The sequence below is a fragment of the Arachis hypogaea genome, chromosome 4, assembly GCF_003086295.3.
Source record: "Arachis hypogaea cultivar Tifrunner chromosome 4, arahy.Tifrunner.gnm2.J5K5, whole genome shotgun sequence".
In the NCBI taxonomy this organism is placed as follows: domain Eukaryota; kingdom Viridiplantae; phylum Streptophyta; class Magnoliopsida; order Fabales; family Fabaceae; genus Arachis; species Arachis hypogaea.
The window spans coordinates 73,319,095-73,391,183 of record NC_092039.1 but is presented as its reverse complement, the minus strand read 5'-3'; the positions used below and the strand labels follow the sequence as shown (position 1 = coordinate 73,391,183).

Genomic DNA, 72,089 nt, shown 5'->3' with positions numbered 1-72,089 from the left:
ATTCTTTTCTTCCCAATGCACTAGTGATGCGGACGCGTCAGCGACGCTGCCGCGTCGCATGCGTGTTGTCCCCTTTTTTTTTATTGCAATATGCAGATGCAAATGCAGTGCTTAATGTGAATGCTATGCATGATTCTAGGTTCAATAAAATAAAATAAATCTCAAAAACAAACAAAACTAAATAAAATTAAAATTGCAAAATGAACGATCATACCATGGTGGGTTGTCTCCCACCTAGCACTTCTAGTTATAGTCCTTAAGTTGGACATTTGATGAGTTTCCTGCTAGGGTGGCTTGTGCTTGTATTGATCCAGGAATCCCCACCAATGTTTGTACTTCCAATAGCCTCCGGGATCCCAAACTAGGCGCAGAAAGCCTTCAAGCAAGTTAAAGCAAGTGACAAGGCCCCAAGAGTGGTGATTGGTAGAATGGATTCTGGGGTCCCAGACCTTGCCTTTGCACCCGTTTTTTGGTTGAGCAATATTGTTCCATCCGGGTGGCAAGCAGTTTGAATTCTCACGTAAGCGGCCAAACAACTTCCTAGACCCATTCAGTTGAGCTTTACACCAACCTTTGTGTTTAAACTTTGAGCTTCCAACCATGATGAACCTTGCAGGACAATTCTTACCACTGGCCATCTTCCTCTTACTCTTAATGTCACAAAGAGCTCTAAGTTGGCCATCCGTCTCAAGTAGCCCATATTCAAGTGGAATTAGAAAGCTAAGGGATATGAATTTTACCCACTTGAATGTTGTGAAGGATGATGGCAACTTAGGGAGAGGTATTTTTAATGAAATTGCCAGCTCCACTCCCTTGTGCTATTCTCTAATAACTACCACCTCCTTGCAAGCTTCTTGAATTTCAACCTCTTCCTCTTGGTAGCTTTCTTTCAATTCAATCTCCTCTTCATTGCTTACCAAGGGCATATGAGGGTGTGCTTCTTCTTCTTGAATCTCCATCTTTTGATCAACCTCTTCAAAGTCTTTAGCTATGATATGCCTTGGAGGTTGTACACCCTCCACAACATCAATTGCAACCGTCTCGGAAGGAGGCTCTATGTCTTGACTTTCCCATGGAGGTTTAGCATCTCCTAAGTCTTCAACCACTTCTTCCTCTGCAACTATTATGGCTTCCTCTACTTGTTCCAATACAAAGCCATGTTCTTCGTCGTCCACCGAAGTTTCTAGTGTCTCCTTCATGCTTTGCTCTTCTTTTGATTCTCCACATGTAGCCATGGGAGTTCTTTGAGTGCTCAGATATTGGGAAGCTATTATATTTACGAACTCGCCTAAGGCGGCCGCAAAATTTAGCACATTCTTATTCATACTTTCTTGCCTTTGAAGAATAACACGAAGTCTGTCATCCATTGGAGGTTAGGGTGGATAAGAGGATTCATTGGTTGGGAGAGAGGGTTCATAATAGGAATGTGGTTCATCTTGATAATGATATGGAGATAGTGAACATTGAGGTGGTGGTTCATGAGAGTAGTTGTGTTGGAAAGGTGGTGGTTCTGTGTATGGTTCATTTGGCTCATAAGGTGGTTGGTATGGTGGATACGGGTTAGGGTCATATGGTGGTGTTTGGTTGTAGTTGGCTTGTGACTGTGGTGGTCCAAAGTTGTGTTGAGGAGGAGGGGGTTCATAGGCATATGGTGGGTCTTGTTGGTAGTGCTCACCATAGCCATTGCCTTGATATGCATCACAGAATGGTTGTTGATAGTCCATTGGAGGTGGTTGTTGCCATGAGGGTTGATCATATCCTTGTGGCTCCTCCCATCTTTGATTGTTCCAACCATGGTGCATGTTGTCATTATAATCTCCTTTTCCTGCAACATAATTATAACCAGACTCATAGCCAAAGGGGTGAGAGTTCATAGTAGTGAGAGATAATAAAAACAAAAACTAATGAAAAAGGAAATTTTTTTTTGAAAAATATTTATAATAACCAATAATAAGGCACACATTTGCAATTCCCCAGCAACGACGCCATTTTGACGTTAGGATTTTTGCTAGTAAAGAATTTTATAAAAATAGTCGCGTTGTAGATATATATTCTAAACCAACAGAAATCCCTTCGTGCAAACGTTTTGGTTGTAACAAGTAACAAACCCCTTTGAAATTGATAACCGAGTATTCAAAACTCGGGTCGTCTTCTCAAGGAATTACAGGGAGGTATGTTCTTATTATTGGTTATGAAAAAGTGTGTTTTGGGGTTTTGGATTAAGGTAAAAGGTTAGTTGAATGACAAGTAAAATAAAATAATAATAACTGTAAAATAAACCTTTGGCAAGGTATAAGAACTGGAAGTCCTATCCTAGTTATCCTCATCAATTGTGATGAGAATTGGATTTTTCCCCCACTTTGTTAACCTCTAACTATGAAGGTAAGTTAAGTGGATGAATTAATTTTGATTCCTCAGGTCCTAGTCTTTCCTTGGGAAAAGTCAGAGTTATTGGAACTTGAATTAATGAAATGAAGAAATCCAATTTTCAATCAACAATGAGTTTGATAACTCTAGAGTCACCAATTAATCAACCAAAGCCAAAAGGGAAACTATCTAAATTAAATAAAAAGTATTCATAAATAAAACAATCATAAACTGAAATATCTCAAATAACATTAATTAAGAAAATCAATCTAAACATGGAACATTAAAAATAAATAAAAACAAAGAACATTTAACCTGGGATTGAGAGTCACTCCTAAAACTAAGAGAAGTCCTAAATCCTAATCCTAAGAGAGAGGAGAGAACCTTTCTCACTAAAAACTACATCTAAAACTAAAATTGTGAATTATGAGAGCATGATTAGTCTCTGCAAGTTCCCTGACTTTAATCTGTGTTTCTGGGCCGAAAACTGGGTTAAAATGCGGCCCAGAATTTCTGCCAGCAACTTTTGTAATTCTACAAATCGCGCACGCCACCCGTTTGCGTCATCCATGCGGACGCGTCATTCGCGTTTTTCCATGCCACGCGTTTGCGTCGTCCACGCTTCCGCGTCACTTGTGCTTTTCCAATCCGCGCGGTCGCATGAGCCATGCGGCTGCGTGACTGCGGATTTCTTTCTTCCGCGCGGTCGCATTGCTGACGCGTATGCGTCACTTCTCGTTGGTCATCTCCTCAACTTCTTGTGTTTCTTCCATTTTTGCAAGCTTCCTTCCCAATCTCTCACTCATTCATGCCCTACAAAGCCTGAAATACTTAACACACAGATCAAGGCATCGAATGGTAATAAGAGAGGATTAAGATTAGCTAAATTAAGACCAAAGAAGCATGTTTTCAATCATGTAATAATTTTAGGAAGGAAATATAAATGCATGCTAATTATATGAATAAGTGGGTAAAGACCATGATAAAACCACACAATTAAACACATTTTAAACCATAAAATAGTAGTTTATCAAGCATGAAATTAGTAATTGTACGCAGTAATGGAGAATGTGTTGGAGTTTTGGAGATGCTTTGTCTTCTGAATCTTTGCTTTCCTACTGTCATTTTCTTCACGCACGCAAGGTTCCTTCTATGGCAAGCTGTGTGTTGGTGGATCACCGTTGTCAATGGCTACCATCCATCCTCTCAGTAAAAATGGTCCAGGTGTGCTGTCACCGCACGGCTAATCATCTGTCGGTTCTAACTCATGCTGGAATAGGATCCATTGATCCTTTTGCGTCTGTTGCTACGCCCAACACTCGTGAGTTTGAAGCTCGTCACAGTCATCCAATTCATGAATCCTACTCGGAATACCACAGACAAGGTTTAGACTTTTCGAATTCTCAAGGATGCTGCCAATGGATTCTAGCTTATACCACGAAGACTCTGATTAAGGAATCCAAGAGATACTCATTCAATCTAATGTAGAACGGAGGTGGTTGTCAGGCACGCATTCATAGGTTGAGAATGGTGATGAGTGTCACGGATCATCACCTTCTTCATATTGAAGTGCAAATGAATATCTTAGATAGAAACAAGCGTGTTTGAATAGAAAACAGAAATAATTGCATTAATTCATCGAGACGCTGCAGAGCTCCTCACCCCTAATAATGGAGTTTAGAGACTCATGCCGCCAAAGAGTACAAAGTTTAGATCTAAGATGTCATGAGATATAAAATAAGTCTCTAAAAGTTGTTTAAATACTAAACTAGTAACCTAGGTTTACAGGAAATGAGTAAACTAAGATGGATAATGCAGAAATCAAATTTTGAGACTTGAGCTTCTCACGTGCCTGGGCTGTTTCTGGAGCTAAACGTCAGGTTGTAACTTGTTTCTCGCGTTTAACTCCAACTTGCAACATGTTTCTGGCGTTCAACGCCAGAATGCAACATATAACTGGCGTTAAATGCCAGTTTACGTCATTTATCTTCGCGCAAAGTATGGACTATTATATATTTCTAGAAAGCCCTAGATGTCTACTTTCCAACCCAATTAAGAGCGTGCCAATTGGACTTCTGTAGCTCCAAAAAATTCATTCCGAGTGCAGGGAGGTCAGAATCCAACAGCATCAGTAGTCCTTTTTCAGCCTGAATCAGATTTTTGCTCAGCTCCCTCAATTTCAGCAAAAAAATACCTGAAATCATAGAAAAATACACAAACTCATAGTAAAGTACAGAAATATGAATTTTGCCTAAAAACTAACTAAAACATACTAAAATCTACATGAAATTACCCCCAAAAAGCGTATAAAATATCCGCTCGTCACAACACCAAACTTAAACTGTTGCTTGTCCACAAGCAACTAGATAAATAAAATAGGATAAAAAGAAATCAAGAAGCAATAATATCTCAGAGTTTCAAGTGAAGCTCAGATTCTAATTAGATGAGCGGGGCTAGTAGCTTTTTGCTTCCGAACAGTTTTGGCATCTCACTTTATCCTTTGAAATTTAGAATGATTGGCATCCATAGGAACTCAGAATTTAGATAGTATTATTGATTCTCCTATTTTAGTATGTTGATTCATGAACACAGCTACTTTATGAGTCTTGGCCGTGGCCCTAAGCACTTTGTTTTTCAGTATTACCACCGGATACATAAATGCCACAGACACATAATTGGGTGAACCTTTTTAGATTGTGACTTAGCTTTGCTAAAGTCACTAATTAGAGGTGTCCAGAGTTCTTAAGTACACTCTTTTGCCTTGGATCATGACTTTAACCACTCAGTCTCAAGCTTTTCACTTGGACCTGCATGCCACAAGCACATGGTTAGGGACAGCTTGATTTAGCCGCTTAGGCCTGGATTTATTTCCTTGGGCCCTCCTATCCATTGATGCTCAAAGCCTTGGATCTTTTTTACCCTTGTCTTTTGGTTTAAAGGGCTATTGGCTTTTTCTACTGCTCCTTCTCTCTTTTTTTCACTGCTTTTTCTTGCTTCAAGAATCAATTTCATGATTTTTCAGATCATCAATAACATTTCTCTTGTTCATCATTCTTTCAAGAGCCAATAATTTTAACATTCATAAAATTCAATATAAAAAATATGCAATGTTCAGACATTCATTCGGAAGACAAAAAGTATTGTGACCACATATAAATAATTAGAATTTTCCTTATTAAAAACTCGAAAAAATATTGCCTCCTTATTCTAAAAATCTGCTATTTTTATTGATGTTTGATGATGATGAGAAAAATAAATTATAGCTTAATTGGAGACAAAATCAAAATAGATATACTAATTACTACTACTCATATATAACTTCTAAGATAAATTCCTAATAAAAATAACTATCAGAGAGTTAAGGCTAAGATTAGGACTCAACAACCTTTATTTTGGGAGGTGGATGCTCCTTTAATCTGTGGGGTGCTTGGCCCTTCAAGAGACAGCTTCTGACGCTTCAGTTGCTTCAGTTCACGCCCTTGCTCTTCTTGTTCCCTAAGCAATTTGCAAAGCATGCTGTTTTGATTTTTCTGTTCTTCCTTTAGTTGCTCCATAGCTTCTTGCAACTTGGTGATAGATGCTTCAAGACGCTCCCAGTATTCAATTTGAGGGATTTTCGGGAGGAACTCCTGTGCTTTCCTCTTGATAGGGTCGTCCTGCACTTGTTGTCCTTCCATTGACTTTTTGGTGTTGGTCGCTCAACTGAGATATACTCAGTTACTCCCATCTTCACCCCAACATCTTTACATAGCATAGAGATTAAGCTTGGATAAGCCAATTTGGCATCTTTGGAGTTCTTGTTTGCAATTGTGTAAAGTTCACAAGAGATCAGCTCATGAACTTCCACTTTTTCTCCCAACATAATGCAATGGATCATTACTGCTCTTTTGATGGTGACTTCAGAGTGGTTGCTCGTGGGCAGTATAGAACGCCCAATGAAGTCCAGCCAGCCTTTGGTGACTGGTTTGAGATCTTCTCTCTTGAGTTGATTTGGGACACCCTTTGTGCTGGTTGTCTACTTGGTTCCAGGGAGGCATATGTCCTCTAGAATTTTGTCCAAGCCCTTATTTGTTCTCATCATTCTCCTATTAAAGGAGTCTGGGTCATCTTTCAGCTGAGGTAGCTTAAAGATCTCCCTGATTTTGTCAGGGTGGAGGTGAACAATCTTCCCTCTGACCGAAGTCCGATAGTCCTAGAAGGCGGTTCCAGCTATTCTCTGCCTGTCTGTTTGCCACATATTAGAGTAAAATTCCTGAACCATGTTTCTTCCCACCTTTGTTTCAGGATTAGATAGGATTTCTCAGCTCCTGTTTTGAATTTGCTCTTGGATCTCCGGATATTCGTCTTCTTTCAGATCGAATTTAACTTCCGGGATAACTGACCTTAGACCCATTATTTTGTAGTAATGGTTTGAATATTCTTTGGTTAAGAACCTTCCTTGATTCCAAAGTGGTTTTGAAGTATTCTCTTTCTTGCCTTTTGGAGTGGTTTGTTTTCCCTTAGGAGACATTATCTTAGTGGGTATTAGTTTAGTGATCATGGATAAACACACCAAACTTAGAGGTTTGCTTGTCCTCAAGCAAAAGAAAGGAAAGGAGAGGGATATAAAGAGAGCCAATTTCGAATTGCGGAGGAGAGGAGGGAGGCCGAACGTGGATTTAAAGGGGAGGGGGATGGGTTTTCGAAAATTTTGAAAAAGATAAGATAGAAGATATGATTTGTAAAAGATAAGTATGATAGGAAAAAGATGTAATTTAAAATTGAAAATTTATGAAAGATATTTGAAAAAGATAAATCTGAATTTTGAAAAGCAGATATGATGAGTTTAAAAAAAGATTTGAGAATTTAAAAAGATTTGAAAGGAATTCAAAAAGATAATTGAGTTTTGAAAACGGTTTGAAAAGATTTTGAAGAAAAATTAAGAAACATGTTTAGGATTAAAAATTTTTGGAATTGAAGTTGAAAGATGAGAGTTTGTAACATGTTTATGCAAGAAATCATGAATTGAAACATTAAAAAGGGAAAAAATTTGAAGTGAAAAACAAATTTACCTCCTCCCCACAATCCTGGTGTTAAACGCCCAAACGCTGCATGTTTTGGGCGTTTAACGCCCATTTGTAGTTCTCGTGGGCATTTAACGCCTAGCTGTAGCATCTGGCTGGCATTAAAAGCCAGAAAATCCTTTATTACTGGGCATTTTTCTGAACGCCCAGGATACTGCAAATCTGGCGTTAAAACGCCCAGAAGTTGCTTCTTTCTGGCATTTAACGCCCAGATGGCTATCTCTACTGGCATTAAATGCCCAGTAGATGCTCCTTTTGGGTGTTTAACGCCCAAAACAGCTCTTACTGGCTTTTTGGCACCAGTGAGCTTCTTTTTGCTGTTGTATCCTCTGAATTCTTCTGTAACTCTATGAACTCATGCAATTGCTATTTTGCCTTGAAGATAATTAGTATGAACCTATAAAATTCAATTAATTAACAAAATGGCTGGGTTGCCTCCCAGCAACAGCTTCTTTATTGTCTTTAGCTGGACTATTACTGAGCTTTAATCAAGTCTCAGTTTTGAGCATTCTTGCTCAAAATTGCTTTCAAGATAATGTTTTACTCCCTGTCCATTAACAATGAATTTTTTGTTAGAATCATTATCCTGAAGCTCTACCTATCCATATGGTGACACACCTGTAATCATATATGGTCCTCTCCACCGGGATTTCAATTTCCCGGGGAATAATCTGAGCCTAAAATTAAACAGCAGAACTTTCTGCCCTGGCTCAAAGACTCTGGATGACAGCTTCTTATCATGCCATCTTTTTGCTTTTTCTTTGTAAATTTTTGCATTTTCGAAAGCATTGAGTCTGAATTCCTCTAGCTCATTTAACTGGAGCAATCATTTTTCTCCAGCTAACTTGGCATCAAAGTTTAGGAATCTGGTTGCCCAGTAGGCCTTATGTTCCAATTCCACTGGCAAGTGACAGGCTTTTCCATACACAAGCTGGTATGGAGAGGTCCCTATAGGAGTCTTGAATGCTGTTCTGTATGCCCACAAAGCGTCATCCAAGCTTCTTGCCAAATCCCTTCTACAGTTAATCACAGTCCGTTCCAGGATTCTTTTAAGTTCTCTATTAAAGTCTTTAGCTTGCCCATTTGTCTGTGGATGATATGGAGTGGCCACCCTGTGGCTGACTCCATATCGAACCATAGCAGAGTAAAGCTATTTATTGCAGAAATGAGAGCCCCCATCACTGATTAGTACTCTAGGGACACCAAATCTACTGAAGATATCTTTCTGGAGGAATTTTAGCACTGTCTTAGTATCATTAGTGGGTGTTGTAATAGCTTCCACCCATTTGGATACATAATCCACTGCCACCAGAATATAAGTGTTTGAGTATGATGGTGGGAAAGGCCCCATGAAGTCAATACCTCATACATCAAACAACTCAATCTCCAAGATCCCTTGTTGAGGCATGGCATAACTGTGAGGCAGATTGCCAGATCTTTGGCAACTGTCACAATTAAGTACAAACTCTCGGGAGTCTTTATGGAGAGTAGGCCAATAGAAGCCACATTGGAGAACTCTTGTGGCTGTTCGCTCACTTCCAAAATGTCCTCCATATTGTGATCCATGGCAGTGCCATAGAATCTTCTGTGCTTCTTCTTTAGGCACACATCTATGGATTACTCCGTCCGCACATCTCTTGAAGAGATATGGTTCATCCCAAAGATAGTACTTTGCATCTGTGATCAATTTCTTTGATTGCTGCCTACTATACTCTTTGGGTATGAATCTCACAGCCTTGTAGTTTGCAATATCTGTAAACTATGGTACTTTCTGGATGGCAAAGAGTTGCTCATCTAGAAAGTTTTCAGAGATTTCAGTAAGAGGGAGGGACGCCCCTTCTACTGGTTCTATTCGGGATAGGTGATCTGCTACTTGGTTCTCTGTCTCTTTTCTGTCTCTTATTTCTATATCAAACTCTTGCAAAATCAACACCCATCTTATGAGTCTGGGTTTTGAATCCTGCTTTGTGAGTAGATATTTAAGAGCAACATGGTCAGTGTACACAATCACTTTTTATCCTACTAAATAAGATCTGAACTTGTCAATGGCGTAAACCACTGCAAGTAACTCTTTTTCTGTGGTTGTGTAGTTTTTCTGTGTGTCATTTAAAACACGACTGGCATAATAAATGATGTGCAGAAGCTTGTCATGCCTTTGTCCCAAAACTGCATTAATGGCATGGTCAGTGGCATTACACATTAGTTCAAATGGTAATGTCCAGTCTGGTGCAGAGATGACTGGTGCTATGACCAGCTTAGCTTTCAGAGTCTCAAATGCCTGCAGACACTCCTTATCAAAAATAAATAGCCTGTCAGCAGCTAGCAGATTACTCAGAGGTTTGGCGATTTTTGAAAAATCTTTTATAAACCTCCTATAGAATCCTGCATGCCCCAGAAAGCTTCTGATTGCCTTAACATTGGTAGGTGGTGGTAATTTTTCAATTACCTCTACCTTAGCTTGATCCACCTCTATTCCCTTGTTCGAAATTTTGTGTCTAAGGAAAATTCCTTCAGTCCCCATAAAGTGACATTTCTCCCAGTTTAAAACCAGGTTAGTCTCTTGACACCTCTTTAGAACAAGTGCTAGATGGTCAAGACAGGAGCTGAATGAGTCTCCAAATACTGAAAAGCCATCCATGAAGACTTCTAGAAATTTTTCCACCATATCAGAGAAAATAGAGAGCATGCACCTTTGAAAGGTTGCAGGTGCATTGCATAGACCAAATGGCATCCTTCTATATGCAAATACTCCGGATGGGCATGTGAATGTTGTTTTCTCTTGGTCTTGGGGATCTACTGCAATTTGATTATAACCTGAATATCTATCCAGGAAGCAGAAGTATTCATGACCTGCTAGTCTTTCTAGCATCTGGTCTATGAATGGTAAAGGAAAATAATCATTTCTGGTAGCTATATTGAGCCTTCTGTAATCAATACACATACGCCACCCTCTAACTGTTCTTGTAGGAACCAGTTCATTTTTTTCATTATGAACCACTGTCATGCCACCCTTCTTAGGGATGACTTGGACAGGACTTACCCAGGGCCTATCAGAAATAGGATAAATAATCCCAGCCTCTAGTAATTTAGTGACTTCCTTCTACACCACCTCCTTCTGCACCACCTCTTTCATGGATGGATTCAACCGCCTCTGTGGTTGAACCACTGGCTTAGCGTCATCCTCCAATAGGATCTTGTGCATGCATCTGGCTGGGCTAATGCCCTTAAGATCACTGATGGACCACCCAAGAGCTGTCTTGTGTGTCCTTAGCACTTGAATTAGTGCTTCCTCTTCCTGTGGCTCTAAGGTAGAGCTTATGATTACAGGAAAGGTATCAGCTTCTCCCAGAAATGCATATTTCATGGATGGTGGTAATGGTGGTAATGGTGGCCCAACCTTGACAATCATGTCTTCAATCACGCCTGATGGGTATTTGATGTGTGAAAACTTGTCTCTCAACAAATTTCCCTTCGACAAGTATACCGAATTATCGTCAAGTAAAACTCACAATAGAGTGAGGTCAAATCTCACAAGGATTGATTGGTCAAGCAATTTTAGTTAGAAGAATATGCTAATTGAGCTAAACAGAATTTAGATTGAGATGCAGAAATTTAAATGGCTGGAAAGTAAATAACAGAAATTAAAGTGCAGAATCTTAAATGGGGATTTGGGGTAATGAGCATGAATTTAAATGGCAAAAAGTAAAGAGAGTGGGTAAGATCAGAAATGGGGAAATCATTGGGTTCAGGAGATGTTGCATTCTCCGGATTAAGTTCATTCTCATCTCTTCCTCAATAAATGCATTCATTGATCTCCTTGGCAATCTTAAGTGATTGAATCCCAATTCCTTGGCAATCCAATCTCTCTAATCTTGAACAATTGCCCAATTCCGTGATTTAATTGCTCATGGGAAGAGATGAAGTATGGTCACTGATTATACCATATGTATTTCCAAATCAAAGTGTTGGGAGGATTACATGTCACTATATCCGCCCAAACCCTAATTTAGTCCAACATGAGAAAGCATTTCTAGCATGATCTCCTCATCCCTTTTCCAAGGCTTAAAGGAGATCCAATTATGGAGAGTTTCTTTTCCAATACAACTAACCAATTGAATTAAGATCGAAAGCTTTCTAGTAAGATCATGAGAAAAGAAAGAAGAAGAAGAATGACAACTATAATTGATCCATCAAATTACAACAGAGCTCCCTAACCCAATGAAAGGGGTTTAGTTGTTCATCGCTCTAGAAATGAAAAATGGCCGAAAAGAAGAATCCATGCTAAAAGTGCAGAAAAGTAAATAAATAGAGAGTAGTTCCCAAAAGTGCCAAGCTTCTCTATAGTTCAAAACTACTCCTATATATACTACTCCTCTTGATCTTCTAGTGAGTTCTTTAAGTCTTGGATGTGGGCTTTGGATCTTGAGTTGAAGCAGTTCTCATCTTTAGTGGGCCCAACTTACAGAGAAATATGAATTAGGCTTTGGGTATTTAGTAAGATTTAACGTTGATTGCCATTATGGGTTCGAGAACGTTAGTGGCATTCACTTTTTCCACTAACGTTCCAACCTTATATGCCCACGTTAAATCTAACGTTATTGGTCTTAATGTGACCACTAACGTTGCCTTTTCAATGTTTGGCCAACGTTATTGGGACTCACTTTTCCCAATAACGTTGGCTTATACCCATTCGCGAACGTTAATGGGAATCACTTTTCCCATTAACGTTGCTTAGTGCCCCTTTGTTCCTACGTTAGAGTCCACGTTAGTATAGCTAACGTGACTCTTAACGTAGGTGTGATCCACCTTCGAGAGCGTTAGTGACACTCACCTTTGTCACTTACGCTCCAAATGCCACATTCTCTACGTTGGAACTCACGTTAACTAAGTCAACGTAGCTCTTAACGTAGTAGTGATGCCATCTTCCAACGTTAGTGACAAAAGTGAGTGTCACTAACATTGGCTCTTTGATTTCAACTCCACGTTAACTTTCACGTTAATAGTCTTAACGTGAAAGTTAACGTAAGCAATGCTAGTTGGTCCAATGTTAGTGACAAAAGTGAGTGTCACTAACGTTGGCTTTTGTTTTCCTCTTCCACGTTAGAGTTTACGTTAACTAAGTTAACATGACTCTTAACGTGGATCATTGCCAAGTTCTCCAACGTTAGTGGTGTTCACATTTTCTCTTAACGTTGGAGTTTCTTTTTCTTCTACGTTAACTACCACGTTAACTTAGTTAACGTGGAAAGTAACATGAGATTTGGATGGCTTCGCAGGCGTTATTGGTGATCACTTTTCTCATTAACGTTGCAAGCTTTACCATTCCACTTTAGTGTTCATGTTATCTAGGTTAACGTGAATACTAACGTGGTTCTTCCTTGCTTCCTTTGCTCTAAAAACAAGCAATTAAAGTGCATCAATGTTCTAGCCAAAGTCATGAGATTATGCATCATCAATTTATCATGCAATTCTAGCAAAATACTCATGAAATTATGCAAATTTCACAAAAGTTGCTTGAATCAAGGTGTAAGTGTAATTTCATCCAAAACTTGCCTTATTCACTAAGAAAATGCATGAAACTACCCTAAAACAGTAAAGAAAAGGTCAGTGAAACTGGCCTAGATGCCCTGGCATCACAACACCAAACTTAAAGCTTGCTTGTCCCTAAGCAAGTACTGAAGCATAAGAAGAATGCAATGAAATAACAAGAAGATAAAATAGAAGTAGCATTCCTGGTTTATGGGGGTTTCATGCATAGCAACTTAGGTTCTTTCCCTTTAGGTTTCAAGCCTTTATCAAATCCTTAGTCACTTTCTTGATTGCACTCTTTGAGACTTCTTTCTTATTGATCCTTCCTTCTTTTTCAAAGTTTATTTTTCTTTTTGCTAAGTGCTTTGTAAGAGGGCGACTCTTTATGATAAGCTTCCAGCCAGCACTCCCAAACCAGTTGGTTTTAAGGTGCTAGGTGTTAAGACACCCCTAAGGACTTACTCCCTCAAGTCTCTTTCCCTCATACATACACACCACAGGCATATGGTTTGTTATTTTTCCTTTCTTGAGACCTTGGTGTCCAGTACCTCTTTGGGTTACTAAGTGTTTTGTAGCAAAGGTTACTCTTGATAGTGGACTTTCAGCTGATAATCCCAGATTAGTTAATCCAAGTTACCAAGTGGTAATGCACCCCTAAGAGCCCATTCATCCAAGTATATCCTTTGAACATAGACACCACAGACACATGCCTCAATTTTGAAACCCTTGATGCCTAGCATTGTTTCTTATTATGTCTCTTTCTTTTTCACTTTTATTGCTCTTCCTCTTTTCTTATTGGGATCTTATTGTTTAGCTAGTCTCAAAGGGTGTGTCTCAAACAAAGGACTTAGGATAGATAGTTGCTTTCTTTCCTTCTTTGGTGAACCAACTTAGCTTACTAATCAACCTAACACAAACATTCGGAATATACTTCACAAAATACTCCACTCTTGTTCTTTTCATAACATTTTATTTTTGATCACTTAAAGAGACAAGCATACAAGTAAGAAAGGTGAAAGTGATCACTCAAGACATTAAGCTAGCACAATAAAATTTTAAATAAAGGGGAACAAGTAAAAGATGCAGGTTCTATTCAATCATTTTTCACTTAGAGTTTTGCAGTTCGAGATGGGTTGAAACAACCTCATGATATCTTCCTTGGTATTCTCGTCCTAATAATTGCATCCCTGTCTGTTTCCTTGGATGATGGGGTATGCTCATTCCCTGAGATTGATTGAATTCCTGCAACACTATTGAAAGTTGCTTGTTCTCCAAGCACTTGGAAGAGGGTTAGCATGCATATATGTTTGTGAGCTTCAGAACTTAACTTGGTGTGTGAACACCAAACTACTTACTTGACAAATTGGATGCATGTAAGAACCTTGTGTGCTTTTTATTAAGAAACAACTATGAGCTAAAAAAAAATCTAAATCTTAGAGGCTAAGACTCTGTCAAGTAGGTTCTCTAATTGCTAGAGGGATGCTTCATCACTAAGGGTTGCAATACACTCTTCAGCTGGAGTTTTGGTGGCAACAAACTTAGACCCTATATTCACCCTTGAATTATTTTTGGTGTGTAACACCAAACTTAGTTCCTCACACTATAGAGAATCCAACTTGAAATTTTTATTGAAAGACTTATGAAAAGAGAATTACCTCAGGTTGGGTTGCCTCCCAACAAAGCACTTTTTTAGCGTCGCTAGCTCGACGATTCTTTCCTTAGTTGAGGTTGTACTTCTGTTTGGGGTTCTCCCCCATGCTGCCCAAGTAGTGTTTGAGTCTTTGTCCATTCACAGTGAATCTTCTCTTTGAGCCTTCTTCCATTATTTCTATGTGTCCATAAAGTGAGACTTTTGTGACTAGGAAGGGTCCCGACCATCTTGATTTGAGTTTCCCAAGAAAGAGTTTCAGTCTAGAGTTGTAGAGAAGCACATGTTGCCCTTCTTCGAAACTTCTGGGTACCAAATTGAGATCATGTCTCCTTTTTGCTTTTTTCTTATAGATTTTGGTATTTTCATAGGCTTGAGATCTAAATTCTTCCAATTCTTGAAGCTGTAGAACCCTTTTTTCACCAGCAGCAGTGCTATCTAGGTTCAGTGTTTTAAGGGCCCAGGAGGCCTTGTGCTCCAGCTCTAACGGCAAGTGACAAGCCTTACCATACACCAGTTGATATGGGGACATCCCAATTGGTTTTTTGAAGGCTATCCTATATGCCCAAAGAGCATCATCTAGCTTCTTCGCCCAGTCCTTTCTTGATATCCCCACAGTCTTTTCCAAAATCCTTTTCAACTCTCGGTTAGATATATCTGTTTGTCCACTTGTTTGGGGCTGATAAGGTGTGGCAACCTTATGCTTCACCCCATATCGCAGGAGTAGGGCTTCCAATGGTCTATTGCAGAAATGGCTCCCTCTATCACTAATGAGGGCTCGTGGGACTCCAAACCTGGTGAAGATATTCCTTCGAAGAAAGTTTATGACTACCTTGTTGTCATTAGTTAGGGTCGCCACTGCCTCCACCCACTTAGATACATAGTCTACTGCCACCAAGATAAACCTGTTTGAATATGAGGGTGGGAATAGTCCCATGAAATCGATTCCCCATACATCAAATAGTTCAAGTTCTAGAATGTATTGCTGTGGCATCTCATTTCTCTTGGGTAGGTTGCCAGCCCTTTGGCATTCGTTGCAGCTTCTCACCAATTCCTTAGCATCTTTGAAGATAGTGGGCCAGAAGAACCCACATTGCAGCACCTTTGCGGCAGTTCTTTCTCCTCCAAAGTGACCTCCATAACTAGCACTATAGCAACTCCACTGGACCCTTCGTCCTTCTTCCTCTGAGATGCACCTCCTAAGTATTCCATCTGAGAATTTCTTAAAGAGATAGGGTTCATCCCAAATGAAATACTTGGCATCATTGATGAGTTTCCTTCTTTGATATTTGTTGATTCTAGGGGGTAAGTCACCGGCTGCTTTAAAATTTGCAATATCCGCAAACCATGGTGCTTTATGAATCATCATTAGCTGCTCATCTGGGAAGAATTCATTTACACTTGTCTCATGGGCATCATCCTTCTCACAAGGGATTCTGGATAGATGGTCTGCCACTTTGTTCTCCACACCCTTTTTGTCTCTAATTTCAATGTTGAACTCCTGCAACAATAAGATCCATCTAATTAGTCTTGGTTTTGACTCTTGTTTGGTAAATACATATTTGAATACTGTGTGATCAGTGAAAACAATAACTTTAGAGCCAATAAGATATGATCTAAATTTGTCAAATGCAAAAACTATTGCCTGCAACTCCTTTTCTGTAGTGGTATAATTCTTTTAAGTATCATTAAGGACCTTGCTGGTATAGTATATCACATGCACCAAACTTTCTTTTCTCTGTCCTAACACTGCCCCAACTGCGAAATCAGATGCATCACACATCAGTTCGAATGGTAGATTCCAATCAGGAGGGGTGATGATAGGAGTTGAGGATAGCCTCTTTTTCAAGTTTTCAAATGCTAGCATACATTTCTTATCAAAAATAAATGGTGTATCAGACATTAGGAGATTGCTTAAGGGCTTAGCTATCTTTGAAAAATCTTTAATAAACCTTCTGTAGAAGCCAGAATGTCCTAAAAAGCTCCTAATCGCCTTGACATCACTTGGTGGAAGTAACTTTTCAATTAGCTCCACCTTAGCTCTGTCTACCTCAATGCCTTGATTAGAAACTTTATGGCCAAGAACTATTCCCTCTGTCACCATGAAATGACATTTTTCCCAGTTCAAGACTAAATTGGTTTCTTGACATCTTTTCAATACCAAGGCAAGATGGTTTAGGCAATTAGGGAAGAAATCTCCAAATACTGAGAAGTCATCCATGAAAACTTCAATGAACTTCTCTATCATATCTGAAAATATGGAGAGCATGCAGCGTTGAAAAGTTGCTGGTGCATTACATAGCCCGAATGGCATGCGCCTGTAGGAAAACACTCCATATGGGCATGTGAATGATGTTTTTTCTTGGTCTCTTGGATCAACCACTATTTGGTTATATCCTGAATAACCATCTAAAAAATAATAATATGCATGTCCCGCAAGTCTTTCCAACATTTGATCCATGAAGGGAAGTGGAAAATGATCTTTTCTAGTGGCTTCATTGAGTTTCCTATAGTCAATACACATTCTCCATCCTATGATGGTTCTTGTAGGGATTAGCTCATTCCTTTCGTTGGGCACCCCAGTGATTCCTCCTTTCTTGGGAACCACTTGAACTGGACTGACCCATTGGCTATCTGAAATTGGATAGATTACTCCACCCTGCCACAATTTCATAACTTCTTTCTGCACTACTTCCTTCATTGCTGGATTCAACCTTCTTTGGGGCTGAATGGATGGTTTGGCACCTTCTTCCAGGAGTATCTTATGCATGCATATGGTTGAACTAATTCCTTTCAAGTCAGCAAGTGTCCATCCAATGCCATCCTTATGCTTTCGTAGGACTTGGAGCAACTCTTCCTCTTGTTCTTGGCTAAGGGCTGAATTTATGATCACTGGATAACTTTTATTTTCTGCCAAGTATGCATATTTAAGAGTGGTTGGCAGTGCTTTAAGCTCCAGTTTAGGCACTTCTTTTCCTTCCTCCTTTTCTTCTATCATGCCTTGAACATGTATTTCGGCGGTTGCAGCTTCTTCGCTTGCTGCTAATTCTTCTTCTGTTGATGCTTCAAGTTCTTCTTCAAGAGTTTCCTGTACCAAATCTTCTACGGAGTCCAACCTCATACATTCTCCCAATGAGTTGTGTGGGTAACTCATAGCCTTAAACACATTGAATGTCATTTTCCCCTCATGTAATCTAAGGACAAGTTCACCCTTTTGGACATCAATAATGGCTCGGACAATGGCTAAGAATGGTCTTCCCAGGATGATGGAAGTCTTAGCTCCTTCCTCCATGTCTAATACCACAAAATCTGCTGGAAAGATGAAGTATCCCACCTTCAACAACAGATCTTCTACTATCCCATGGGAAAATTTGAATGATCTGTCTGCTAGTTGTAGCGCCATTCTTGTTGGTTTGGCTTCCCCAATCATCATTTTTTTCATCATTGCTAGAGACATTAGATTTATGCTGGCTCCTAGATCACATAAAGCCTTTTCCACAGTGATTTCCCCAATGATACAAGGGATTTGGAAACTCCCAGGATCCTTCAATTTCTGGGAGAATTTGTGTTGGATGATGGCGCTGCATTCTTCCGTGAGCACCACGGTCTCATTATTCTTCCAGCTTCTCTTCTTGGTCATCAATTCCTTCAAGAACTTGGCATAGAGTGGCATTTGCTCTATTGCTTCAGTAAATGGTATGTTTATTTGTAGTTTCTTGAAGATTTCCAAGAATCTTGAGAATTGGTTGTCCTCTCCCCTCTTCTTTAATTGCAGCTGCTGGGGATGTGGAGCCTTTGAGAAGCATGGTTTGAGTGCTTCTCCTTCTTGATGTGGCTTAGAGTTTGAGGGTTGAGCTTCCTCATGTCCTTTGTTTTCTTCATCCAATTTCTTCTCTGGTGGTTTCTTGTGGGTCTCCTTCAATTTCTTCCCACTTTTGAGGGTGATAGCTTGACATTCCTCCTTTGGTATTGAGTTAATATTGTTACAATTGTTGTGTCCAAGGACTTGCTTGAATAAGAACTCAATCTGTGTTTCCAGTTTCTTGATGGCAGCATCTTGATTCTGCATGTTGGATTGCACTTCTTCCCGGAAAGCTTTACTATCTTGAATTTCCTTGCATAAGTTTTCAAGTAGAGTCTCAATCTTAGATAGCCTATAATCTGTTAATGATGGTGGGTTGAGATTAGGTGGTTGAGAAGGTTGGTTAGATGGATGTTGGTAATATCTCGGTGGGTGTTTTGATGAGTTGCATTGTTGTTGGAGTTGAGGTTGTGGCGTCTCTGATCTTGTCCTTGGTCTTGTTGGTTTCCCCATCCAAAGTTGGGATGATTTCTCCATCCAGAGTTGTAAGTTTTGGAGTATGGATCATGGACTTGTCTAGGTGAGTTTCCAACATAGTTGGCTTGCTCCCAGTCACCTTCTTCTCCTACGTTTACTCCTTCTTGAGCTGGTGATGAGGTGGTGGCTGTTGCAACTTAGTTCTCCTCCACCTTCTTAGTAAGATCTGCTAGCTGCTTGGTGATCATCTTGTTTTGAGCTAACAATGCATCCATGTGGTTCAGCTCCATTACTCCTCTGGTGTTACTTCTTTCGGAGGCATAGAAGTAGTCATTTTCAGCAACTGTTTCAATGACATCTATGGCTTCTTCAATGGTTTTCTTCTTGTTTAGAGAGCCTCCTGATGAATGATCTACAGCCTTCTTTGACTCATAAGAAAGACCTTCATAGAAGATGTGAAGTTGGGCCCACTCATTAAACATCTCTGGTGGGCATCTTCTTGTTAGGTCTTTGAATCTCTCCCATGCTTCATAAAGTGTCTCACCATCTTGTTGTCTAAAAGTCTGCACCTCAGCTCTTAGCCTATTGATCCTTTGAGGAGGGTAAAATCTTGCTAAAAACTTGTTCACCACTTCTTCCCAATTAGTTAATCTTTCCTTTGGGAAGGATTCATGCCATTTGGATGCCTTGTCCCTGAGTGAAAAAGGGAACAAGAGCAACCTATAGACATCTGGATGGACTCCATTGGACTTCACCGTGTTACGAATCCTCAGGAAGGTGGTTAAATGTTGATTAGGATCTTCTTGAGCACCCCCTCCAAATGAGCAATTATTCTGCACAAGAGTGATGAGCTGGGGTTTTAGCTCGAAATTGTTGGCATGTATGGTGGGCTTCTGAATACTGCTTCCACAGTTTCCTGGATTAGGATTGATATAGGATCCTAAAACTCTCCTTTCTTGCCCAGCACGGTTTGCATGGCCTTCTCTGACATGATTATGAGCTTCTTCTTCATGATTGTTCTCCAAATTCTCTTCCATGTTGGGTTCAAAATACTCTTCCTCGTCTGCCTCAGCACCAATAATGCTTTTCCCTCTTGCTTCCCTTCTTAGTCTCCAAAGGGTTCTTTCAGGTTCTGAATCAAAGGATGTTGAAACTCTTTCTCTTCTCCCTGTCATACAACAAACAGATTGCACAACAGGAGATAAAATGAAGAAACTATTCTTGTTAGAGTAATTGTTAGTGTGAGTGATATAAATTATCAAACAGTTAGTGGGTTAGTGAGCAGAATTGTAATCAAATAAAGAAAGAAAGAACAGAAAATTAAAAGAGGGTGCAGGGGGTTAGGAAGAAATTAAAACAAACTAAAGGAAATTGACTGAATCAAATAAACAAAGGAAAAATGCTCAATCTAGTGATCTTCAAACTTAATCATTGTTGATTCAAAATCAATCCCCGGCAACAGCGCCATAAACTTGATGCATGAAAACTTGTCTCTCAACAAATTTTCCTTCGGCAAGTATACCGAATTGTCGTCAAGTAAAACTCACAATAGAGTGAGGTCGAGTCCCACAAGGATTGATTGGTCAAGCAATTTTAGTTAGAAAAATATGCTAGTTGAGCTAAACAGAATTTAGATTGAGATGCAGAAATTTCAATAAAGTGCAGAATCTTAAATGGGGATTTAGGGTAATGAGCATGAAATTAAATGGCAGAAAGTAAAGAGAATGGGTAAGATTAGAAATGGGGAAATCATTGGGTTCAGGAGATGTTACATTCTCTGGATCAAGTTCATTCTCATCTCTTCCTCAATCAATGCATTCATTGATCTCCTTGGAAATCTTAAGTGATTGAATCCCAATTCCTTGGCAATCCAATCTCTCTAAGCTTGAACAATTGCCCAATTCCTTGATTTAATTGCTCATGGGAAGAGATGAAGTGTGGTCACTTATTATACCACATGTATTTCCAAATCAAAGTGTTGGGAGGATTACATGTCACTATATCCGCCCAAATCCCAATTTGGTCCAACATGAGAAAGCATTTCTAGCATGATCTCCTCATCCCTTTTCCAAGGCTCAAAGGAGATCCAATTATGGAGAGTTTCTTTTCCAAGACAACTAACCAATTGAATTAAGATCGAAAGTTTTCTAGTAAGATCAAGAGAAAAGAAAGAAGAAGAAGAATGAAAACTATAATTGATCCATCAAATTACAACAGAGCTCCCTAACCCAATGAAAGGGGTTTAGTTGTTCATAGCTCTAGAAATGAAAAATGGCCGAAAAGAAGAATCCATGCTAAAAGTGCAGAAAAGTAAATCTATAGAGAGTAGTTCCCAAAAGTGCCAAGCTTCTCTATAGTTTAAAACTACTCCTATATATACTACTCATCTTGATCTTCTATGATTTTATGATATTTTTTTGTATTTTTATTATTTTTTTTCGAAAATATTTTTGGAAAAACGAAAAATAAAAGAAAAATTTTTTTGAAAAAGTTTTTGAAAAGAAAATTACCTAATCTGAGCAACAAGATGAACTGTCAGTTGTCTATCCTCGAACAATCCCCGGCAATGGCGCCAAAAACTTGGTGGACGAAATTGTGATCACTATTCTTTAAGTTGTACTTTTATGAAATTTAAAATTGGCACGAGTGGACACAACTTCGTTAAACTAACCAGCAAGTGTACTGGGTCGTCCAAGTAATAAACCTTACGTGAGTAAGGGTCGATCCCACAGAGATTGTTGGTATGAAGCAAGCTATGGTCACCTTGTAAATCTCAGTTAGGCAGATAAAATTATGGAATTTAGAAAATCAAATAATAAAAGGAAATAATAAAAGGGATACTTATGCAGATTCATTGGTGGGAATTTCAGATAAGCATATGGAGATACTGCATGGCTCACGGACGCCTGCTTTCCTACTGCTTCAACTCAATCCTTCTTACTCCTTTCCATGGCAAGCTGTGTATAGGGGTTCACTGTTCGACGATGGCTACTTTGAATCTTCTCGGGAAAATGGTCCTCTGCGGCTGTCACTCGCATGGCTAATCGTCTGGAGGCATCACCTGGCCGAAAGCTACATCCCATCCTCGCAGTGAAAACTACGCTCACGCGCTCTGTCACAGCACGGCTAATCACTGGTTGGTTCCCGCTCCTACTGGAATAGAATCCCTTGATTCTTTTGCGTCTGTCACTAACGCCCAGCACTTGCGAGTCTGAAGCACGTCACAGTCATTCATTACCGGAATCCTACTCGGAATACCACAGACAAGGTGAGACTTTTCGGATTCCCAGGATCCTACTCGGAATACCACAGACAAGGTGAGACTTTCCGGATCCTCATAAATGCCGCCATCTATCTAGCTTATACCATGAAGATTCTGTTGAGGAATCTAAGAGATACACATTCAAGCTCTGTTGCATGTAGAACGGAAGTGGTTGTCAATCACGTGCGTTCATAAGTGAGAATGGTAATGAGCGTCACTTAATCATTACATTCATCATGTTCTTGGGTACGAATGAATATCTTGGAATAAGAATAAGAGAGATTTGAATAAAAGAAAATAGAATTGCATTAATACTTGAGGTACAGCAGAGCTCCACACCTTTAATCTATGGTGTGCAGAAACTCCACCGTTGAAAATACATAAGTAAAAGGTTCAGGCATGGCCGAATGGCCAGCCCCCATGATCTGAGAACTAATCGTCCCAAGATGTCTAATACACTGGTAAAAAGTCCTATTTATAAGTAAACTAGCTACTAGGGTTTACATGTGTAAGTAATTGATGCATAAATCCACTTCCGGGGCCCACTTGGTGTATGCTTGGGCTGAGCTTGATCAATCCACGAGCTGAGGCTTCTCTTGGAGTTGAACTCCGAGTTATGACGTGTTTTGGGCGTTCAACTCCGGATCATGACGTTTTTCTGGCGTTTAACTCCAGACAGCAGCATGTACTTGGCGTTCAACGCCAAGTTACGTCGTCAATTTCCGAATGAAGTATGGACTATTATATATTGCTGGAAAGCTCTGGATGTATACTTTCCAAAGCCGTTGAGAGCGCGCCAATTGGAGTTCTGTAGCTCTAGAAAATCCATTTCGAGTGCAGGGAGGTCAGATTCCAACAGCATCAGCAGTCCTTTTGTCAGCCTTTTTCAGAGTTTTGCTCAAGTCCCTCAATTTCAGCCAGAATTTACCTGAAATCACAGAAAAACACACAAACTCATAGTAAAGTCCAGAAATGTGAATTTAACATAAAAACTAATGAAAACATCCCTAAAAGTAGCTTAAACTTACTAAAAACTACCTAAAAACAATGCCAAAAAGCGTATAAATTATCCGCTCATCACAACACCAAATTTAAATTGTTGCTTGTCCCCAAGCAACTGAAAATCAAATAGGATAAAAGAAGAGAATATACTATAAATTCCAGAATATCAATGAATATTAATTATAATTAGATGAGCGGGACTTGTAGCTTTTTGCTTCTGAATAGTTTTGGCATCTCACTTTTTCCTTTGAAGTTCAGAGTGATTGGCGTCTCTGGGAACTCAGAATTTTGGATAGTGTTATTGACTTTCCTAGTTAAGCATGTTGATTCTTGAACACAGCTACTTATGAGTCTTGGCCGTGGCCCTAAGCATTTTGTTTTCCAGTATTACCACCGGATACACAGATGCCACAGACACATAACTGGGTGAACCTTTTCAGATTGTGACTCAGCTTTGCTAGAGTCCCCAGTTAGTGGTGTCCAGAGCTCTTAAGCACACTCTTTTTGCTTTGGATCACGACTTTAACCACTCAATCTCAAACTTTTCACTTGGACCTTCATGACACAAGCACATGGTTAGGGACAGCTTGATTTAGCCGCTTAGGCCTGGATTTGATTTCCTTGGGCCCTCCTATCCATTGATGCTCAAAGCCTTGGATCCTTTTTACCCTTGCCTTTTGGTTTTAAGGGCTATTGGATTTTTCTACTGCTCCTTCTTTTATTATTTTTTTTTTCGAATAAGCTTTTGCTTTTTCACTGCTTTTTCTTGCTTCAAGAATCAATTTCATGATTTTTCAGATCATCAATAACATTTCTCTTTGTTCATCATTCTTTCAAGAGCCAACAATTTTAACACTCATAAACAACAAGATCAAAAGACATATGCACTGTTCAAGCATTCATTCAGAGAACAAAAAGTATTGTCACCACATCAATATAACTAAATTAAATTCAATGATAAATTCGAAATTCATATAAGAGAGGTGAAGGATTAATGGATTTTATTCATAGCTTTAAGGCATGGTTACATACTAATGATCATGAAGTAGAGACACAAAACATAGATAAACACAATAATTAAAAACCGAAAACAGAAAGAAATAAAGAACAAGGAATGAATCCACCTTTAGTGGCGTCTTCTTCTTGAAGGACCAGCAATGTCCTTAAGCTCTTCTATGTCCCTTCCTTGCCTTTGTTGCTCCTCCCTCATTGCTCTTTGATCTTCTCTTATTTCTTGGAGAATGATGGAGTGCTCATGATGTTCCACCCTTAATTGTTCCACATTGTGATTCAAATCTTCTAAGGAGGTGTTGAGTTGCTCCCAATAGTTGTTAGGAGGAAAGTGCATCCCTTGAGGCATCTCAGGAATTTGTTGATGATGAGCTTCCTCATGCACTTCTTGAGAACCGTGCATGGTTTCTCTTGCTTGCTCCATCCTCTTCTTGGTGATGGGCTTATCCTCTTCAATGGAGGTGTCTCCTTCTATGATAACTCCGGCTGAGTAACATAGATGGCAAATAAGGTGAGGAAAAGCTAGCCGTGCCATGGTGGAGGACTTATCGGCTATTTTGTAGAGTTCATTGGAGATGACCTCATGAACTTCTACTTCCTCTCCAATCATGATGCTATGGATCATGATAGCCCGATCCACAGTGACTTCAGATCGGTTGCTAGTAGGAATGGTGGAGCGTTGAATGAACTCCAACCATCCTCTAGCCACAGGCTTGAGATCCAGTCTTCTTAGTTGAACTGGCTTGCCTTTGGAATCTATTCTCCACTGAGCTCCTTCCACACATATGTCCATTAGGACTTGGTCCAACCTTTGATTAAAGTTGACCCTTCTAGTGTAGGGGCGTTCATCTCCTTGCATCATGGGCAAGTGAAACGCCAACCTCACATTTTCCGGACTAAAATCTAAGTATTTCCCCCGAACCATTGTGAGATAGTTCTTTGGATTCGGGTTCATACTTTGATCATGGTTCCTAGTGATCCATGCATTGGCATAGAACTCTTGAACCATCAATATTCCGACTTGTTGTATGGGGTTGGTTAGGACTTCCCAACCTCTTCTTTGGATTTCATGTCGGATTTCCGGATACTCATTCTTTTTGAGCTTGAAAGGGACCTCGGGGATCACCTTCTTCTTTGCCACAACATCATAGAAGTGGTCTTGATGGCTCTTGGAGATGAATCTTTCCATCTCTCATGACTCGGAGGTGGAAGCTTTTGTCTTCCCTTTCCCTTTTCTAGAGGATACTCCGGCCTTAGGTGCCATTGATGGTAATGGAAAAACAAAAAGCTTATGCTTTTACCACACCAAACTTAAAATTTTGCTCGCCCTCGAGCAAGAAAGAAAAGAAGAGAAGAAGAAGAAGAAGAAAATATGGTAGAGAGGGGGAGAGGTAGGTTCGGCTAAGGGAGAGAAGATGGGTTAGTGTTGTGTGAAAATGAAGTAGAGTGGAAGGGTATTTATAGGGAGAGGGGAGGGTGGGTGTTCGGCCATTTTGGGTGGGAATGGGTGGGGAATTGAATTTGAATTGTATGAAGGTAGGTGGGGTTTATGGGGAAGAGTGGGTTGATGTGAATGGTGAATGGAATAATTGGGAAGAGGAATTGAGGTGATTGGTGAAGGTTTTTGGGAAGTGTGATATGGGGAAGAGTGAAATAGGATTAGGAGAGTGTGATTAGGATTAAAAGGTAAGGTGGGAATATGGTAGGTGGGGATCCTGTGGGGTCCACAGATCCTGAGGTGATCCTGTGGGGTCCACAGGATCCTGAGGTGTCAAGAAATATCATTCCTGCACCAAATAGGCATGTATAATGCCTTTGTACACCATTCTGGCGTTTAAACGCCCATTGGTGCATGTTCTGGGCGTTCAACGCCCATGTCAAGCATGTTTCTGGCGTTGAACGCCAGTTTCATGCTTGTTGCTGGCGTTCAGCGCCAGCTTTTCTTCTCTGGGCACATTCCTGGCGTTCAGCGCCAGAATGTTGCTTGTTTCTGGCGTTCAGCGCCAGAATGGTGCTCTGTTCTGGCGTTGAACGCCAGCCAGATGCATCTTACTGGCGTTGAACGCCAGTCTGTGCGTCCTCCAGGGTGTGAAAATTTTTTTCTTCTGTTTTTGACTCTGTTTTTAATTTTTTTGATTTTTTCGTGACTCCTCATGATCATGTACCTAATAAAACACAAAATAACAATAAAATAAAAATTAGATAATTAAAATTGGGTTGCCTCCCAACAAGCGCTTCTTTAATGTCAATAGCTTGATAGTGACTCTCATGGAGCCACAAGGTGATCAGGTCAATATTAATGTAGTCCCAACACCAAACTTAGAGTTTGGATATGGGATCTTAACACCAAACTTAGAGTTTGGTTGTGGCCTCACAACACCAAACTTAGAGTTTGACTGTGTGGGTTCTTCTTGACTCTGAACTGAGAGAAGCTCTTCATGCTTACTCTCTTCTGTCACAGAGGGATGGCCATGTGCCTTAAACACAAGGTAGTCCCCATTCAATTGAAGGACTAACTGACCTCTGTTGACATCTATCACAGCTTCTGCTGTGGCTAGGAAAGGTCTTCCAAGGATGATGCAATCATCCTCTTCCTTCCTAGTGTCTAGGATTATGAAATCAGCAGGGATGTAAAGGCCTTCAACCTTTACTAACACGTCCTCTACTATTCCATAAGCTTGTCTCAATGACTTATCTGCCAATTGTAATGAGAACAAGGTAGGTTGTACCTCAATGATCCCTAGCTTCTCCATTACAGAGAGTGGCATAAGATTTATCCCTGACCCCAGATCACACAGAGCTTTTTCAAAGCTCATGGTGCCTATGGTACAAGGTATTAGGAACTTGCCAGGATCTTGTTTCTTTTGAGGTAGAGTTTTCTGAATCCAAGTGTCTAGTTCACTAATCAGCAAGGGAGGTTCACTTTCCCAAGTTTCATTACCAAACAACTTGGCATTCAGCTTCATGATAGCTCCTAAATATTGAGCAACTTGCTCTCCAGTCACATCTTCATCCTCTTCAGAGGATGAATAGTCTTCAGAGCTCATGAATGGCAAAAGGAGATTTAATGGAATCTCTATGGTCTCTTTATGAGCCTCAGATTCCTTTGGATCCTTAATAGGAAACTCCTTCTTGCTTGAGGGACGTCCTAGGAGGTCTTCCTCACTAGGATTTTCGTCCTCCTCCTCCCTTGTGCATTCGGCCACATTGACTAAATCAATGGCCTTGCACTCTCCTTTTGGATTCTCTTCTGTATTACTTGGGAGAATACTAGGAGGAGTTTCAATGACTTTCTTACTCAGCTGGCCCACTTGTGCCTCCAAATTTCTAATGGAGGATCTTGTTTCATTCATGAAACTGAAAGTGGCCTTTGACAGATCAGAGACTATATTGGCTAAATTAGAAGTGTTTTGTTCAGAATTCTCTGTCTGTTGCTGAGAAGATGATGGATATGGCTTGCTATTGCTCAGCCTATTGCGTCCACCATTGTTAAAGCCTTGTTGAGGCTTTTGTTGATGCTTTCAGGAGAAATTTGGATGATTTCTCCATGATGGGTTATAGGTGTTTCCATATGGTTCACCCATGTAATTAACCTCTGCCATGGCAGGGTTCTCAGGATCATAAACTTCTTCAGAAGCAGCCTCTCTAGTACTGTTGGATGCATGTTGCAATCCATTCAGATTTTGAGAGATCATGTTGACCTGTTGAGTCAACACTTTGTTCTGAGCCAATATGGTATTCAGAGCATCAATTTCAAGAACTCCTTTCTTCTGAGGTATCCCATTATTCACGGAATTTCTCTCAGAGGTGTACATAAACTGGTTGTTTGCAACCATGTCAATGAGTTCTTGAGCCTTCTTCAGGCGTTTTCTTCAGGTGAATAGATCCACCTGCAGAATGGTCCAATGACATTTTCGAAAATTCAGAGAGACCATAATAGAATATATCTAATAGGGTCCATTCTGAAAACATGTCAGATGGACATCTTTTGGTCAACTGCTTGTATCTTTCCCAAGCTTCATAGAGGGATTCACCATCTTTTTGTTTGAAGGTCTGAACATCCACTCTCAGCTTGCTCAGCTTTTGAGGAGGAAAGAATTTATCTAAGAAGGCAGTGACCAGCTTATCCCAGGAGTCCAGGCTATCCTTAGGTTGTGAATCCAACCATATTCTAGCTCTGTCTCTTACAGCAAAAGGGAAAAGCATGAGTCTGTAGACTTCAGGATCAACTCCATTCGTCTTTACAGTCTCACAGATCTGCAAGAACTCAGTTAAAAACTGATGAGGATCTTCAGATGGAAGCCCATAAAACTTGCAGTTTTGTTGCATTAAGGCAACTAGCTGAGGTTTCAGCTCAAAGTTATTGGCTCCAATGGCAGGAATGGAGATGCTTCTTCCATCAAACTTGGACGTTGGCTTTGTGAAGTCACCAAGCATTCTCCTTGCATTATTATTATTATTTTTGGCTGCCATCTCCTTCTCTTGTTCGAAAATTTCTGAAAGGTTATTTCTGGATTGTTGTAATTTAGCTTCTCTTAATTTTCTCTTCAGAGTCCTTTCAGGTTCTGGATCAATTTCAACAAGAGTGCCTTTTTCCCTGTTCCTGCTCATATGAAAGAGAAGAAAACAAGAAAAGAAAGAGGAATCCTCTATGTCACAGTATAGAGATTCCTTTATGTCAGTAGAAGAAGAAAGGGGTAGAAGAATCCAAATACAAGGGATATAAGAAGTTCGGATTCTTAGATGAAGAGAGGTGAAGAGAAGTGTTAGTAATTAATTAATTAAATAGAATAAGAGAAGAGAAGGGAAATTTCGAAAATAATTTTTGAAAAAGAGGTTAGTAATTTTCGAAAATTAAAGATAATATATAATTAAAGTTAAAATTTAAACAATTAAAAAGAATTTTTGAAAAAGAGATGAGATATTTTTGAAAATTAGAGAGGGAAAAGTAGTTAGGTGGTTTTGAAAAAGATAAGAAACAAACAAAAAGTTAGTTAGTTGATTGAAAAAGATATTAAAATCAAATTTGAAAAGATAAGAAGATAAGAAGTTAGATAAGATATTTTGAAATCAAATTTTGAAAAAGATAAGATAAAAAGATAAGATTTTTAAGAAAAAGATATTTTGAAAAAGTTTTAATTTTTAAAATTACTTAACTAACAAGAAACTACAAGATAAGATTCTAGAACTTAAAGATTGAACCTTTCTTAACAAGAGAGTAACAAACTTCAAATTTTTGAATCAATCACATTACTTGTTAGCTAATTTTCGAAAATTTGATGTAAAAGATAAGAAAAAGATTTTTGAAAATATTTTGAAAAATAATCTTGAAATTTTCGAAAATGATAAAAAAAATGAAAAAGATATGATTTTAGAAAAAGATTTTTAAAAAGATAAGATTTTTTTAAAATTGAAATTTTGACTTGACTTGTAAGAAACAACTAATTTTAAAAATTTTTGACCAAGTCAATCCAAAATTTCAAAATTTTGGAGGGAAATAAGGAAAAGATATTTTTTTATTTTTGAATTTTTAAAGAAAAACACAAAAATGACCCAAAACATGAAAATTTTGGATCAAGACACAAGATGCATGCAAGAATGCTATGAATGTCAAGATGAACACCAAGAACACTTTGAAGATCATGATGAACATCAAGAACATAATTTTGAAAAATTTTTGATGCAAAGAAAACATACAAGACACCAAACTTAGAAATCTTTAATGCATGGAAAATATGAATGCAAAAATGCACATGAAAAACAACAAACAACACAAAACAAGAATTCATCAAGATCAAACAAGAAGACTTGTCAAGAACAACTTGAAGATCATGAAGAACACTATGAATGCATGAGATTTTCGAAAAAATGCAAGAACAAATTTTTTTTAAAAAGCATGCAATTGACACCAAACTTAAAAATTAACACAAGACTCAAACAAGAAACACAAAATATTTTTGGTTTTTATGATTTTATGATATTTTTTTTTTATTTTTATTATTTTTTTTCGAAAATATTTTTGGAAAAACGAAAAATAAAAGAAAAATTTTTTTGAAAAAGTTTTTGAAAAGAAAATTACCTAATCTGAGCAACAAGATGAACCGTCAGTTGTCCATCCTCGAACAATCCCCGGCAATGGCGCCAAAAACTTGGTGGACGAAATTGTGATCACTATTCTTTAAGTTGTACTTTTATGAAATTTAAAATTGGCACGAGTGGACACAACTTCGTTCAACTAACCAACAAGTGTACTGGGTCGTCCAAGTAATAAACCTTACGTGAGTAAGGGTCGATCCCACAGAGATTGTTGGTATGAAGCAAGCTATGGTCACCTTGTAAATCTCAGTTAGGCAGATAAAATTATGGAATTTAGAAAATCAAATAATAAAAGGAAATAATAAAAGGGATACTTATGCAGATTCATTGGTGGGAATTTCAGATAAGCATATGGAGATACTGCATGGCTCACGGACGCCTGCTTTCCTACTGCTTCAACTCAATCCTTCTTACTCCTTTCCATGGAAAGCTGTGTATAGGGGTTCACTGTTCGACGATGGCTACTTTGAATCTTCTCGGGAAAATGGTCCTCTGCGGCTGTCACTCGCATGGCTAATCGTCTGGAGGCATCACCTGGCCGAAAGCTACATCCCATCCTCGCAGTGAAAACTACGCTCACGCGCTCTGTCACAGCACGGCTAATCACTGGTTGGTTCCCGCTCCTACTGGAATAGAATCCCTTGATTCTTTTGCGTCTGTCACTAACGCCCAGCACTTGCGAGTCTGAAGCACGTCACAGTCATTCATTACCGGAATCCTACTCGGAATACCACAGACAAGGTGAGACTTTTCGGATTCCCAGGATCCTACTCGGAATACCACAGACAAGGTGAGACTTTCCGGATCCTCATAAATGCCGCCATCTATCTAGCTTATACCACAAAGATTCTGTTGAGGAATCTAAGAAATACACATTCAAGCTCTGTTGCATGTAGAACGGAAGTGGTTGTCAATCACGTGCGTTCATAAGTAAGAATGATAATGAGCGTCACTTAATCATTACATTCATCATGTTCTTGGGTACGAATGAATATCTTGGAATAAGAATAAGAGAGATTTGAATAAAAGAAAATAGAATTGCATTAATACTTGAGGTACAGCAGAGCTCCACACCCTTAATCTATGGTGTGCAGAAACTCCACCGTTGAAAATACATAAGTAAAAGGTTCAGGCATGGCCGAATGGCCAGCTCCCATGATCTGAGAACTAATCGTCCCAAGATGTCTAATACACTGGTAAAAAGTCCTATTTATAAGTAAACTAGCTACTAGGGTTTACATGAGTAAGTAATTGATGCATAAATCCACTTCCGGGGCCCACTTGGTGTATGCTTGGGCTGAGCTTGATCAATCCACGAGCTGAGGCTTCTCTTGGAGTTGAACTCCGAGTTATGACGTGTTTTGGGCGTTCAACTCCGGATCATGACGTTTTTCTGGCGTTTAACTCCAGACAGCAGCATGTACTTGGCGTTCAACGCCAAGTTACGTCGTCAATTTCCGAATGAAGTATGGACTATTATATATTGCTGGAAAGCTCTGGATGTCTACTTTCCAACGCCATTGAGAGCGCGCCAATTGGAGTTCTGTAGCTCCAGAAAATCCATTTCGAGTGCAGGGAGGTCAGATTCCAACAGCATCAGCAGTCCTTTTATTTGGATTCTTCTAATTAATTAAATAGAATAAGAGAAGTGTTAGTAATTAATCAGCAGTCCTTTTGCTGTAAGAGACAGAGCTAAGACATGGTTGGACTCACAACCTAAAAAAAGCCTGGACTCTTGGGAAAAGCTAGTCAATGCCTTCTTGGCAAAGTTCTTTCCACCTCAAAAATTGAGTAAGCTTAGAGTGGAAGTCCAAACCTTCAGACAGAAGGAAGGAGAATCCCTCTATGAAGCTTGGGAAAGATACAAACAATTAATCAGAAAGTGTCCTTCTGATATGCTTTCTGAATGGAGCATCATAGGTATTTTCTATGATGGTCTCTCTGAACTGTCCAAGATGTCTTTGGATAGCTCTGCTGGAGGATCTCTTCATCTGAAGAAGACGCCTACAGAAGCTCAAGAACTAATTGAAATGGTTGCAAATAACCAATTCATGTACACTTCTGAAATAAATCCTGTAAACAATGGGACTAATCAGAAGAAAGGAGTTCTTGAGATTGACACTCTAAATGCCATATTGGCTCAGAACAAGATATTGACTCAGCAAGTCAATATGATTTCTCAAAGTCTGTCTGGAATGCAAAATGCACCAAGCAGTACTAAGGGGGCTTCATCTGAGGAAGAAGCTTATGATCCTGAGAACCCTTCAATGGAAGAGGTGAATTACATGGGAGAACCCTATGGAAACACCTATACTCCTTCATGGAGAATTCATCCAAATCTCTCATGGAAGGATCAACAGAGACCTCAACAAGGTTTCAACAATAATAATGGTGGAAAAAACAGGTTTAGCAATAGCAAGCCTTTTCCATCATCTTCTCAGCAACAGACAGATAGTTCTAAGCAGAATACCTCTGACTTAGCAACCATGGTCTCTGATCTGATCAAAACCACTCAAAGTTTCATGACTAAAACAAGGTCCTCCATTAGAAACTTGGAGGCACAAGTGGGTCAGCTGAGCAAGAGAATTACTGAACTCCCTCCTAGTACTCTCCCAAGCAATACAGAAAAAAATCCAAAAGGAGAGTGCAAGGCCATCAACATGGCTGAATTTTGGGAGGAAGGAGAGGCAGTGAACGCCACTGAGGAAGACCTCAATGGATGTCCACTGGCCTCCAATGAGTTCCCCAATGAGGAACCATGGGAATCTGAGGCTCAAAATGAGACCATAGAGATTCCATTGGACTTACTTCTGCCATTCATAAGCTCTGATGAGTATTCTTCCTCTGAAGAGGATGAGTATGTCACTGAAGAGCAAGTTGCTAGATACCTTGGAGCAATCATGAAGCTAAATGACAAGTTATTTGGAAATGAGACTTGGGAGGATGAACCCCCTTTGCTCACCAAAGAACTGGATGACTTGTCTAGGCAGAAATTACCTCAAAAGAGACAGGATCCTGGGAAGTTTTCAATACCTTGTACCATAGGCACCATGACCTTCAAGAAGGCCTTGTGTGACTTAGGGTCAAGTGTAAACCTCATGCCTCTCTCTGTAATGGAGAAGCTAGGGATCTTTGAGGTACAAGCTGCAAAAATCTCACTAGAGATGGCAGACAACTCAAGAAAACAAGCTTATGGACTTGTAGAGGATGTTCTAGTAAAAGTTGAAGACCATTACATCCATACTGATTTCATAGTCCTAGAGACTGGGAAGTGCATGGATGAATCCATCATCCTTGGCAGACCCTTCCTAGCCACAGCAAAGGCTGTGATTGATGTTGATAGAGGAGAGTTGATCATTCAAGTGAATGAAGAATCCTTTGTGTTTGAGGCTCAAGGATATCCCTCTGTCACCATGGAGAGGAAGCATGAAGAGCTTCTCTCAAAACAGAGCCAAACAGAGCCCCCACAGTCAAACTCTAAGTTTGGTGTTGGGAGGCCACAACCAAACTCTAAGTTTGGTGTTGAACCCCCACATTCAAACTCTAAGTTTGGTGTTGGGAGGTTCCAACATGGCTCTGAGCATTTCTGAGGCTCCATGAGAGCCCACTGTCAAGCTACTGACATTAAAGAAGCGCTTGTTGGGAGGCAACCCAATGTTATATTTTGACTATTTTCCTTTGTTATTTTATGTTTTTTTGTAGGTTGATGATCATGAGAAGTCACAAAATCAATGAAAAAAGCAAAAACAGAATGAAAAACAGGAAGAAAAACAGCACACCCTGGAGGAGAGCGTGCTGGTGTTTAAACGCCAGTAAGGCTAGCTGTTGGGCGTTTAACGCCCAGTCTGGCACCATTCTGGGCGTTTAACGCCAGAAAGGGGCACCAGACTGGCGTTAAACGCCAGAAAAGGGCAAGAAGCTGGCGTTAAACGCCAGAAATGGGCACCAGCCCGGCGTTTAATGCCAGAAATGGCTAAAAACGCAATTTTGCATGCCATTTGGTGCAGGGATGACTTTTTCTTGACACCTCAGGATCTGTGGACCCCACAGGATCCCCACCTACCCCACCACTCTCTCTCTCTTCTTCCCCATTCACCAATCACCTCAACACCTCTTTCCCAAAAACCCTTCACCTATCAAATCCCATCTTTCTCTTCACCACTCACAAAGCCATTCCCTTCTTCCTCATTTCTTCTTCTTCTACTCTCTTCTTTCTTCTTTTGCTCGAGGACGAGCAAACATTTTAAGTTTGGTGTGGTAAAAGCATTGCTTTTTGTTTTTCCATAACCATTTATGGCATCCAAGGCCGGAGAAACCTCTAGAAAGAGGAAAGGGAAGGCAAAAGCTTCCACCTCCGAGTCATGGGAGATGGAGAGATTCATCTCAAGGGTGCATCAAGACACTTCTATGAAGTTGTGGCCTTGAAGAAGGTGATCCCCGAGGTCCCTTTTTCACTCAAAAAGGGTGAATATCCGGAGATCCGACATGAGATCCGAAGAAGAGGTTGGGAAGTTCTTACCAACCCCATTCAACAAGTCGGAATCTTAATGGTTCAAGAGTTCTATGCCAATGCATGGATCACCAAGAACCATGATCAAAGTGTGAACCCGGATCCAAAGAATTATCTTACTATGGTTCGGGGGAAATACTTGGATTTTAGTCCGGAAAATGTAAGGTTGGCATTCAACTTGCCCATGATGCAAGGAGATGAACATCCTTACACTAGAAGGGTCAACTTTGATCAAAGGTTGGACCAAGTCCTCACAGTCATATGTGAAGAGGGCGCCCAATGGAAGAGAGATTCAAGAGGGAAGCCGGTTCAATTGAGAAGGCATGACCTCAAACCCGTGGCTAGAGGATGGTTGGAGTTTATCCAACGCTCAATCATTCCCACTAGCAACCGGTACGAAGTTACCATAGACCGGGCTATCATGATTCATAGCATCATGATTGGAGAAGAAATAGAAGTTCATGAGGTTATATCTCAAGAACTTTATAAGGTGGCGGACAAGTCCTCTACCTTGGCAAGGTTAGCCTTCCCTCATCTCATTTGTCACCTCTGTTATTCGGTTGGAGTTGACATAGAGGGAGACATCCCTATTGATGAGGACAAGCCCATCACTAAGAAGAGGATGGAGCACACAAGAGACCCCACTCATCATGAGATCCCTGAGATACCTCAAGGGATGCACTTTCCTCCACAAAACTATTGGGAGCAACTAAACACCTCCCTAGGAGAATTGAGTTCCAACATGGGACAACTAAGGGTGGAGCATCAAGAACACTCCATCATCCTCCATGAAATTAGAGAAGATCAAAGAATCATGAGAAAGGAGCAACAAAGACAAGGAAGAGACATTGAGGAGCTCAAGCACTCCATAGGATCTTCAAGAAGAAGAACAAGCCGCCATCACTAAGGTGGACCCGTTCTTTAATTTCCTTGTTCTTTACTTTCTTGTTTTTCGAAAAATTATGCTTATATTTATCTATGTTTGTGTCTTGTGATCATTAGTGTCTTAGTGTCTATGCCTTAAAGTTATGAATGTTCTATGAATCCATCACCTCTCTTAAATGAAAAATGTTCTTAATTGAAAAAGAAAAGAATTGCATGAATTTTGAATTTTATAACAGTTTAATTATTTTGATGTGGTAGAAATACTTTTGTTTTCTGAATGTATGCTTAAACAGTGCATATGTCTTTTGAATTTGTGGTTCATGAATGTTGGCTCTTGAAAGAATGATGAAAAAGGAGACATGTTACTGAGGATCTGAAAAATCATAAAAATGATTCTTGAAGCAAGAAAAAGCAGTGAATACAAAAAAAAAGAGAAAAAAAGAGAAGGAGAAAAACGAAAAAAAAGAGAAAAAAAAAGAGAAAGAAATAAAGTTGTGATCCAAGGCAAAAAGAGTGTGCTTAAGAACCCTGGACACCTCTAATTGGGGACTCTAGCAAAGCTGGGTCACAATCTGAAAAGGTTCACCCAATTATGTGTCTGTGGCATGTATGTATCCGGTGGTAATACTGGAAGACAGAGTGCTTTGGGCCACGGCCAAGACTCAATAAGTAGCTATGTTCAAGAATCATCATACTTTACTAGGAGAATCAATAACACTATCTGGATTCTAAGTTCCTAAAGAAGCCAATCATTCTGAATTTCAAAGGATAGAGTGAGATGCCAAAACTATTCAGAGGCAAAAAAGCTAAAAGCCCCGCTCATCTAATTAATACTGATCTTCATAGATGTTTTTGGAATTCATTGCATATTCTCTTCTTTTTATCATATTTGATTTTCAGTTGCTTGAGGACAAGCAACAATTTAAGTTTGGTGTTGTGATGAGCGGATAATTTGTACGCTTTTTGGCATTGTTTTTAGTATGTTTTTAGTATGATCTAGTTAGTTTTTAGTATATTTTTATTAGTTTTTAGTTAAAATTCACTTTTCTGGACTTTACTATGAGTTTGTGTGTTTTTCTGTGATTTCAGGTATTTTCTGGCTGAAATTGAGGGACCTGAGCAAAAATCTTATTCAGAGACTAAAAAGGACTGCAGATGCTGTTGGATTCTGACCTCCCTGCACTCGAAGTGGATTTTCTGGAGCTATAGAAGTCCAATTGTCGCGCTCTCAACGGCGTTGGAAAGTAGACATCTTGGGCTTTCCAGCAATATATGATAGTCCATACTTTGCCCAAGATTTGATGACCCAAACCGGCGTTCAAAGTCACCCTCAGGATTTCCAGCGTTAAACGCTGGAACTGACACCAAAGTGGGAGTTAAACGCCCAAACTGGCATAAAAGCTGGCGTTTAACTCCAAGAAGAGTCTCTACACGAAAATGCTTCAATGCTCAGCCCAAGCACACACCAAGTGAGCCCGGAAGTGGATTTTTATGTCATTTACTCATCTCTGTAAACCCTAGGCTACTAGTTCTCTATAAGTAGGACCTTTTACTATTGTATTTTCATCTTTGGATCATTTTAGATCTTTTGATCATCTTTGGATCTTTGGAATCTTTTGTTCTTTAGATCTTTTGATCACTTTGGGAGGCTGGCCATTCGGCCATGCCTAGACCTTGTTCTTATGTATTTTCAACGGTGGAGTTTCTACACACCATAGATTAAGGTGTGGAGCTCTGCTGTACCTCGAGTATTAATGCAATTACTATTGTTCTTCTATTCAATTCTGCTTGTTCTTGTTCTAAGATATCACTTGTTCTTCAACTTGATGAATGTGATGATCCGTGACACTCATCATCATTCTCACCTATGAACGTGTGACTGACAACCACCTCCGTTCTACCTTCGATTGGGTGAATATCTCTTGGATTCCTGATACACGATGCATGGTTGATCGCCTGACAACTGAGTGCTCACCTGACAAACGAGCCAGCCATTCCGTGAGATCAGAGTCTTCGTGGTATAGGCTAGAACTGATGGCGGCATTCAAGAGAATCCGGAAGGTCTAACCTTGTCTGTGGTATTCTGAGTAGGATTCAATGATTGAATGACTGTGACGTGCTTCAAACTCCTGAGGGCGGGGCGTTAGTGACAGACGCAAAAGAATCACTGGATTCTATTCCGGCCTGATCGAGAACCGACAGATGGATAGCCGTGCCGTGACAGGGTGCGTTGAACATTTCCACTGAGAGGATGGGAGGTAGCCACTGACAATGGTGAAACCCTTGCTTGAGCTTGCCATGGAAAGGAGTAAGAAGGATTGGATGAAGACAGTAGGAAAGCAGAGAGACGGAAGGGAAAGCATCTTCATACGCTTATCTGAAATTCCTACCAATGAATTACATAAGTATCTCTATCCTTATCTTTATGTTTTATGCGTTTATCACCATACCCATTTGAGTTTGCCTGACTAAGATTTACAAGGTGACCATAGCTTGCTTCATACCAACAATCTCTGTGGGATCGACCCTTACTTGCGTAAGGTTTATTACTTGGACGACCCAGTACACTTGCTGGTTAGTTGTGCGAAGTTGTAGTGATCACAATTTCGTCCACCAGTCCCAGAAGTGGATTTTAGTACTAAAAGACTGTTTTACCCTTGTTATGCAATCCTTAGTCATTAGTTTAGTATTTAAAGGACAATGGTCACCCTTGTTCAGGACTTTATGCCATATTTTGGAATTCTTCATTGTATTTTCTGTTAGTAAGAGTTTCTAAACCTCCTAGGTTGTGGGGAGGAGCTCTGCTAAATTTTATGAATTAATAAAGTACTACTGTTCTATCTCAATACGTGTTTGATTCTCAATTCAATGATGTATATCCGTTCTTCATCATTATGAATGCGTTGAACCGGCACAAGGTTATCTCATTATACAGTAGTTCAGAGTGAGTCTCTCATCGGATAATGATGAACCACTAGTTTGATTATACATCTCCAAGACGGCTAATCCACAACTTCGTTGGGGACTTCTCAAGAAATCAGTTCAGTTGAGGTATGGCGAGATTAGAGTCTTTGAGGTAGAGGCTAGAACCAAAGGCTCAGCATCCTCTGATCCGGAAGATTCAACCTTTCTGTGGCATTTTGAGTAGGATCATGGTGCACGAAATTGCAATCACACTTTTGCAATTCCGCACAACTAACCAGCAAGTGCACTGGGTCGTCCAAGTAATACCTTACGTGGGTCGATCCCACTGAGATTGTCAGCTTGAAACAAGCTATGGTTATCTTGTAACTCTTAGTCAGGATATCAATAATTCTCAGGTTTAATTGTGAAAAGTAAAAGAACATGAAATAGATACTTGTTTTGCAGTAATGGAGAACATGTTGAGGTTTTGGAGATGCTCTATCTTTTGAATCTCTGCTTTCCTACTGTCTTCTTCTTCATGCACGCAAGGCTCCTTCCATGGCAAGCTATATGTAGGGTTTCACCATTGTCAATGGCTACCTCCAATCCTCTCAGTGAAAATGTTCAACGCGCTCTGTCACAACACGGCTAATCATCTGTCGGTTCTCAATCAGGTTGGAATAGAATCCAGTGATTCTTTTGCGTCTGTTACTAATGCCCAGCCCTTAGGAGTTTGAAGCTCGTCACAGTCATTCAATCCTTGAATCCTACTCAGAATACCACAGACAAGGTTTAGACCTTCCGGATTTTCTTGAATGCCGCCATCAATTCTAGCTTATACCACGGAGATTCTGATTAAGTAATCCAAGAGATATTCACTCAATCTAAAGTAGAACGGAGGTGGTTGTCAGGCACACGTTCATAGGTGAGAATGATGATGAGTGTCATGGATCATCACATTCATCAAGTTGAGGAACAAATGATATCTTAGAATAGAAGCAAGCGTGATTGAATGAAAAACAGTAGTAATTGCATTAATCCATCAAGACACAGCAGAGCTCCTCACCCCCAACCATGGGATTTAGAGACTCATGTCGTAGAAGATACAGTAAGAAACGTGTAATGTGTCATGAGGTAAAGATACAATGTCAAAAAGTCCTATTAATAGTGAACTAGTAACCTAGGGTATACAGAAATGAGTAAATGACGTAAAAATCCACTTCCGGGGTCCACTTGGTGTGTGCTTGGGCTGAGCATTGAAGCTTTCATGTGTAAAGACTTTTTCTGGAGTTAAACGCCAGCTTTTGTGCCAGTTTGGGCATTTAACTCCAATTTTTGTGCCAATTCCGGCATTAAACGCTGGGAATTCTGAAGCTGATTTGCAACGCCGGTTTGGGCCATCAAATCTCGGGCAAAGTATGAACTATTATACATTGATGGAAAGCTCAGGATGTCTACTTTCCAACACAATTGAGAGTGCACCAATTGGGCTTCTGTAGCTCCAGAAAATTCACTTTGAGTGCAGGGAGGTCAGAATCTAACAGCATCTGTAGTCCTTTTTCAGCCTCTGAATCAGATTTTTGCTCAGGTCCCTCAATTTCAGCCAGAAATTACCTGAAATCACAGAAAAACACACAAACTCATAGTAAAGCCTAGAAAAGTGAATTTTAAATAAAAACTAATAAAAATATACTAAAAACTAACTAAAATGTACTAAAAACATACTAAAAATAGTGCCAAAAAGCGTATAAATTATCCGCTCATCACAACACCAAACTTAAATTGTTGCTTGTCCCCAAGCAACTAAAAATCAATTAGGATAAAAAGAAGAGAACATACTATAGACTCCAAAATATCAATGAAACTTAGCCCCAATTAGATGAGCGGGACTAGTAGCTTTTTGCTTCTGAACAGTTTTGGCATCTCACTTTATCCTTTGAAGATTAGAATGATTGGCATCTATAGGAACTCAGAATTCAGATAGTGTTATTGATTCTCCTAGTTAAATGTGATGATTCTTGAACATAGCTACTTTATGAGTCTTGGCTGTGGCCCAAAGCACTCTGTCTTCCAGTATTACCACCGAATACATACATGCCACAGAAGCATTAGCCGCCTAGAAGTTCCTCCCTGAACTCCCTGAACTCCCTGAAATTGACTACTGGACCCGCCTAGAAGCATCTGTTACCAAGCTGCAAGAAGCTATGGAACAAATTAAGGAAGAACAGCAGAATCAAAACTGCATGCTTTGCAAATTGCTGAAGGAACAAGAGAAGCAGGGGCGTGAGCTACAAGAGCTGAAGCGCCAGAAGCTCTCCCTTGAAGGGTCAAATACCCCACAAGTTGAGGGAGCATCCACTTCTCAAGATCAAGGTTGTTGAGTCCTAACTCTGTGATAACCTTTATCATTAGGAGTCTATTTTAGAGTCATTTAAATTTTTGTGTCTGTGGCATATATGTATCCGGTGGTAATACTGGAAGACAGAGTGCTTTGGGCCACAGCCAAGACTCATAAAGTAGCTATGTTCAAGAATCATCATACTTAACTAGGAGAATCAATAACACTATCTGAGTTCTGAGTTCCTATAGATGCCAATCATTCTGAACTTCAAAGAATAAAGTGAGATGCCAAAACTGTTCAGAAGCAAAAAGCTACTAGTCCCGCTCATCTAATTGGAGCTAAGTTTCTTTGATATTTTGGAGTCTATAGTATATTCTCTTCTTTTTATTCTATTTTGATTTTCAGTTGCTTGGGGACAAGCAACAATTTAAGTTTGGTGTTGTGATGAGCGGATAATTTATACGCTTTTTGGTATTGTTTTTAGTATGTTTTTAGTATATTTTAGTTAGTTTTTATTACATTTTTATTAGTTTTTAGTTAAAATTCACTTTTCTAGGCTTTACTATGAGTTTGTGTGTTTTTCTGTGATTTCATGTATTTTCTGGCTGAAATTGAGGGACTTAAGCAAAAATCTAATTCAGAGGCTGAAAAGAACTGCAGATGCTGTTGGATTCTGATCTCCCTGCACTCGAAGTGGATTTTCTGGAGTTACAGAAGCCCAATTGGCGCGCTCTCAATTGCGTTGGAAAGTAGACATTCTGGGCTTTCCAGCAATGTATAATAGTCCATACTTTGCCTGAGATTTGATGGCCCAAACCGGCGTTGCAAATCAGCTTCAGAATTCCCGGCATTTAACGCCGGAACTGGCAAAAAAATTGGAGTTAAACGCCCAAACTGGCATAAAAGCTGGTGTTTAACTCCAGAAAAAGTCTCTACACATGAAAGCTTCAATGCTCAGCCCAAGCACACACCAAGTGGACCCCGGAAGTGGATTTTTACGTCATTTACTCATTTCTGTATACCCTAGGTTATTAGTTCACTATTAATAGGATCTTTTGACATTGTATCTTTACCTAATGACATTTTACACGTTTCTCATTGTATCTTCTACAGCATGAGTCTCTAAACCCCATGGTTGGAGGTGAGGAGCTCTGCTGTGTCTTGATGGATTAATGCAATTACTACTGTTTTTCATTCAATCACGCTTGCTTCTATTCTAAGATATCACTTGTTCCTAAATCTGATGAATGTGATGATCCGTGACACTCATCATCATTCTCACCTATGAACGTGTGCCTGACAACCACCTCCGTTCTACCTTAGATTGAGTAGATATCTCTTGGGTTCCTTAATCAGAATCTTCGTGGTATAAGCTAGAATTGATGGCGGCATTCAAGAGAATCCGGAAGGTCTAAACCTTATCTGTGGTATTCTGAGTAGGATCCAAGGATTGAATGACTGTGACGAGCTTCAAACTCCTGAAGGCTGGGCGTTAGTGACAGACGCAAAAGAATCACTGGATTCTATTCCAACCTGATTGAGAACCGACAGATGATTAGCCGTGCTGTGACAGAGCGCGTTGAACATTTTCACTGAGAGGATGGGAGGTAGCCATTGATAATGGTGAAACCCTACACACAGCTTGCCATAGAAGGAGTCTTGCGTTCTTGAAGAAGAAGACAGTAGGAAAGCAGAGATTCAGAAGATAGAGCATCTCCAAAACCTCAACCTGTTCTCCATTACTGCAAAACAAGTACTTATTTCATGTTCTTTTACTTTTTCCAATCAACCTGATAATTATTTATATCCTGACTAAGAGTTACAAGATAACCATAGCTTGCTTCAAGCCGACAATCTCCGTGGGATTGACCCTTACTCACGTAAGGTATTACTTGGACGACCTAGTGCACTTGCTGGTTAGTTGTGCGGAATTGCAAAAGTGTGATTGCAATTTCGTGCACCAAGTATGAAGCATTCTGATCGAATTCTGACTTGCAGGAGAAGTAGGAGCTCAAAAAGTGATGATCCATAGGGACTCATAAGTTGTCACCTTACAAACAATTATGAAGTTAAAGATCCTTGCATGAAAATGTATGTGAAGGTAACTTTAAAACTTTTTTTGGAATTTCAAGAAGTCGAAGCCGAACATATATCGCAGAAAGAAAACAAAGGACAGATACCTTGTCAAAGCTGACAAGTAGTACTGATCCTTAGGCAACAATAATAGCTTGATATAGGAGATACTACAAGAATCTTCCATCTCGGAAGGTGAAGGTAACTCGGAGTTGTTTGCTATATCGTGTAAAACTTGAGGTGGATGACATCATATATCGATTTTTTCAAAGCTCAAGTTTGACATAGTCCTGAGCGATCCAAAAGGAAGCCAGAGACTAACAAAAAATATATCAAAAAATATATTAAACTCTCTATGATCAAAGAAACTCTTTATTGACAATATATCCAGTTTCCTACTTAAATGTGTTCCGACTTATAAAATAGGTGAAGTTTTAGAAAAATTGCACGGTAGAATTTGTAAAAATCACCTCGGTACTTGATCTCGGACAAAAATATAATTATAATTTTTGTAACTTAGTTTTAGCATATCTTCTCTTCAATTTTATTCAATAGTCATTATTTTAGTATAATTAAATCTTTTTGTGTTATTCAATTTATTTTTATCATATTTATGTTAAAGTAATTGTTACGTTGGGTAACCGGAGGTTGATGGACTGGACTCGCACAGTTGGCCCAATCGTCTTGGAAAGAAGGCCTTCAAGCTTGATCCCGCGCGTGAGGCCTCCGTCCGACTTGTGCTTGAAGGAAGGAGAAGGGAGTGGTACCTGCAAAGACACTCTGATGCCTAAATTAGCAAGGGTCTCGACAGGTTTAGAGAGTATGGGAACTTACGGATACCTGAGGGTTGTCAGTGTACTTATAGTAGTGAACCCATAACCACCGTTGGAGTAGTTCCACCTTTTGAAGAGGATAACCGTCCCTTTATCTTAGGGAGGTTAAGATTTGACTCCTGAAAGTGGGTTGAGAGATTTTAGGGGTAGTTCCTTAAAATTAGAAATGGCCTAAACGAAGGAAAACCCATCAGGCTTGAAAATCCCAAATATCTTAAATCGAATATGTCCCCCAAGAAGGAAAATCCTAACGCGCGTTGCCACCATGTCAAACCCGAAAACGACGATTTGTGCTCTGTTCTGGCGACGATCTGCTCCAACGACGATTTTCTTGGTGTTCTCCTCTGACAAGATTGTCTTCTGTGAACTGAAACGATCTCTCCAGCGACGATCTCCTCTGGTGGTGCGTTCTCCTCTGGCGGCGCGTTCTCCTCCTTCAGCGAGCTTCTATGATTTGACTTCGATATGAAGATTTGCCGCCGCTCATCTTATCACCATCATTCATCTCTGCGCCATCGCAAGCAACACCGTTGTCGCTATCTTCTTCGATCTGGTTTTCAATCTGGCTCATCTCCTCGCCGTGGCAAGCAACACTTCTAATAAGTTTTCTTGCTATCTTCTTTGATCTGGTTTTCTTGCTACCTTCAGCAAGCTTCCACTGTTTGGTTTTCCATCTCTATCACTTCTAAGGAATCGAAGCATCCGATGGAAATGACAAAATCTATAAGTACACTTGAAAAAGTACCTTTTCCTCCTGATCTTGATAAGAAGGCAAGTTTTTTTTTTTTTTTTGCTAGGTTTGTAATATGAAATATAATAATTGATAATCTTGAGAAATAATAAAGAAATATAATGAAATACAATATTATTATTCATATCTATAAATTAAATATATCACTTATACCATTGTACATTTGATAATATAATGCAAGACTCTTTCATACTTAACATGGGAAGATTTTTCACTGGCTATGGAATTAAAGTTATCTCAAATGTAGTATATATATATTTATGTATCTAATAATATAGATCTTAGCTTTTATATATATATATATATATGTTTATATATATATATATATATATATATATATATATATATATATAAACAAAATGGAACAGGTTCCAATAATAATAATAATAATAATAAACCAAGATGTGAAATGAAAATTAATTAAAATGAACATGATTTTTTTTCAGGCAAAAGTTGGGCGTGAAAATAAGCACTCTAGAAGCAAATAATCAAGACAAAAGGATCGTAGCGAGGATAGAGATTATCATGACAAAGTGCACCAAAAGTTATGATGGAAATTTTATATATTAAGAGCTACATATTAAGACATTTATAATTAAAAAATTATGTTATGTTAGATACTTTATTTGTATAGGGGCTATTACTTTTTATTTTTAATACCAAAAGATAATATATTATGTTTAATACTTTGTTTATGAGTTATTTAATATTTGTTTATAAGTATTGATTTCTAATAATAAATATTATTTATTTAACACGATAAAAATGAGGATAAAAATTGTATTTTTAAACGATAAAAAAGTGTCATTGTTAGGGTTAAAACGGCGGTTTAAAAATGACATTTTAACCAACCAAAAGTCATTCTGTAAGGGTAAAAATGGCGGTTCAAAAATGCCGTTTTAACCGACTGAAATGTCACTATTAGGGTAAAAACGGCGGTTTAAAAATGCCACTTTAACCGACTAAAATGCCATTCTGTGAGGGTAATAATGGCGGTTTAAACTGCCGTTTTAACCAACCCTTAATCCACCGTTTTAACCTGAAAATAACGGCGGTTTGAACCGCCATTTTAACCTAGTAAAAAAGCGCCGTTTTAACCTGGAAATAACGGCAATTTGAACCGCCGTTTTAACCCAGCAAAAAACTGCCGTTTTAACTCTAGGAAATTGTGGCGGTTTTTAGAAAACCGCCGTAATAACCAAAATAGCGCTCTGAATTATGGCGTTTTTCGAAACCGCCGTACTTGGTAATAATGGCGGTTCAAACCGCCGTAATTACTCAAAAAAACCGCCGTTTTTACCCAAATTTTTTGTAGTGTTTGATCTGGACTTTAGTATTGGATTAGGATATGATCAGTAATTATATTTTTTGTGTTACTTAATTTCAATTTTATCTTCTCTTCTCTTCTATTTAGTACTCAAATGTACTCAATACTCATTATTTTAGTGTACCTACTTTTTTGTGGTATTCAATTTTAGTCTGTTTGTTCTTCTATTATTTTAACATAATCTTAATTGATATATTTCAATAACAGCTAAACATTATTGATGTCGTTGTTGCAAGTATTTTAGCTGACTTTTCATGTTTTACAAAAATCACACAAAAATACTCATCCTTTGAATTATTTTTAAGAGAAATGTTATATAAGTAATAATTCATACATTTTTATATCTAAAAAGCCAATTATATTAACTTTTATATATTTTCACTTTTCAAATTTTGTAGACAACTAATCTCCCATTTAAATTTAATATGAACTCATTTCTGAAATCTTTTTAACTCACTAAACTTTTTAAAATTATTTGATACGAATCTAAAATTTTTAGTTTAAGGTTTAAAATTTTAGGAGTTAAGATTTAAATTTATAGATTAGAATTTAATATGTAGATTTTAGGATTTAGGTTTTAAGTTTAGGGTTTTAATTCGTGTTATACTTACTACTTAAATGAAACTATAATATTATTGTTGATGTTGTAGTATTAATTTATTTAATTTTAAGTTTTATAATAGAATATATATCTATATTTTTATATATTTATTTATAATTTCATATATTATTTTATTATAATTCTGATATTTAATTTAGATCATAATTGAATTTATTGAGTTTCTAAACCAATAAAGTGATGGTCAAAACAATTTTATTAGAAGTGGCCGTTATATCAAGTGAGGTTTGAATTCGGGATTTCTAGAGAGAGGGGAGACAAATACCACCCGAGCTACAGGTAGCTCTTTGGCACTACTTCATGCTTCAAAACGTTGTGACATAAACACATTTCTCTTCAGCAATAAAAAAAACTTCCGCAGTCAAATCTCAACTGCTATACATAAAAAGAGAAATGAACCAAAAATTAAAAAGGGAAGAACAAACGCTCAAGGCTCAATTACAAGGGCCAGAATGTTGAAACAATTAATGAAAAAAAAAGTCAGCATGAATTTAGCACTTTGGAAGATCGAAGGGTGGTGGAAGCAGTTTCTGATTTGTGAGCTTTCCATCCAAGACAACCCACGCCATTCTTAAACCCCAGCTCGTATGCACTTCCAGGTGACAATGCATGAACCATACCCCTGGTACACACACAATAATCAAACAAATTGTTGAATTTTTTTTATGGGATTTTGTAGGAAACTATGTTTTTTCAAACTAATAATCAACCTAAGAAAGTAGTAAATTGATAAAAGTCAAGGATTTAAAACAAACTATTATAATTATACTAGCTACAAGAAAATAAGTTACGTACTTGTACTTAATATTTTAAATTTTTTAAGACAAAATAATAAACAATATGATATAAGAATTTTATTTAAAAAAAAAAAGAAGAAAATACTAGGGGCAGAAAAATTTATTGTTTTTGTCCTTAGCAAAATAATATTTAAAAAATAAATTAAAAGAATATTGTTGAATTATTAAATTAAACGAATTCGTCTTATAACTAAAAATAATAAAAAAAATTAATAAAGTTTGTTAAACATTTTATCAAACTCGGAACTTCTTAAAAGAAGTAATTGTTTTACGAAGCATTGTTGTCACTAACCTGGATTATCCGCAAGGAATCGTATAGCAACCCATCCACCAGATGGAACACCAACTGTGTTCCTTTCAACAGGATCAAGAAGATTGAAGTTTGCAGGATCGATTTTCGGATCGAAGTTACCAAAACCTTGGCCAACAACAAAGAAGTTAAAGCCATGCAAATGGAGAGGGTGATTTTCCGCACCAAGAATGCTGGTGTCCTGCATGACTACCTCCACGCTCGTGTTGTACGGAATAACCACCATCTTTGTCCCACTGTTCACTATCGTGTTGTTCGGCGGCGCGCCGGTGTAGTTGAACGGATTCAAGGGACTTGTTGGGAAGTCTGCGGTGTAAACACCATTGGATTGTCTAAAGAAATAAGATTGGAGAAGCGCGGTGTCGGGAAGTGCAAAAGACACATTGTTCACCGATGCAGAGAATTTCGTCCCATTAGGCCCTTGACATGTTTGGTTCTTCTCGCACGGATTTGTACCGAGCCCAACTGTGAAGAAAAAGTGTCTATCCACTTTCTTGGGGACATTAGCTGGGAACTCAGCGCTTGCGAGACTGCGGAGTTTGTTGGTAAATTTTGTTGCAAAAGAAGTGTCGCTAAGCGCTGGCAGGACAGGTTTTAGGAGCGGAAGGTTCTTCAATGAAACAGTTGAATTTGAACGATGAGTATTGGGTGGGGTTTTGTATTCCAATACGCCGGCGACGGTTGAATTGTCAAAGGTTCCTAAGCCGGTTGCGTATGGTCTAGCCATCATTAAGAAAGTGGCATTGGGGTAATGTGACTTAGTCTTCAGAAGAACGTTAGTGGTTTGACCTGGGGCAATTAGTATTGTGTTTGTTGAAAATGGCTTTACATAAACAGCATCTACTTCAACAACTGTGAGAGTGTGATTTGCAATGCTGAAGAAGAGCTGATCGTTGAGCGCAGCATTGATCAATCGCAAAAGGTAAATCTTCCTCGCCTTCACCTTCAATTTGAATGTATCTGTAAAGAATGACCAAGTTTTGCTTAGGCAAAAACCAATCATACATAGTAATGTAAGGTCACAATAATACAAAGTTATCTTATTTAATTTAATATCTATAATTTTATATATATAATATCTAAAATTACATATTTATTATATATAATATTATGTATTTATTTTAAAAATAATTAACAAAAAATTTAATATTATTTCTCTATTATTACTGTATAAAATATTTGATTATTCTACTGTAAAATATTTAATTATTTTAGTAGTTAATTAATTTGTTAAAAAATATATAAAATAATATGTATAAATATGTAAATATATAATTAATTTTTCGTTTTACAGGATTTTTGTTTCTCCCTATCAAATTTTGTGCCTAAAATACTGTGCGGCTCTTGCTGGAAATAGTTGTTTCTCCAAATTGTTCTGGTAATGCTACATAGACTCCTCATTTATATACCTTTGGCAGAGCAGTTATATAATGGCCCTGGAAGTCCATTCATTGTGTAGGCATCAGACACATTTGGTCCTCCGCCGCTTTGCAAAGCTTGACTTATCACTGCCTCAGGATCCGCATTCCACCATTCTCCTAAAAAAATATGTCAATGAATTTAATAATTTTTACCTTACGCAGATTATGAAAAAAATAGAGTGAATATTGAATTTAGTGTCTGAAATTTGAAATGGGATTCACTTTAATCTTTAAAATTTTAATGGATTTAAATTAGACTTCGAAAATTCATAATTATAACTCACACTAATCCTTAAGTTAATCTCTATTAATGACATATTGATTTAGTACATTACTTATTTTGATTTAGATTTGTCATCTAAATTCTATGTAATTAAGATTTATTAGAACTCCATAACCTTCATTGTTGCTTCTAAAACTGCAAAATTTTCAAATGGAATTTGTTATTATCCTCTTCATGAGGATGTTCGGGAGCCGATCAAATTTCTAGAAATCAAGTAGGTCTTAGTCATATGAAATCTAGACGACGAATCTAAATTTTAGTAAGTCAACTTACAAAATTAACATGCCATTTACAAAAATCAGCTTAAAAATTAACGTGAGTTACTATTGTAAATTTTTTTGTCAAATTGAGTATTCACTCGAAAAGAATATAATTAATCCGAAATTAAGCAGCCTTTTGTAATGTCATTACCAAATATTATAGGGACTTCCTTATGGGGTTTTGCGAAAGGATACCGAGCACCTTTCTTTGGAAGAATAATGAGAGGACCATAGAGAGTTGATCTTAACCATGATATGTGAGCATGCCAAAACAGAGTTCCTCTCTGCCCAGTAATGGTGTAATTGTAAACATAACTTTGACCTGTTTGGATTGGACATTGAGTTACATATGCTGGTCCATCAGCCCAACCTGTTTGAAGCTGTCGAATGCCATGCCTATTCCAAACAATTGCAACTTCAATTTTAATTAGTACTCTTCCTTGCAACAACTATAAAAACATATAAGCATTTCAGGTATGTGAGTAGTTAAAGTGTTTCAGTATTTTTAGTCATTAATCTTAATCTTAATTATAAAATATGTAGTACATAGTTCAGATTAGCGACTAATATACCTGAAATGCATATATATATATATATATATATATATATTGAAAATTTAGTGTTTCTTACCAATGGATGGAAATGTTGTTCTGCACATTGTTAATAACTTTGATCAGAATATGGTCTCCCTCCCTAGCTACAATGCGAGGTCCTGGAAATTGAGCATTCACTGTCACTATGCTCTTTGTATGGCATAGTCGTGTCACATTTTTGTACGTTATCTGCAACGTTGACATAAAAAATTATATAGAGAGAAAGCACATAACATAAAAAGAACGAAATGTAAATTAAACTATAAAAGGGTAGTATGGTCTTTTAAGAATGTACATCAAAATGGTAGTGCCTGGTGGTGCCCGCTAGTGCAAGCTCAAACATGCATAAATTGATGAATGACATAAATAATAATAATAGTGGGACTTTAGGAAATGAAATAAGGAAAACACCCATATTTGATGATATTTTTCTTAGTGTGTGTGATTTGTGAAGAATGATCGTGTACTGTCACTATATAAGTTTAAACAGCGTTGATGGATTGGGACAAGATGTTAGACTCTTTATATAGAGATTTGAAAGGATGTAGTTGATTGATTAGGTGATTTATAATTGATTTAATTAGAAGCTGAAATCTTCACTGATATATTTTAGGAAGTAACTTAATATTAAAAAAAGGAAAACGGAGAAAGAAAATTTGGAGACATAGCATTTGTTAGAACAACTTTAGAGTGGTGTTAAAGACATTCAATTTCGTTTGACCTCCTTCCTTCACAAGTCAAAGTGATTAACAAAATTTTATTCGTCTGATAATTGTAGGTGCAAATCCACTTCGTGGTTTGTTTGATACAGTCCAGTTGGCATCTGAAAGGAACTGGAGTTAGATTGAGTTAAAATCATCGGTCAGACGTTATTCTCTCAACCAATTAAAATATTCTTGTTGCCAAAGTAATAAAGTTTCTGTCAATCGGTCATTTCATGGCCAGATATTGGTGTAATTGTTTAGTATTAAAACGTAAAAAAATGTGGCCAATACTATGGTGCTGAAAGAAAAAATTTTCAGTTGATACTGAAAGTATGTGTCATAAGAGAAAAGCAACACGTGTTTATCTTGTTGGTAAAATTCCGGATAACTCTGTGCGTGTTCAGGGAGTGCTGTATGAGGTAATTAATTAGTTGATATTTAACTCATGCGTTAATCAAGATGATTATGATCTTGGGCTTTTTTTGATAGTCCAGTAACAATTGGGTGTAATAATTGGGTAAAATAATTAGACTGACACAATGGTTAAAATTTTTGATTGTATTATTGAACAAAGATGAAATGATTAAAATATATGATGCGATGTATTGGCATGGAGTTAATAAAGGTTTTTTTTAAATATTTTTTTAGAAGTTTTTATTGAGTTGATAATTTTTTGTCAGTTTGACATAGTATAGAGTTCTTTTTTTTTTTTTAATTGAAGGAGATGGTAATTGTTAATTTAATTATTGAAATTGTCATGATAAAAAAAACTAAAATTGTAAGAAAGAATTTATTATACTAAGTATGTGTTTAGATTGAAGTTTGTAGATGAGAGTTTGTATAAAATTGATTTTGATTGAAAATGAATTGAGATTAGCATGGTTTATGTTTGTCAAGTTTTTATATCAAAATGAATTTTAGTAAATTAAGAAGTCGTTTAGATTATATTACTCAAAATCACTTTTAGATAAAAAAAATTATTAAAAAAAACATAAATTTAAATAGTTATTGATATTATGTTATCTTTTTATTTTAGGTATTTAAATAAATTTTATTAATCAAGTTTATAATAAAAAGTAATATTTACTTATTCAATTAAAATTAGCATAAGAAATTGATAAAATATATTTTATATAAAAAACATAAATAATATATAAATAATATATGAAAATATACTTTATGAAATTATATTACTTATAATTTATATAGTATTGTTTTATTTAGTACTATTATCGATTATAAATGTTACTTTGATATGATTCTATTGTTAGTTATAATTTTTTATTTATTTTATTCTTTTTAGTAGGATGAATAATTTATATTTTAAAAAAATTACAATGATAAACATAATATACAACTATCACAGTTACAAATTTTAATAGAGGTAAAGAAATAATAAAAAAAATTTGTACACAGCAAAAATAAAGTACAAAAAAAATAGAGGACAAGAATTCATATAAGGAAACAAAATAAAAATTCCATAACAAATTAATTATATACATGAAAGATGTGAGTACTAAAGAGATTACAAAAAAGAACATAAAAATTAGAGTTGATAGAAATGAAATAAAATGAATCAGTTAATTATTGTATACAATCCTATAAATTAAAAAAATTCTACTGAAACCTAATATTTCAAAACGTGAAATCTAATATTGTAATGAATAAACGTCTAAATGAGTCTCTAACTTATATGTGAGGATAATTTTGGTTTAAAGAATTTATTAAATAATATTGAAGTTAGTCTAAAATCTTCTTGTATCGTTTAGTAGTCATAAAATTATTTATAGATGTACACCTATAATTTTCATAAATTACATTTTTTTTGGTTATGTAAATTAAATTATGTGAATAAACTGACATACATTAACACATAATAGACATATAATCAATTTTTATTCAAAAAATATGCATAATTTTAGTCCTTAATCAATTTATTAATATAAATTATCTTTGTTTTTAAATATTATATATATATATATATTCTTCTTTTAGTTTTATTTTCTTAAAAATTAACTATTTTTTTAAACTTTAAAGGACTCATTAATTACTTTGTATTTACTATCTTCAATACTTTTATAAAAAAAATATAAAAAAAAATAAATTACAAAATATTAGCAAAAATAATTTTTCTTTTTAAATTTTTAGATATAATTTAACTTTACTTTCGTAAAATATTTTATTAAAACAAATCATGCATACAAAATTAAACAATAAATTTTAAAGTAAGTAATTTTAGTTAAAGAAACGGATCCCTAAGGTTTAAGGGATATTTGTTTAGTATTATTAGTAAAAATTATAAAAAAAATAGTGATGTATATTGTTTAATGTTATTAGTAAGAGTTTAGGGTTTAGTGACGTGTATTAGGTTTTTTTAAGAAAATAGTTTGCAAATCGTATAAAACAGTTTAAAATAATTAATTAATTTTAAAATCCTAAATGTCTATCATAACTTCTTTCTTATTATTTTAGTGACGTAAGACTAGAAATTTAGAATTTTGAAAAAGCCACCTTTTTCCTTGAGCCTTCGTTCCTTTTGGCCTTTTTTTTTCTTTTGGTTACTTCTAGCTTTGACTCTCTCTCACTCAAGATTGCCCATTTCAAACCATAGTGTTAGCCCAGTTATTTTATCCAATTGTTGCTGGACCATAAAAAAAGGTCCGAGATCATAATTATTTTCATTAATGTATGAATTAGATATCAACTAATTAATTACCTCATATAACATTCTCTGGGCACCCTGCACTCCTGCAGAGTTGTCCGGGACTTTACCTACAAAGTAAATACGTGTTGCTTTCTCCCTATGGCACATACTTTCAGCACCAACTGAAAAATATCTCTTTCAGCACCATAGTATAACCCAAAAAATGTTATGTTATTTGTACACTAATTTCAGCTATTATTTTTAGTCACTGTATATAAATATGGTAAAATATTATATGTATACATGATATTGCAGAAAATAACTAGAAATTTCTACGCGCCAAAACCAAACAAAGTAGCTCTCTTTTCCGCGACCAACCTAGAATCTTCTTAGTATCACTGTACTTCAGTTTCTTCTTTTTTTCTTTGCACAACGCCGTTCACTCTCTTCTTTTTAACATTATTCATCTCCTCTTATTATCACAGATTTTTCTTCTCTTCTCTTCTTTTTAGTGCGATTCATTCTGCTTTTCTCCTTTTCTTAGCGCGCTCCATTCTCTTCTTCTAATCAAAAATGGATTTGTCAAATCAATGAGTTATCAATGCATGTTGATTCATTTTGGTTCTTCTTATCTTAGGGTTTTGATTCTATTTTTATTGGCTAAAATTAAAAAAAAAATTTGTTTTTTGAAATAAAATTCAAAATTTAAATTCAGAATTTAATAGAATGCACAAATTCAAATAGTGACGTTTGTACTTTATTTTGTTCATATGTTATTAGTTTATGATTCCTGATTTGATCTTAGCATATGTGATTGGTTTTTTTTCTAGTTTGGTTGTAGTAAAATTCTGTTATCTTATCAATGCATCAATTTTATATTTTTTTATGTTTTGTTCTTTGAATTTTAGAGTTTTGATTTTTTTTATTGTACAATTTGCAGCCAAAACTGAAAAAATTCTATTGTTGTGGTTAGAATCTATTTAGAATCATCTGGTTCTAAAGTTGAAGTTGTGAGTATTCTCTGGATAGGTACCCTGGTGTGGCTAGTGCAAAAGCATTGGCTGAGATTATATTTCGACTCGTTAATGCATGCTTGAATTATTTCTTATGAATGCATTAATCTTATTACCCCTGAAAATTTGATGACTTAATTATCTTAGAGTTGGTATTTTTGCTGCAGTTGGAAGGCTTTCAATGACATGGTATCCAAAATCATTTACCAATGTGCCATGAGTGACATGAACATGAGGGCTGATCCATCTTGTAGTTATCCAGGAATAACATACCGATTCTCCACTGGCACTAAAATTTATGGATTTATACATAGTCTGAGTTACAATGCTTTCTCATACAATTAAGTTTTTATCATCATCACCAAGTAAAATTAGTTTGCATAAAAGTCTAAAGGCAGGTGTATTATTAAGCCATGCAGAGAAATTAAAAGCTATATTGATCACGTTCTAGTTGATGACATGCAAGATTATTGCACCAACTTGAGATTTGGAATGCATGTTTCTGTGATGAACCTTGGTCACTTGAATTCTTGAGTTTAATTATTATCTTGAGCATGTTTGATTATAACTAAATTTTGTAATATAATTTGGGATGTGTTAAATTATAATCTAATTATAGTAAGAGTTTGAATTTTGATTTGAATCCTAGAGTTTGATTATTATTTTTATTGTATTTGATTATAATCTGATTTTGAAGTATGATTTGGGACACATTTTATAAGAACCAGAAGTTAGTAGTCATTTAATCAGAATAAAATAATAATCTAATTGTCTGAAATAAGTTGAAAAATTTAGAAATATTAATTTGAAAATTTAATTGTGAAAATTGGATTTAACGAATTTTTTCGAGTGAGAAAATGTAATTTTCTACGAAAAAAATGCGTAAAAATGCAAATCAGTAATTTAGTCGGTAATACCGGCTTAAGTCTGTCCAGTACTGCGTGTGAGAAAATAAAAACTGCAAAAATACTTAGGAAAATATTTACACTACAAGAAAATAAGCTTTCTGCCACACTTTAAAAGCGTGCCAAAAAGTGCAAAAAAGCGTGCCGATAGCTTTTCGCCACGCTTTTTGAGCTATCGGCACGATTTTGAAAGGGTTACATCCGCCAGCGTGCTGGTTGCTCTATTGCCACGCTTATGTAGATCTATCGGCACGCTTTTTTTGTTGGCACGCTTTCATTTCTTGCCACACTTAAAAGCGTGGCCATAGGTCTTAACCTATAGGTACGCTTTATAAGCGTACCGAAAAATTCACGTATCGCCACGCTTTTAAAACGTCTCAGAATGCATACTTTGGGTACTCTTTAAAAGCGTACCGATAAGGGAAGATATAGCTACACTTTTTAAACGTGCCAATAGGGTAAACATATGAGGATATGGGTACACTTAGAAAACGTGGTAGTAGATGAGGATATGGATACGCTTTTAAAGCGTGCCGGTTGCCGAGTTATGGCCACGCTTAATAAGCGTGCTTGTTGAGCCCAAAATTAATGTATAGCCACCCTTTTTAAGCGTGCCGATAAGTTTGGTCAGAATTTTTTTTATTAATCTTCCTAATATTTTGTGCAAAATTCATATATAATTTTAAAATTATAGACCAAAATAAAATTATATATATTGAACTAATCCTACAAATATAAACTTTCCCATAAAAAAAGACATACATATAAAATTGTCACCATAAAAGTAGGCTTTGATGACAAAGTACCAAAAAGTAAAGTCATAACAAGTAAATAAGAATTGCCATTTCAACAAGTGTCATATATCTACTTCTTTTATATACTTAGTTACAAAATATCAAATTTTATGAGTAGTGTGATCATCCATTATGAGCTCCATTATTTTTATCACTGCCCTGCAGAATTTTAAATAATCTTGTGTTAGTACATGTTATAAAAGCGACTTTAATTAAGTCCAACAAATCCAATTCCAAATCCAAATTGATTAAACATGAAAATGGCAAAGCAACTTTAATTAGGTCCCACAACATTGCATATTCAGCCATTAGAACAAAAAATACATATCAAACACAAAAGAAATAGTCCCCTATACATGGTCACAAAAGGAGCTGTTCACACACAAATTTCAAATTATTGGAGCAGAAGAACAAACATTTACATGAGTAAAAAATTTTCAGAATTCTGGTTACATTTTGTTTTTTATTATTATCCATTAGCAAATTTGGTGTGTGGAGTCAAAATTAACTAAGCTAGAAATGGAAGAGGCAAGGAATAACAAGCAATTCGAAAGAGAAGAGATGGTGTAAAGTTGACTCGTAGGTAATAAGTAATTAAAAACTAGAAAGAATGCTACAATTCACAATTGCATCATCATCATCATGCAATTAGTTTAGCTGAATGGTAAGTAATCCATCTGTAACTAAAATTCATATTCCTTTTCCCTGATTAATGCTACACTACCTCACAGGATAGTAGTAATCAAATTCAAATGACAAGAAAGAAAGGGGAGAAACTGAGGAAGAGAAAATGACAAAGGAGAATATATGGTCAAAACTCAGAACAAAAAAAGGGGTCATGGGCATGTCAGAGCGCTTTATTCCCAACCGCGATCAACGGCTTCCGCCGAAAATGAGATTAAATTGCCAAATCTCTTTCTTTCACACACCCTCTATCTCAATTCTCAATTATCAATTCTCAATCAATAGTAATTCAATTCAGCCAGCAACATAAATTCTCAATCAACAATAATTCTAAATTCTCAATTCTCAATTCAGCCAGCATAAATTCTCAATCAATAATAATCAACAATTCTCAATTCTCAATTCAGCCAACAACATAAATTCTCAATCAACAATAATCAACAATTCTCAATTCTCAATTCAGTCATCATAAATTCTCAATCAACAATAATCAACAATTCTCAATTCGGCCAACAACATAAATTCTCGATCAACAATAATCAACAATTCTCAATTCTCAATTCAGCCAACAACATAAATTCAACATGAAAAAAGAAATTATATAATCTAAATCAAGGGAATGAAAATAATACAAGGTTAGGACAGTTACTTACATCATCGGTTGGTGGAATGTGAGTTGCTTCGGAGGAGTGGGGAGTATTTCTTGGTCTATTACTTGAGGCATCCAAAGGAGAATTTTGGGCTGCTTGCACTAAGGCTGCTACCTCTTCGTCACTCATTCCAGGATTGAGTTAGTGCAACATCACCTTTAATAGACCACAAACACCGTCCATCTTCTTTTCTAATGAATGCACCTTATCATTGTATTCAACCTTCACTTGGCGAATCTCCTCATCCTTTCTAAGAGATCTTCTTGTAATTGAAGTCCCATAACAACGAACTCGACCTGGCTGGTCCTTTCCTAGCACTGCTACAAATGCATCCTCATGATTTTCCCCTGCCTCTATGCGGCTTTGAAGTTCATTCTACCAAAAGCAACAAAAAAATACAAAGTCACATTAACTTAATATAAATACAAATCTATCTAGCATTTAAATTGTACAAATCCAAATACAAATACAAAATAACTCACAATTGTTGTTTATGTTTTAGCATCAATTTCTTTTCCATTTTTACTTGTGCATGTTGCTGTGAAAATTTCAGCCCTTGATGGCTCTTCATTGTTCTCCTTAAAGTCACACTAGAGATAGAAGATAAAATTTTATATGAAGCATACTAACTAGACAATATAACATGGATATAAACGAGAAATCACAAAAAATAAGTTAGGTTACCAACTGCTTGCGCACTATTACAAAATTTGTGGAACCCATTCGGTGAGGACATGTTTGCTTTTATTTATTTTCAGTATTCTTAACAGACATAGCCTAAATATAAACATGAAAAAGAGATATTATTCTTAACGAACACATTTTCTTTCTCTTGGAAAATCCCATCACCTTTTTTTGAAATAGCAAGTCTAATCACAAAAAAAAATCAAGGATAGATAGAAAAAATAGAAGACATAGCATTACCTTGATAGCAGGAAGACTCCAATACCGAATTAGCTTGCGAAACTGAAATTCAGGACTCTCTAATGGTCGGTTCTTTATCATTTCTTTCTTTGTGTTGTACTTTAAGAAATGTTCTTTTTTAATTTCACCCTTGTATTTTTTCCATGCACGACAAAATCCCCGCATGACCTACGGCTTTGAACTTATTGGAAGAATAAACTTTTGCTATGCAACACATACATTAGAACGCCAAAGGTTAGCATACACAACATAACAAATAAATAAATAAATAAACTGTCCATAAAGGCATATTTACATACGTTGGCGTACTCCCACATGCCCTCCTTGATATTATCAGGCACACCATGCCAACTAGTATATAGCAAAGTCACAAAACGGGGATTTATAATTGTTGAACCCAAAAATTGGCCTAGGTTAGCTACAACCTCCTTGGTTGGACCAATAGGCTGCCCTTGTAAAAACTCCACCTCCCGTCGATCATTAAAATCAGTGGCATGAATATTTTTGCATAAGGTCTTGCCACGAGTTTTCTTTTTAGTGCCTAAGTCCAATTAGAATAACAGAATTTTAACTCAAACTAATTGAAAAGTAATATAAGCTATAATTAGGCAATAAGGGAGATAAGAAAAACTACCTTCATTACTAGCTTGTCCTCCACCACCCTCAATATTTGCAGCATCTTCCTCATCTTCCTCATCTTCCTCGTCTTCGAAATTAATCCCATGCACCTTAAAATACATGTCAATACTCATTCCCTTTTTGTTTGATTCTATGCTCAGCCCACTTGTATCTTCTCCCTCCTTATTAGAACTTGCATCATCTTGATCCATTGTATCATCTTCAACAGTTTTTTTATTCCCAGTTTTCGAGTTCTTTTCAGCTTGAAACATTGCCTCATTCTCACTTTGGGGGTTCTTTTCAACAGCCTTTGAATTATTCCCAATACACTCACATTCTTGAAATAGTGAGTTTGGTGGGACCTTCTTTTTTTTCTTCGGAGCCCCAGTTTGCTCTTCAAATGCATCTTCTACTATTGTGATGGGTTGTTTTCTTATTAGATCTTTTAGGCCTTGAGCTTGCAACCTAGCTTTATTATTTTCAGCCATGATCTTCTCTCTCTTAATATTATATTTTTGTAGCAATTCAACACTTGACCTAACTTGCATCACCTCAAAAGAATTATTTTTTTTGGACTTTTATGTTTCATATTCTTTTAACCTAAGGTAATTATTCTTTTTCTTTTAGTGATCTCCCTTTTTTCTATCCTGCACACATAAGAAATAAGGAGAAAAAATGTAATTCTATTAATTAAATAAACATAATTAGCACAAGCAAGTAACTAAATAAGCAAAACAACTAACAAAAGTAATTCATTTAGAATACTACCAAAAAATTGCAAAGATAAACACATGTCAAGATGAATCGGAATTAACATCCTCCATGTACTCATCATATTCACTTTCCTCGTTTTTCTCACAACGTTACTTGGCAAACATGTTTGGAGCCATATCTATGATGATAGCTCGTAGATCATTCCTCACTAGATCAACTTCGCCATTATCATTTGGAAAACTTAGAATCATTTCAGGCTCACATGGCTCCCTTGCATATATTATGGGGGAATCAGACTCAAGGTCGTCACTTATTCTAAATAAATCTCTCGGAATTATTTTCATAACATAGTGTTTGTCACTCACATATGGGTCTTGCACATAAAAGCATTAGTTTACTTGAGATGCTAACACAAATGGTTCTTCTTGGTAGCATTTTTTTACTGAAATACACATATGAGAGACCAAAGTGGTCTTTTGCAACTGTATACCACTTACACTTAAATAAGACTACTTTAAATTGGCCATAATAATCTAACTCAAACATATCCACTATTCTACCATAGTAGGTAACTTTTGCTTCAATTGGGTTCTTATCTTTCACACTAGCAAAACTAGGAGTCAATGCTTCTAATGTGACACCACTATTATGGGTTTTACGTCTCGCATCACGGTGCCTTGTATGGAACCTATACCCGTTGATAACAAAACCTAAAAATATTTTCACAACTCTATTTGGACCTCTAACCAACCCTTTTGCCTAACCAGTCACATCTTTTTTCATGACACGAACTTTAAACCATTATGAGAATTGTTGACTATGGTCTTTGGCTTTCTCCCACTTCGTTCTGCGTGGATTGTTATCATTAACTTGACTCTCTTACTCTCTAACGTATCAAATATTATTATTTGTTAGTAAAGTACAATGTTGTAGTGTAAACTAACAGATGATAATAAAGCAAACAAAATACCTCATGTAGACTTCGATTTTATCATAGTTGTTCAGGATGTATGCATACCCTTGTGCTTCTGATTTTTCATCTAAGATGAACACATTTCCCATTTGTCCACCTAAGGGACATCCTTTCTTTGGAAACAAATTGGGAGTTCGCATCTCATCTGAAACACACTCATAATTATTTCGAGGGACTCTATTGAATCTTGTCTGAACATCCTCATGCAAATATCTTGAGCAAATGTTTATACACTCATTAGCCAAATATCCTTCAGCAATGGACCCCTCTAGACGACTTCTGTTACGAACATACGATTTTAGTGTGCACATATACCATTCAACAGGGTACATCCAACGATATTGAACTAGACCACCTAACCTCACTTCATTTGCCACATGAATAGGCAAGTGCACCATTATGTCAAAAAAGCTTGGAGGAAAAATCCTCTTGAGTTGGCATAATGTCTCAACAATCTCTGCTTCTAAGTTTGCCACCTCAGCTAGGCTAATTACCTTCTGACATACCCGACGAAAAAATGAGCATAATCAAACTAGAGCGATGGCAATATGGTCAGGAAGTATGCTCTTGATTGGTACTTGCAACAAGTAATGTAAAAACCTTTCTACACCAAGTTGATATTCTTTCAAATGACGGGGCATATCCATCAAATCCTTGGAGACATCCATCGAAAACCTATGTATTTCAAATAGATAGCTAAGTTCCTATTCTAAAGTCCTTAATTAACGTTAGTCTCACTAACTGTAATTCTAGCTTCCTATGTAACTAATAAGAGACAACGTTTTCCCAACCTCCAAAATACTTTAAAAATAACTAACAAAAAATATCAAAGAAATTTGAGTTTTAGCAATTCTTAAAGAAAGCCTTGAAGTGACCACCTCGAGAAAGAACTTAAAGTAGTATACATAACATGAATAACAAATTATACGAGGTTAGGACATAGAGAACCACGATCACATGACCTCTAATGATAGAGGTTCTATTACAAAACAAATAAGTTATAAAAAGTATAATAAGTTATACGAGGTTAGGACATAAATAACCACGATCATATTCGCATAGTTACCTCTACAAAAGGTGTCAGAATTTTCAAAATTAAACTAAAATAAAGATAATAGTCAACTAACACCGCAGAAACTAAATTTGTACCCTAGCAGCAACATCAGTACCACAGCAGAAGCAAACCAAGAGAGGTGGCAGAGGCAACAGCAGCGAAAGCACAACTATTGAAAGCCTGTAAAAAAAGAAATAGACTTAAATCAATACTAATAAGATTCAATTGCAACCAAGCAAACACAAGATTCAGTTCAAGCAAACAAACACAGTTTTCAATTTTACTGTTGTATATATTGATTAGTATATGACATGGCAAACAAAGGTAGAAAAAAGTAAATACTAGTTTTGTGTAATGATATATGCAGGTTCTGTTTGGACAACAGCTTTGATCGTAACAAGTTAAAGGGGTTAAAAAAATTGGAAATGAAGAGGTAGCATTAGCGTGGAGTAGTGTCGATGATCATATCATTATAATCAGATTAAACAAAAAAAGTTCTAAAATCTGCACACGTTTGAGCTACAAGAGACTATAATATGTGATAACAAGACTAAAATCAGATTAAATGGGTGTATTCTATTATTTTCTGATTACTAATTTTGGCTTTATGGTTACATAGTGAGTGTAACCCAAAAAATAAAGTAGTTAACTAGTGAAAAGGTTTCAACAAAAATGAGCAGCCACATGCTTGTTCAAATAATAAAGATCAGTCAGCATGAGAGAAATAACAGGCCACAACAACAGTAAAAGAACAGAATTAGTAAACCCGACTTCATACGTAGCAGAATTTCAATTCTCACATAGCAATATAATAAAAGAATTTCTTAAGTAACATTTTTAAACAATAAAACTTCAAAAAGAAAATACTTCAAACACCAGAAAACTTCAACATGTTTAACTTATTTGCATTTGAACTTGTTATTATCCCAATATCAAGTTAACACATTCAGTAGAAACAGCTTTTGCTAATAATGTTTGAAATACAACAAAATAATTGAAAACAAAATGGAGTCAGAAAACTTCAGTAAGGGAAAAAAATGTAAAAGGCAGGTTGAATATTGTCATTAATAGGTACTCAGCAACTTACTCTGCTAGTTCCAAGAGGATCGTACAGAAGAACGCTGGATCTCTTACGTAATCCAGATGCAAAAAGATCTTTATGCAGTAGGGGCAACTAAAAATATGAAATTTAGAACAATTAGATATTATGAAATTACAAGCATAAACAGTATATCTGAGCTTGCTTATTATTTAACAAGATAAATACAACAATATATAAGAAACAAGCCTGAAAATGTTCTTAAACAAAAAAAATTCTTGAAGGAGAAGCATATTATTTTCCATCAAATAGAAAAAGCTAAGATATACTAAATAAACTGAGATGATAGATAGCTGAGAAAGTCTCTTCAATATCCATTTTAACAGAATTTGCACTTTCAGGAAGCTATAACTAGGGATAAATAAAAGTATAATTTTATTAATATATAAAAGTATAATTTAATTTTATTAATAACTATGCTATAATTGATTCCATTTGATGTGCACACCTTTTTTGCAATTTGTGGCATTAAAACAACTTTAAACTTATTTAAAAGGAGGAATATGAAGTAAATGCACTAAGATTCTCAATGGTATAACTTGATTGATATGTCAATATCCGCACATACAAGAGAGCAATGAACTAGTAAAATGCATATAAGCTTACCTATGGGTCCAGTCCCTGTCTCTCTGCTGTAATCTATCAAGTCTTTCATACTATTTACCACTTCTGATATCTGCAAACATAAATAAGGTTGTAAAAGACCGATACTAATTCAGAAAAAGGACCAAAAGTGCACCATCTGAAACATTCTCTAAAACATTATGTACTGGAAAAGTAAGGTGAGTAAATGATCTTTGGTTTCGGGACTTTGAACACTCCATCATTTTGAGATCCTTCACATTTAGAGAGTGTGTGATATTATTCTTCATAATTGTTTTCATCAGAAGTGTTAATTATACTTAATGCTAAATTAAGTAATTAACCAGAAATGGATTTATCATAAATTAATATATAATATTTTATATAAAGTTTAAATTCAATCATAATTCTTTACTGAACAGTAATCTTAAGCTTAACTAGACCAATAATTTAATAGAGATAAGAGATTCAAAAGAAAGAACAACACTAAAATAATTCACAAGAAGCTTTCCACAAGCACATAGATTTTACACCCATTCAATGATAAGAAAAGAAAGAAAAGAAAATTCACATAGTGATCCTCAAGAGAAATTGAAGCTGGGACCACCAATTAATAAGCAACGTAAACAATATGAGAATTAGAATGATAAACAATCTAGTAGAAGAAAGGACCTTTAAATCCATAATTAAGTTGTGTTGAATGATAGAAAAAGAAACAATATGAATTTGATGTTGTTTTCAGCATGTTCAAACGTAACTAGAAGAGATCATTCAAAACAATGTCATATTGGAGAGACTAATCTAAAAAGTGTGTTTCCAATCAGTAGGAATGATCTTATTTTTAAGGGTCTTTCAAAAAATTTTGAAAACCAATCTTCTCAGCTATATGACCCTTTGCACCATGTTATATAAGAAGAACCAGCACTTGCTCACATGCAATAGTCACTTGCTATTTTGTTGCTACTGATAAATGTAAATGTTTTAGGAAAGATAAGGACCTAACCACTTTCCTTTTCTGGTTTAATGAATGAATTACACACTAAGGCATGGCAGGGAACAAACATCAAGAACCTCCAAAGCAAACAAATAAATAAAAGGAAACCTGATATGATTTCATGGACTGATCACCTTTCTATCATCACCAGACTTTAATTCGGCTGGATACCAATACAATCACCAGAGAAAAAGAAACAATATGAATTTGATGCTGTTTTCAGCATGTTCAAACGTAACTAGAAGAGATCATTCAAAACAATGTCATATTGGAGAGACTAATCTAAAAAGTATGTTTCCAATCAGTAGGAATGATCTTATTTTTAAGGGTCTTTCAAAAAATTTTGAAAACCAATCTTCTCAGCTATATGACCCTTTGCACCATGTTATATAAGAAGAACCAGCACTTGCTCACATGCAATAGTCACTTGCTATTTTGTTGCTACTGATAAATGTAAATGTTTTAGGAAAGATAAGGACCTAACCACTTTCCTTTTCTGGTTTAATGAATGAATTACACACTAAGGCATGACAGGGAACAAACATCAAGAACCTCCAAAGCAAACAAATAAATAAAAGGAAACCTGATATGATTTCATGGACTGATCACCTTTCTATCATCACCAGACTTTAATTCGACCGGATACCAATACAATCACCCTTTCTGCAAATAACAAAGTAAAAATAAAGAAATTCAAAATTTTCAACCAGAAAACATCAAAGAGATTGAAAAGAGAGAACAAAATCCCCTCACATCTTACAAAATAGGACACTAGGCTCAACACCAGAACAAGAGGGTTGCCTTGATGGTGCGACAGAGGGCCAAATAGCGAAGATGCTCCACCAAATAGTGAGGGTCAAGCAGAAGATGCTCCGCTAAATGGTGTGGTCGCAGCAGAGGGTTTTGCCCCAAACGGCATCGTGGTAGAGGAAGTTCCACCTAAAGATGGTGTGGAGAACAAGGAGGAGCCTGAACTCGCAGCACAGAAAATGGGAGAATCGGTACTCGAAGCTGCCATAGTAGAAGCCAAAAAAGTAGAGCCGAATAGAGACGGAGCTAGAGCAGGAGCCGAGCGAGATGCGGTCAGTGCGGACCCAAAACCTAAGGAAAACGACGACACAGAGGCTGCAGAGAAGGAAGGTGTGGAGCCAAAGCCGAAGGACGGTGCGGTAGTAGTGGCGCCGCCACTTCCTCTTGCGGTGGAGGATGAAGAAGCGAATGAGAAAGAGAATGGACTTGGTGAGGAAGAAGTGGCGGAGCTAGGGTTTGCGGTGGCGGTAGTCGAAGAGAAGAGGGAAGAGGGTTGCGTTTATGGGTTCCTAAAGATGGAGGGTAACTTTTAGGGTTTTCTTTGGTGGCTGGGTTACTTTTAAGGTTAAAATTAGTGTGATGTTGTGTTTAGGGTTAAAATTGAAAACTAAGGAAAAAAATTTAAGTGGGAAAAAAATTGCGTGGGAAACTAAATTTGGGGGGAAGGAACTCTATCGGTACATTTTTTGTGGGGTGCCAAGAGAAACAAAATATGGGCACGCTTTAAAAAGGTAACCATTGAAACACAAACTAGCCACGCTTTTCAAGCGTGCCGGTTTCCCTCTATGGGCACGCTTTTTAACCATGACAAAAAAAGTGTGGCTAAATTTTTAATCAGTGGCCACCCTCGTAAAAGCGTGTCAATTTCCCTCTATCACCACGCTTTTCAAGCGTGGTAGTAAAAAAGCGTAGCGAAATTTTAAGTAAGGGGCACCCTCGTAAAAGTGTGCCGATTTCCCTTTATGGCCACGCTTTTCAAGCGTGGCAAAAAAATGTATGGCCAAATCACAAATTAGTGGCCACCCTCACAAAAGCGTGCCCATAGACCACTTTTGGGCACACTTTAAAAGCGTGGTAAGAAAAAAGGGTGTCGACAGACCTTTTTTCTTGTAGTGTTAGAATTGAAAACTAATCACTAATTTTAAAGGTTTTAGCCCAAGATTGGACCAACGAGTTAAACTAGTTGGATCGGGCCCATATTGGGCCCAAGGCCCAACATATATATGCCTTAACTCATTCAGCTCATTTCATTCACAAAAGAGAGAAAGATCAATGTGAGAATAGAAAAGAGGAGGGTTTTACTATTCACTTCAACACTTAATCAATCATAACTTGTGATTTGGAGCTCTGCTTAGCATGCCGTTTGCGGCCATGCGAAGCTCTCATCGAGCTCTTAAATTCAATCTAAACAAGGTTGGTAAGAAACTCAAATTTCTAGTTTCATTTCTCTGCCCTATGTCAAACTCAAAAATAGTTTTTGGGTATTGAAATTCTTTGTGATTTTGTGGTTTAGGTGTAATCTAGTATGAGTGATTAGTAGGTTTTACCCCAGGAATCATTAGATAAGGTCAGCATTCACTTAAACCTTGTGGTTTGTCAATTTTATGAACCCTAGTATTGGTTTTGATGAATTGTATGATATTAGATTGAAAATTTGTGTTTATTGGAGTTGAATTTGGCAATTGGATTGATTGGAATTGAACTTGGTGGCTGGAGCTTGTTGAAATTGGTTAGAGGTTTGAGAAGCTTGTCGAAAAAGAAGGCTTTTGTACTATCTTGAGCTTGGGAAGAAATTAGTCAAGGTATGGTTTTAGTTACTTTTAGATAATATATAATATTGTGGAAAACTTAGACTAGTTGCCTTAAGATAGATTTGAATTATATGCATTTGGTTTATTAAATGTGTGATATGTGAGTAGTTGAATGAAGTTTGAATATGATAAGAGAATGAAATGTGATGTATGATGATTGTGATCATGAGTATTGCTGAAATTTGAGGCGAAGGCCATGGCCGGGTAAGTTTAGGTAAGTATGATGTATTGGAGTGAATGATAATTATTAATTGTGATGATGATTGATGGTAATGTGGGTTTGGTAATCAATTTTGGTGAAATATTGTTAGATTATGAATTTGTGAATTAAAATTATTTGTAATGAGTGATTAGGCTTAGATTGGAAGGATTGGTGAATTGAAAGATTAAATTGTTAGGTGTTGAAGGGTTGAGATTGGTATAGTTTAGACTTTAAAGTTGAAAGAGAGTTTTGGAAAAGAGAGGAATTTGGTAAAAACCTAATTTTAACAAATTTCGACGGGCCATAACTTTGTTTCTGGATCTCCAAATTTTATAAAACTTATCTTAAATAAAACTTAGGTCCGTGAAGTTTATAATGTTCGAAGAATGGACGGAAAATAATTTTTATCAAAAAATTTATGCGTGTTTGAAGTTTAAGGTTAAAAACTAAATTCTATAGAAGTTGCAGGAAATTGAGGTACGCATGAGGGGTGTTACAGACTAGAAAGAGTGTTGTGCGAGTGTTGTGCACACACCATGCGTATGCACAAAAGGAAGGTAATGCAGACGCATGACCCATGCGTACGCACAACTTGCATTTTCAGAATTAAATATTTTTGGTGCGTGTACCATCCGTACGCATGAATGTCCTATTTTGCTGAAAATATTTATTTTAACTATTTTTGCCTATTCACTCTGCTATTTTCCCTCTGTAACCCCTGTTTAAGATCCCCTAGCTAGTGTTTAGGCTTTGAGACGAGTGAAAATGTATTGGAAGAATTAAAAAGAGGTATGTTCTATTTTTTTTAGAGGGGGTGACTTAAGTTTGTAACGTGTTGTGGATGGAATAATTAGAGTGGGTTGGTGAAGTGTTGTATTGATGATGAATTGAGAAAATGGATGTGAATAAGAAATTATGAAAGATTGAAATTGAATAACATACATTAATATACTATGATTTGGTAAGTTGATATGCGCCTCGGGCAAGGATGGTGGTTTGATCACACTTGTCGAGGTTGCGGCGCCGGCATAGAGCCTGTGGCAGTCTCCCACGTACGTTCAGATGTAAGGATTGAGGCAGTCTCCCGCTCACATAACCTTTCATGCCATAAGAGTGAATTCGAATACTATAACCCGAAAGAGTGAGCCGGGCACTATATCCCAGGATGCGCAGAAAAGTGAGTCGGGCACTGTATCCCAAGAAGTGCATAAAAGTGAGCGGGCACTATATCCCAGGGGTGCACAAAGTGAGCCATGCACTATATCCCAAGGATGTGGCAGAAAGGCGACATCTGAAAGGATGTGTCGAGGTTGGCAGTTGAACCGACAATTAATATCACAACTAATTGGACAGGTATTCATTATATGCATTAACTATGTGATTGTTTGCTTTGATTAATTGCATTATGCCTAAATGAATAACATGCCTAATTCCTAATTGAAATACTTGTTGTATATGAACTCTTGTATTTTTCTTGTCCGTATTACTTGTGTTTTACCAGTTTGAGGTTGTTCAGTAGGCGGTGGCAATGGGACGCGTGGAGGATAGGTTGATGAAAACTGTGGGACATCGGTGACTGTTAGAATAGAAATCCCTTAAGATAGATAGCCCTATTTTATTTTAATATACATATTAAAAGTTGGAATTTTATGCATGTGGAAGTTCTAGGATTGTCTTTGGCTTTTCGAAACCTTATATCTTATCTATTGGGTACTGTTACTATGCTGAAAACCCTCAATTCTCATATCATATGTTGTTGTTATTTTTTATATGCAGGTCGCAACCCACCTCGGAGAGTTTGTAGACGTGGTGACTGAGCAGAGGATAGCTCACCCTTACTTATGCTTTATTTTGTTGTGGTCTCTCACTTTTGTAAACTTGGTGCCTTAGAGGTTTTTATTCTGAAAACCTGAGAGATAGGACGTAAGTTATTTTATTATCAAAATTCTGATGTATAATTTGTTTAGGATAGTCGGCGTAAACTCTGCAGGTTGCATCTAGTTCTATTTTGATATTGTATATGTATAACTTGATTATCTTATATCTATTACCTTGTATCTTGGAGCTTTGCAAGGTGTTTTGTATTTTGTTTATATCTCGTGCTTTACGGGCTTTTAGTTATCGTGTGACCGCTTCGCGCTTTTATCCGTCTTTGATCTTATATTCCTTTCAACGAAATTTTAGTTTTATTATTTATTGACTATATTTTATATTTTTCGGCTTTAGAACTGTCGGGACACATTATCGTCCTTTACTTTATAGCTAGAAGTAAGGCTTAGGGTGATAGAGTGTTACATTTAGTGGTATCAGAGCGGTTCGTCCTCGTGAGCCTAAGGGATTGACCGATTGTGTTTTAGTGCATACTCTGGGTTGTTTTTCTTTCATACTATTTAGGATATCTATTTGATATGCATATCATGCTTGTTTGTGAGTACTTTTTCAGGATAATTGAAGAACTAAATTTAAGGTATTGAGACTGATCACCTTGATATCAATTATTTGGTGTGGATAGGACCCCAGATGGTGACTCGTGGATGAGGTCGATCATGTACTCAAATAAAGAGTGAGGATATTGATAAACCACTATTTTATGGTTTATCTTATGCTCAATTGAGTAGTTTTTATCAACTCTTTACTCACTTATTCATACAATTCGCATGTTTTACATTTTCCTTCCTGATTTTGTGCTATGATTGAAAACATGCTTCTTTGATCTTATATTTGCTTATTATTAATCCTCTCTTATGACCATTAGATGCCTTGATATATGTGTTAAGTGTTTTCAGATATTATAGGGCAGGAATGGCTTGGAGGATGGAAAGGAAGCATGCAAAAGTGGAAGGAATACAAGAAGTTGGAGAAACTGCAAAGCTGTCAGCCTGACCCTCTCGCACTAAAACGACCATAACTTGAGCTACAGAGGTCCAAATGACGCGGTTCCAGTTGCATTGGAAAGCTAACATCCGGGCTTCAATTTGATATATAATATGCCATAGTGGCCCTGACGGTAGGCGACGCGACCGCGTGCTCTATGCGGCCGTGTCGCAGTGACGAAAAACCAGCGTGGCAAATTTCTTCTCCAGCGATTTCTTCTCCAGTTTTCGGCCCAGAAAACTCAGATTAGAGGCTATAAAGTAGAGGGATTGCATCCATTCAGATCATGCACTCATAATTCACTTTTTACAATTTTAGATGTAGTTTTTAGAGAGAGAGGTTCTCTCCTCTCTCTTAGGATTAGGATTTAGGACTTCTCTTAGTTTTAAGAGTGACTCTCAATCCCAGGTTTAATGTTCCTTTCTATTTAATTTTGTTTCTATTTTTATTCACCTTGGTACTTTAATTGAAATTTATCTTTTGAATTTGGCTTATGACTTTCATGTTAGGATTTTCTTAATTAATGTTATTTGAGATATTTCAGTTTATGATTGTTTCTTTTTGTTATCCCCAATCTAAAGATATTGTTATTCTAGTAGATTTAGTTTTTCCCCTTTTGGCCTTGGTTAAATAATTGGTGACTCTTGAGTTATCAAACTCATTGTTAGTTGAGAATTAGAATTAATTCATCCACGTAACTTACCTTCATAGTTAGACGTTAACAAAGTGGGAGAAAAATCCAATTCTCATCACAATTGATAAGGACAACTGGGATAGGACTTCCAGTTCTTATACTTTGCCAAGAGTTTATTTTACAATTATTTATTTATTTTTGTTGCTTTGAAAACATGTCTGTGCCCATTGCCCAAATTCCAAAACCCCAAAACACACTTTTTCATAACCAATAATAAGAACATACCTCCCTGCAATTCCTTGAGAAGACGACCCGAGGTTTAAATACTCGGTTATCAATTTTAAAGGGGTTTGTTACTTGTGACAACCAAAACGTTTGCACGAAGAGATTTCTGTTAGTTTAGAAGCTATATCTACAACGCGAATATTTATATAAATTCTTTACTAGCAAAAATCCCAACGTCAAAATGGCGCCGTTGCCAGGGAATTGCAAACGTGTGCCTTATTATTGGTTATTGTAAATATTTTTCAAAAAAAAAATTCAGATTTTTATTTTAAAATTTTTATCTAAAAATTTTTTAAAAATCATCTCTTTTTCAAAATATTTTCTTTTTGTTAGTTTTTATTTTTATTTTCTCCTACTACCATGAACTCTCACCCCTTTGGCTATGAGTCTGGTTATAATTATGTTGCAGGAAGAGGAAATTACAATGAGAATAGGCACCAAGGTTGGAACAATCAAAGATGGGAGGAGCCACAAGGATTTGATCAACCCTCATGGCAACAACCACCTCCAATGGACTATCAACAACCATTCTGTGATGCATATCAAGGCAATAGCTATGGTGAGCACTCTTTTGACTATCAACAACCACCACCATATGCCTATGAACTCCCTCCTCAACATAGCTTTGAACCACCATACTCACGAGTCCCTTTCGGCCATTCACCTCCATATGACCCTAACCCTCAACCACCATACCAACCACCTTATGAGCCATATGAACCATATATAGAACCACCCCAATACCAATCCAATTACTCCCACAAACCACCACTCCTCCATACACATTACCCATATCCATCAAAGTCAGAATCACAGGTTAGCCTCGAAGAATCAATGAAACAATGTACTGCAATCCTTCATCAACTGGAGCAAGCAATAGTGGAGAAGTTAAAGCAATTAGCTTCCCGACGTTCGGATACTCAAGGAACCCCCATGGCTTCATGTGGGCAATCTAAT

General features: G+C 37.0%; 1 protein-coding gene and 3 non-coding genes across 4 annotated transcripts; 2 read left to right on the top strand and 2 right to left on the bottom strand.

Moving 5' to 3' along the window:
• Positions 1-19,362: 19,362 nt before the first annotated feature.
• On the top strand, positions 19,363-19,470 carry LOC112798775 (small nucleolar RNA R71). The gene has a single exon (XR_003200372.1). It is a non-coding gene; the product is annotated as a small nucleolar RNA R71 (small nucleolar RNA).
• An 8,661-nt stretch (positions 19,471-28,131) lies between these two features.
• LOC112798482 (small nucleolar RNA R71) lies at positions 28,132-28,235 on the top strand. The gene has a single exon (XR_003200092.1). It is a non-coding gene; the product is annotated as a small nucleolar RNA R71 (small nucleolar RNA).
• Positions 28,236-32,050: 3,815 nt separating this feature from the next.
• Positions 32,051-32,158, bottom strand: LOC112799332 (small nucleolar RNA R71). The gene has a single exon (XR_003200906.1). It is a non-coding gene; the product is annotated as a small nucleolar RNA R71 (small nucleolar RNA).
• Positions 32,159-46,712: 14,554 nt separating this feature from the next.
• Positions 46,713-59,588, bottom strand: LOC112794301 (laccase-17). The gene is made up of 9 exons (XM_072234428.1): positions 59,117-59,588; positions 58,782-59,023; positions 58,483-58,650; positions 57,763-57,933; positions 50,202-50,353; positions 49,723-49,967; positions 49,017-49,145; positions 47,590-48,567; positions 46,713-47,122 (listed from the first exon to the last, which is right to left on the bottom strand). The coding sequence occupies exons 1-9, from the start codon at positions 59,586-59,588 to the stop codon at positions 46,992-46,994; spliced, it is 2,688 nt and encodes an 895-aa protein (XP_072090529.1). The 3' UTR covers positions 46,713-46,991.
• Positions 59,589-72,089: the final 12,501 nt, after the last annotated feature.

What these genes read in the sequence shown, in the direction of transcription:
- LOC112794301 (XM_072234428.1), bottom strand. Translation starts at nt 59,588, where the DNA reads ATGGCTGAAAATAATAAAGCTAGGTTGCAAGCTCAAGGCCTAAAAGAT. An exon ending in AGGTTGAATACAATGATAAG is followed by an intron (nt 50,354 to 57,762) that starts GTGCATTCATTA and finishes TCAACGTTGCAG; the next exon opens with ATAACGTACAAAAATGTGAC. An exon ending in GGAAGTCCCTATAATATTTG is followed by an intron (nt 49,146 to 49,722) that starts GTAATGACATTA and finishes ATATTTTTTTAG; the next exon opens with GAGAATGGTGGAATGCGGAT.